We start from the raw sequence: 67,067 nt of genomic DNA, 5'->3' as shown, positions 1-67,067 counted from the left end.
ATCTTGAGGCTCATGAAGAAAGCAGAAAAGTTCACATGGAATGAAAGTTGCGAAGAAGCTTTTCAAACTGTAAAAAAGGCGTTGGCCGAACCGCCCATTCTGAGCAAACCCGTCCATGGGATCCCACTACTGGTCTACTTGGCCGTGTCGCCGGAAGCCGTAAGTGTCGCCGTGGTACAAGGCGAAACAGAGCAAAAACTAGTCTACTTCGTTGGCCGAGTACTACAGGACGCCGAAACCCGGTATCAAATGATCGAGAAGGTAGCTCTAGCCCTCGTCCATGCCTCCAGAAGGCTACGGCAATATTTCCAAAGTCACGAGGTTATAGTGCGAACCGACTTCCCCATCAATAAGATTTTGCAAAAACTCGAGTTGGCCGGAAGAATGATTGGCTGGTCAGTCGAGTTGTCCGAATTCAGCATTAAATACGAACCACAAGGACCTATCAAGTCTCAATGCTTGGCAGACTTCGCTTCAGAGTTGCAGCAATGCCAAGAACCTGAAACCATATGGGTCCTGCATGTCGATGGCTCCTCAAGTAAGAAAGGTGGGGGAGCCGGAATTGTTCTGGAAGGGCCAGAAAATATACAGATTGAGCAATCTTTACGTTTTGGGTTCCCTACATCGAACAATCAAGCAGAATATGAAGCGCTCATAGCCGGACTGTTGCTGGCAAAGGATGTGGGAGCTCAGAAGGTGGAATGTCATACGGACTCGCAACTCATGGTCGAACATGTCAATGGGAACTACCAAATCAAAGATCCTCTGCTCCTGAAATACTACCATAGAGTGGTTGACATCATCAGCCAGTTTCAGAATGTCAAGATAAGTCATGTGAAACAACAAGAAAACCTGAGGGCCGACACCCTGTCAAAACTAGCAACCGCTAAGACGAAAGGCCGACATGCCTCTGTCATTCAGCAGATCTTATCAGCCCCGTCAGTCCCCACCGGGGAATGCATGGTCACCGAGAAAGGAGAGGACGACTGGGTGGCCGATATGAAAAAAGCAGTCAAGGACCGTGAGGAAGGGAAAGACGGCCATTGACTTGCCCCTATCCAAGAAAGCGTCACGATTTGTTGTAATAGGGGAAGACTTATATAAACGAGGATTCTCAACCCCATTGCTTAAATGCGTGTCGAAGGAAGAAGCCGATTACATACTGCAAGAATTGCACCAAGGGGCATGTGGGTTACACTCCGGAGCCCGAACAATGGCAACCAGAGTCCTGAGGGTCGGATACTACTGGCCGACGCTAAGGACTGATTGCATCAACTTTGTGAAAATATGTGTAAGTTGTCAAGAGCATGGCCCGCTAATCCACCCTCATCCTCACAACCTCCAAAGCATCAATTCTCCCTGGCCTTTTGCCCTATGGGGAATGGACATAATAGGCCCTTTCCCCCAGGCAACCGGGCAGAGGAAGTTCCTGCTGGTCACGGTCGACTACTTTACAAAGTGGATTGAGGCGGAACCCCTTGCAAGCATCACAGCTAGGCAAGTCCAGAACTTTGTATGGAAAGACATCATTTGCAGATTCGGAATCCCGCACACCATCATCACGGACAACGGGAAACAATTCACTAATCGCAAGCTGGCCGAATTCTATAAAAGCCTGGGTGTCCGACACAAGACAAGTTCTGTGGAGCACCCACAAACCAACAGCCAAGCCGAATCTGCTAATAAAGTCATCCTGAACGAATTAAAGAAAAGACTTGGCAATGCCAAAGGTAAGTGGGTAGAGGAGCTCGTAGAAGTTCTCTGGGCATACCGGTGTACCCCCCACTCGGCAACTGGGGAAACCCCGTACAATCTCACCTACGGCACAGACGCCATGCTGCCAATTGAAGTTGGAGAGCCGACAATCCGAAGAGAACTCCACAGTTTGAAGATGAATGAAGAGTGTCTAAGAGCGGAGTTGGATTTGCTCCAGGAAGCACGCGACAAGGCCAAGATAAGGGAACAAGCTTGCAAGCAGATGGCTGCGAGAAGATACAATTCAAAGACTAAACCAAGAGCCTTCCAAGAAGGAGACCTGGTCTGGAGAATGAAAGGGGAAGCTCGCAGGATCCCAGCAGAATCAATGAAATCATGTTTATCAGTCAAAATTCTCTGGAAAATCATTAATACAAAGACACCTCTCGGCCAAGGAAGAATTCACCCAAGTGAATCCCTGCCGAGAGTGCAATAAAATACCTCTCGGCCAAGAGAGTTCAAAGGTTAACCTCTCGGTCAAGGAAGAATTCACCCAAGTGAATCCCTGCCGAGAGCACAATAAAAAACTTCTCGGCCAAGAGAGTTCAAGATAAACCTCTCGGCTAAGGAAGAATTCACCCAAGTGAATCCCTGCCGAGAGCCCAATAAAAAACTTCTCGGCCAAGAGAGTTCAAAATAAACCTCTCGGTCAAGGAAGAATTCATCCAAGTGAATCCCTGTCGAGAGCGCGATAAAAAACCTCTTGGCCAAGGAAGAATTCACCCAAGTGAATCCCTGCCGAGAGCACAATAAAAAACTTCTCGGCCAAGAGAGTTCAAGATAAACCTCTCGGCCAAGGAAGAATTCACCCAAGTGAATCCCTGCCGAGAGCACAATAAAAAACTTCTCGGCCAAGAGAGTTCAAGATAAACCTCTCGGCCAAGGAAGAATTCACCCAAGTGAATTGATGAGAATCAAATAAAGGAGGCTTTTATTAATGGAGGAAGAGGACATCCACCCTCACATTTGAAGTTCTTCCTTCTAGTCTTCTCAAAATTAAAAGAAGACATAAAATAAAGATGAGGCCCAAGCCCAAAGCCCAAGCCCAAGAAGGCCAAAGCCCAAAGAGCCCAAGTCCATCCCATGAGGGGCAATGCCAAGCTTTGAAATACTCTTGTATAGTTTTAGGAGGTGTGGTTATTAAATAAAGGAGTGTGAAAATGTAAAATAAAGTCACATTACCCATGTGACTTAGGAGAGTGGTGTAGGTGTAGTTTTTGGGAGGTGTCATAGTAGAAAAAGGTCACACCTCCCATGTGACTTGTTTTTGGTGGGAATTTCAAATGAGTTTATTTGAAATTTCCCACCTATTTTTCAGCACCTTAGGCTATAAATAGAGGTGCTTCCTTTGTAAAATTCAGATTGGAATTAATCTAAGAAAACTCTACTCAAATTTTGAGTGAACTTTGGAGAGCTTTTGGAGCCTTCTTCTCTAGTCTTATCTTGATGGATCAATGGAGTCCTCAAGTGGCGGCATCACTCTTATCTAGGAGCATTCCACACTTCTAGTGGTGAGATCATCCAACATCCTTCCATCTTCATGAGCACTCTCTTCTCCTTCCTTCCTTCTCTTTCAATTGTTCATGTTGTCTTGTGTTCTTGAGTTGTTTGGTTCGGTTTTTCTATTTTTTTTCCAGCACCTATGTTCTGTTCTTGCCTTTTAATTACACTTTTGTTCGGTTCAAATGTTTGCTTATTCAATTCTGTTCGGTTCCTTTAATTGTACCTCTCTTTGTTGATTCAATTTGACAATATGTGGAGCATCCAAATGAGTTTGGGATTTGGTACTAGTTTTTGGTGAGTTCTTGTCTTAGAACAATGATCCAACTCTAAGAAAAGTGCCTCTACAATGTCCAGCTCAAGGTGATTCCTAAGAATGTCAAGAATCATTCTCTATATGGCTAGGGGAATCACATCATGAATCCCTACCGAGAGCACAATAAAAAACCTCTCGGCCAAGAGAGTTCAAAATAAACCTCTCGGCCAAGGAAGAATTCACCCAAGTGAATCCCTGCCGAGAGTGCGACAAAAAACCTCTCGGCCAAGAGAGTTCAAGATAAACCTCTCGGCCAAGGAAAGATAAACCTCTCGGCCAAGAGAGTTCAAGATAAACCTCTCGGCCAAGGAAAGATAAACCTCTCGGCCAAGGAAGAATTCACCCAAGTGAATCCCTGCTGAGTGCAATAATAAACCTCTCGGCTAAGAGGGTCTCGAAGAAACAGTCAAGCATACAAGTAACAATAAACGCGTATACAAGAAGTGAACAAAAGACGACATTCAAATTAAAAATAACTTCTCATTCATTATATTCAAAAGAAACCGGCCACGCCGTATCGATTACACAAAAAGAAGGGGTCACGACTTTACAAAAAATAACAATTAAACGCGACCCATGCATGGAGAAGCAACCTAGCTATCGGACTCTAGGTGTTCGACCTCTGGAGCTGTCTGGGGAGCTAGAACTTGAGTTGAGCTTGGAATTTGATCTATCGGCATGAGTTGGCCTTTATAGAAATCCTTGTCAACATCAAATTTCCCTTCATCCAAGGGAACATTATAGAAGAAGGCCGCTTGCCGAAGGGCTTTCTTAAAGCCAAGTTCATGTTCCTCCATGACGCTATCTTCGGCCACCTCTAGTTCCTTCAGCAGCTTCTCTATCTTCTCTTCGGCTCGGTGGTTGGTAAGGGCCATGTCCGAGAGGCTTTCCTTTAAGCCCTTCACTTCGTTATCAGCCTTCTCGGCAACCTCTCTACCAGTCCTCTCGGCCAGTTCGGACTTCTCTTTCCACCTCGCCACCTCGGCCTCTAGGGCTTCCTTCTGAGCCACAAGTGTAGCATTCTCGGTCAGCTTTGTTTTCAAGCTGGCCGACGACTCGTTCAGCTTAGCCCGGAGTCCCTCCACCTCGGCTGCATTTTTGTCCCTCTTCATCAAATCGGATGCCATCCGTTTGCCGAGTACCAAGGTCCTAGAACACAACTCCATGAAGGCGTCATGAACTTGAGAAGGGCGTGCCGACAGATACGCATCTTGCTGGTAAGGATTCAGCATGATGCTCACCTTCTCGGCCACATTAAGATCGTGCCCGAGAAAGTCAGGCCCACTCGAACCCGGTCCCCCGGGCAATCGGCCCCTCTTAGGAGACCTTCCAGATGAAGAGCGCTCCCCATGGCGCCGAGAAGACTTGCCACGATCCTTGCCATGGTCTTCTTTCCGTTTCCTTGGGTTGGTTGGACGGTCGGCCTCGGCAGCCGGCACTATGGTAATGGGGATAGCAGCCTCGGCATCCGGTGTACCCGATCCTCCCGACGTATCCCCCCTCGCGGCCATTTGTGCTTGTCGCTTCAGGCGAAGTTCTCGGAAATAGTCTTTCTTTCCACCTAGCGGCACCAAACTTGCCATTATACCTGAAGGACGAAAGCAAAATTAGTCATAGTAAAGCGCACAATAAGACAAGTAAAAACACATACCGTCAACATCAACACATCTATCAGGGGACAAGTAGGCACGGACGAGGGACCGGGTTGGAATCTTGCGAGGAAGGTGGTCCAACACCGATAACACTTCCAAGTCGTCATCGGTCATCAGGGACCTCGGCCATAAATTGAAACGTGCCGGATCCTTCGTCCAATAAAAAGGAAACTTAGGTGTCTCACCATCAAAGAAAAACTGTCGTCCTCCCTCCTCAATGACAACCTTAAAGAAACCTGTCTTAAAGTTCTTATAGAATGTCGTATAAGGAGCGAAAAGGCTATTTTTTGTTTGGCCGACAAGGGATAACCAACATATTCGGTCACCCGGCCTAGTGCCAAAGAAATGCAGAAAAAGACCTAGCTGTCGGCCTAAGACTCAACACATCGCAAAGCAACCGAAAGGCCTGGATTGCTGCCTAGCTATTCGGATGCAGTTGCGTGGGGGCTACATTTAAAACACGCAGCACTTCCATGGTAAAACTATCAAGAGGAAAGCGGATATGCATATCCGAAAACAAACAAGAATAGAAATAGAAAAAGTCCTTTCGCCCTTCCCCCCTGCCCAAACAAACAGTCTCAAACTCTCGACACCTACGAAGAGCGAAAGCACCACTAGGCACACCATCTAACACAATATCTACGCTATCTACAAAATCCTGGAGCAACGAAACTTTGGTAAAAACAGAGAAGAACTCACGAACGCTACTATGTACCCATCTATACTCGGCCTCTCGGGTTTCCTCTCCTGCATACCCACTCAATGACAACGACTCTGCGGGTTGTTCACTTTCCCGACTCAAAGGACCGACAGCCCGAGAAGAGCCTTCGGCATCCTCGGCATCTATGATAGGGATATCATCAGCCAATGGCCTCTCCCTATCAGACCCCCTAGACACAGAAGGACATGAGGCAGCAGCCGAAAGAAAAGACATTGTTACCTCCAGGAAACTCTTCAACCAATACACAAGGAACGCAGGAATATCACTCGGCTGTCGGACTCTCGGAGCTAGTTCACGAATCACGTGAAGAAATCGGAGCCCACTGCCACTCCTATTTATAGGTGAAAGAAATGAGAAGGCAAAGCGTCAAAACGAATGCCCACCGTTGGATCCACATGCAATGAACGCGTGAGATCTTACCCAGCGGTCACATCCCACAATACCACGCACACGCGGCTCGAGTACAAGCCAACGTACTCAACCTCAACCAACTGAAGGCTCACGGCAATTCGACTCTACGTTACGTTTAAGCCAACTCACTTGAGCCTGGGGGGCATATGTACTACCAGATGGCCGAAAGGCCGACTAGACCGATTAGACGACAAAACCGACTAGACGACAACAGGCGAAGCTAAACGCGTAATTAGGTATAAACAACCCAACTTAAATGATAAGCACGGTTAAGACACAATTGGGCCTTCGTTTGGACCCTAAAGCAGGCACACAGCGGCCATAGCCCACTTAGAGCAGTATAAATAGCAGAAGAGGCACATCACCCAAGGTAACTATTCACTCCCCACTTTTTCTGGTACTTAGCTCTCGGTCTGACTTGATCGTCGGAGTGTCTTCGCAGGTACTCCCCCCATCGTGTCCAGGCCGAAGATCCAGCTGAAAGAAGACCAACCGAGAGACCGACAAGACGAGAAGTACAGCACAAGACATCATCAAAGGAAGTGTTCTGCAGGGTTCAGATCTTGTAGGAACAATGGTTATGTTAAAAAAAAAAAACTATTGCGTGTAAACTTATTTCAAAAATTGTGCATGAACTATGCCTATGGGAAATCTTGATGTTGACAACCTCATATCATATGTCTTCTATTTTGGTGTTAACTTCATTGTCTAGTCCTTTTTATTCTATCTCTCGCTTCTCTTGAAATACAAGTTCATTGTTATTAAATTCATAACTAAAACCAAAAATATAAGAACTTAACAAATTTTTGGTAATAAACTTTCTTTAAACTAGCGACAATTGAACAAACCAAATTTTAGTTATGAACTATAGATTGTGCACACTAAGTACTCCAACAAATAAGAACTTTCATCTCTCAAAATATTATTTTGACTTCAAAATCATTTTCCTTTCAACTCCACAGATGAAGGTTGTCGAAGCTATGGATGAAGACAAATCAAAAATGGCTAGAAGCAAAAAAATTCTTATCCGTTCTCAAAGAAATTGTAATATATCTACTAATATAGCTTGTATTTTTTTTTAGTTTTCACTAACTTAACAAAACTTATACACCAAATTCAAATCCCATTGAGAATGATAATTTTGGTAGAAAAGCAAATAAATAAAAGGTATATATTACAATATCATGAATCTTACATTATATATGTCATTAATATACTGCTTTATTTGTTTATTTAATACATATTATTTAATTCTTTCTTTACTCACACACAACTTCCAAATTATTCCCTCTTGAAAGCAGGGACTCTTCAATTGTCCCGACTATCTCTATTCCTCATTTCTCTCTGCATTTTTATTCTCTCTGTATAACTCAATTAAGGAAAAATGTTGAGCACACAAACAATGATCAAACACAAAAATAAAGGCTTCTTTGGGTGCATGAGTTTCCAACATCAGGTATCTTATTTTTCATTTTTTCATTCATTACCTACTTAACAAGTTTAGATAGTTTTCTACCTGTATATAATAATTTACAAAAAATACGACAATGTGAACCGTGTATTCACTGTCCAGTTTAGAGAAGAGCTTAATCACAAATGGCTCTTAGAAGAGCTTTAAGGGAATGTACATACCCATGGAAGGTCCGATTACAAAAATTTAGGGTTTCCATCATATTATTTTGCGATACATGGACAACTCTTATTTTAATATCATCCCGTTTAAAGGATAGTCTTGACTATCTACAATCGCAACATACATAGATTGTCTAATGAGGAATGCACATATTTTCGATGGTTCATACCATCATTTTGAAGTAACCTTAACTCCTTTCAATCGTCAATCAAGTCATTTGGTGATATTTCCTTTGTTATTTTTATTTTAAATTTCTTTTTTTAAAATTTATATGTGATCTAAATTACGTTAATATTACCTTACAAGATTTGCATTCTCTGTTTGCGACTTATATACGCAATTGGAATTTCAAATTTATTAATCTCATGGTCATCTCAATTTGAAAAGTGCAAAATAGTGAAATAAAATGAGACAAATAAGTCAACAAAAATTGGATCGAGATAGAACAAATTTTTGTACGTTAAACGACTTCAAAGAAGGTGACAAGATTGTCTTTAAAGCACAAGTCAACGAACCAAATAACGAAATCAGAGTTATTCTCCTTTTATGAGAATTGATTATTTTAGATAATTGTTTATTGTTACTCAATTTCCTTAATTTTTTGTCTCACTTTATTGAAACTTGAATAATGACTTTCTTAAATTTTTGTGTCACTTTATTGAGACTTGAGCAATTTATGTTTAAGCTTCATGTTTATGATTTGTTTACCTTATTTTTAGTATGTTTAGTTTATTTATTCATATATAATTGATGTTTATTCTTTTAAAATTCATATTGCTTTGAATTTATATATTTATATGCATTCTATTTTTACTCTTTTGTGATTCATACTATACATCCTAATTAGATTTAGAAACACATTCTCGTGTTCTACTTATTTGAAGTTCAAATAAACTAATTACACTACAAGAAAACCATGAAATAAAAACTAATTTTAGGACCAAAAATAATTAGTTGTTATAGTGACTAAATTAGATACCAAATTATAAATTAAAAAAACTTTTGGTTTCTAAATTAGTTTATATTATTGTTAAATGGTTTATAAATTGGTATCCAATTAGTTATCAAGGTTTTTACTACCAAATTTAAAATCTAAATAATTGGTAGTTAAAACTTTGGTAGCTAATTAGATACCAATTTAAAAATTATTTAACAATAATAGAAACTAATTTAGAAACCAAAACTTTTTTTAGTCTCTAAAATTGTCTCTAATTTAATCACTATAGAAACTAATTATTTTTTATCTCTAAAATTGATTTCTATTTTGATGATTTTCTTTTTATAGTGTTATCCTTATTTATATCATATAAGTTAATAAATATGGTAGTTTGTGTACAGACACAAAACATCAAAGATAGGACTATTTGCTCGTATGGCATTGAGGCACTTGAATGAAATTTAATATTATAACTGAAAGATAAGATGTCTTTTTTTTTAAAATTTTATCAATTTCATATTTATTAATTTCAATTTTCCTTCTTGCATTTTATTTTTATTTTTTCTAACTATTTTAAATTCTTAATAATTGCAGAATTTATATTGTGTTTTGTAATACCAGATTTAATATAATACCAAAAAGCTATAATTTTTTTTTTATAATATTGTAATTTAAAATTGAATTTTTTGTAAAAGTAGTACTAGTTAAATTAGACATAAAATTCCTTTAGAAATTGAGAGAATGAGAGTGACAGAAAAATAATATAATTGATTACAGGTTATTGTGTGGTGCGTCAGAACTTGGGTCATTAATTTCAGTACAGAAATGATTGAGTGGTCTGTTGAGCGTGCTGAGCTTGCGTTTGATATTAATAATTTTGTGGGGTTCTCAAGATGGTCAACACTTACCCTTTTGTTTTTATAGATGTACTGTTCAAGAGGAAGGATGTGAGTGGATATCTATGGTTTGGATCAAGAGATGTGCAGGGAAGTGAAGGAGAGGATATACCTGTGAACAGTAAATATCTTCTCCCCTCAAAATGAAAAGATGTAGAGGGAAAGTCATGTCAGCATCCCTTATTTCCAAATTTACCCTCATTTGAATGTATTACTATTTTAAAAAAATTATTGTACAATGTTTAAAATATATATATATATAATATTTAAAATGAAGAAACAAATCATAATAAATTTTAAGGAAGTTTTAAGTTTGTTTATTATTTTATAAAATATTATAAATCAGTGTAAAAAATAGTTAAATAAAATCTTCCATTTATATATTAATTATTAGAGTAGATAAGATGATACCTATTTTTCAAGTTCTAATTAGATATTTTATTAAATGTAGTTGGATTTAGTTTTTTTAAAAGAAAATAATATACTATATCTAATTAAAATTGAAAATATTACCTTCGGTTGTATCATGGTCATCACCAAAAGGTTATACTAAACATTTTTTATTTTATTTTATACTAAATATTTAATTTATTTAATACAAAAAATCCCTAAAAACAATCCATCACTTGAAATAATTTTATTCTAACTTAAATTATTCATTAGAAACTGAAAATATAATTAATATATTAAAATATGTATTTATGTATTATGTTATGTTTTATTTGGTTTAATGAACACAGTACTTTTTAAATGACTCATGCATGCAAAAGCATATTCTCTGAAAAGACATACCCATGGTGATAAAATATTAATTTTTATGTCTTTTCTTGACCTATTAGTAGTTATTAAATAAATTTAACTAACACAAATATTTAATAAAATAAAATAATAATAATTAATTATTAAACTATATCGGATTATACTACTAATACGTTTTTATCCTTATTTTTTATTATAATTTTTTATGGAATCCTTTTCTATGGTTAATTAAGTTATATTTTTGTTACTGTTGTATTTTTTAGATTGTTTTATTGTGAGGTTTTTTAATATTAAAAAATAGTAATTTTTTATTTATATAAGATGTGATTTATTTTTTAATTTTATAGTATATGTTTAATATTTAAAGAAATTATTTGAAATTCTGTTTTTATTTTTATTTTTGTTATGTTTATATTAAAATATTTCTATATATAGTTATTATGTTTATGAGTTATAATTTATTTTATTATAATTTTTTATGAAATTTTTTTCTATTATTAATTACGTTATATTTTTGTTGTTCTGGTATTTTTTATTTTTCATTTCTAGAGAGTTTTTAATATTAAAAAATAATATTTTTTTATTTATATAATGTTTGATTTATTTTTCAATTTTATTACTTGAAGTTCTGTTTTTATTTAACTTGTTGAATACATATTTTTTTTTCTAATTATAGTTTTTATATTATACATATTTACATTTAACATATATTTTTTTAATTATAATTTTTAAATCTACGAAATGTGTGAAAGTTTTTTATTTTTAAACAAAAACAACTCATTTTATTATTAATTTTTTTTAATAGGCAAGGGTTAATCTGTAAAGTAACATTTTACATCTTTAAAAAAAATTAAAATTCCTTCATAACCATCACATCACTCACAAACTCCCATAAACTTTCCTCACACATCCACCCTAACATACCCCAATCCAAACACCCTCACTTCCTTCACACTTTCCTCACACTATCTCACACATTCACTCCCTCAAATCCTCACACATCCCCTCCCTAATCCAAACAGAGCCTTAGTGCTAAATTGCCACGGAGATTATATATTTTCACATTTAAAATACTTTTTTTTTCAAAATTAGATAGATTTTAAAATTATGAATAAGTTGTATTTTAAAACATTATTTTTAATAAAAAAATTATATTTTAAGACGTATAATTTCTAAGAAAAGCCACTATCAGCACCAACACTCAATTAATTTGTGGTAGAAAAATATTGGTTGAACCATTGGAACTGGAAGTTTCCAATTTTTTCCATATTTTAAATGTTGAACTATTACAACTAAAACCTTTTTGTCTTTGCATTTTTAATTTTATTATCTCCTGTTAGTTCCGAAGATGGGGAAATGATGATAATAATCCAATTTGCATATAATATGTCCAGGTACAGAGAAAGATGTATAATCACCACAAAATTTAGAATTCATTAAAAAAATATTTAATATTAACTTTTAGGTTTAATTAAGTTTTAACTTGTAAATTTATATATTTTTAATTAAATTTTTATTAAATTATTAAGTATTAAGCATTTAAAAAAATAAATTTTTTAATTAAATTATTATTATTTATTTATTTTCATAAATTAAATAACTTGTAAGGTTTAATAGTTAGCATAAAACGAGTATAATGGTATTTATATTAACTCTAATATCGTTTTCTGTTAATTACAAATCGTCACCTGTCTTGATACATAGAACTAAGTAAGATGAAGATACAAGTAAGATGAAGATGCAAGATAACACTTAAGCCATCTAATTAACTGATAAATACTCAATTATAAATTATAAATTTTTTGAATATTTAATAATAAATTAATTAATAAAAAATCAATTAAAAATTCTAAAATTTATGAAAAAACATCAAACTTAATTCAATCTAAATTTAATATATAATATTTATAAATATATTTTTTAAAATGATAAAGAATATGATACAATATAACTAAATAAATAAATAAATATCAATTTTTAAAACTAAAATATATGTCAATTCATAAAAAAATAAATATCAATTTTTAAAACTAAAATATATGTCAATTCTCATTCTTTAGTTACTTCTTTGATGAAGGATGTTATCAAACCTGTTTTTAATTTGTCTTTTCCTTTGGACAATAATTTTCTAAAAGAGTGCAACATTGTTTCTAAATACTAGTAATAATAAAAACGATGTTGTTTAAACTAATAGGAACTTTGTACATCCTAAAAAAAAGGTATGAAAAATTTGGTAGGTCAAGTTAAGAAGAAATTCGGTTGTCCTAGTTTTGTGATAGTCTTTTATGAGACATCTTCATGTGTTAGATGTTTCCATCTAGTTCTAGGTTAATTCAATTCTCATTCAACTCAAAAGTGACTTACAAGGGGTAGGTCTTTTATTTATAGATGTATAGGTCTTTCCCTTCAATCTCCAAAGCAACGTGGAACAAAATTCACAAAGTTTGCAGCTACACCTTATTTTCACGTTGGTTTTGACTCCATGTTTCACGAGCCTTAAAATAGTCATGAGCCTCAATTTGAGTCGTCTTTGTCCATTTATTTTGTATACAGTAAAATTCTAAGTCCTATACATTTCTTTGAATATATTTTTCACATATTTACAAGGCTAAGAAGAAGGAAAAAATGACTCTTCAAAATATAGATTCTCTTTTTTAGACTTCATTCTTTTCGTTCTCTTAGCCCAAAATCTGGTGACTTGGATGGTTTTACATCCGCTAGTCTTATTCTTTTTTAAAGTCTTAAAATGAGAGTATTCTTCTTCTAGTTCTCATACCAAGAAACCTTCTTTACGGGATTACCTCTCAAGTTTCTCTTCGGATTTTTTCAAAATATATTTTAACCTCCTAGTCTAAATTTGATGTTCTCCTGAGTTTTAGTTTAGTACTCGACATTTACTTGTACTATTTTTTCTTTAGCTAGATGAGATGTTAGATTTCATAATAGTGATGATGACTAACATCAGTTTTATAAAAAAAAAATAGCCACATTTAAATTCACAAAATTATATTTTAAATATGTTTTGCCCAAAATAGGTAGATTTTAAAGTTATGAATATTAAATTGTTTTAAAACATTAAAAGAATTATATTTTAAGATATATAATTTCTAATAAAAGTCACTATCAAAGTAATTCAAGCTCGAGCACTCCCCTAATTAATGTTTGTAACTTATTCATGAAAGACCTTTGTGTGGTAGAAAAGCATTTGTTGAATCATTGGAAGTTTGAACTATTACAACTAGAACCTTCTTGTCATGTTACTATCTTGACTCTACCTAATTCGGATTTGCGTTTAATATGTTCACGTAGAGAAAGAGGGGTAAGCACCACAAAATTTAGAGTTTATTTAAAAACATTTCATATTAAATTTTAGGTCCCTCATAAATTTTAATTAAATTTTTATATTGAACATTTAGTATTCTATACTAAATTTTATATATTATTTATAAATATATGTTTTTAAATAATAAAAGAACATAATAAAAATATAACTAAATAAAAAAAAGAAATATCAATTTTTAAAACTGAAATTTACGTATGTGAAACGTCGATTTTATAGTTTTAATTTTATTAAATAGTCATATTTAAAAATTAATATTAATTATAAAAATACATTTACAAATATTATCTTATTTGAAGCTCGTCATTTTATAGTTTTAATTTTATTAAATAGTCATATTTAAAAATTAATATTAATTATAAAAATACAATTACAAATATTACCTTATTTGAAGCTGGTCCCCCACTATCTCATTTGCAATATATTAAAATTAATGCTTAAATTTGTGAATAAAAAAATAGAAAAAAAAATCGGAATTATATAATTTCATTTACTTAACTCTTTTATCATCTCACGTTATTATTTGTTTAAACAAGTAGAGAAGGAAATGTTTTTCAAAGTAAATAAAAGTAAAATATTAAAAAATTATTAATTTGGAATTTAGTGTATTTTAGTCCCTCGCTATCAATTAGATTTTTATATATAGTTTAATTAAACAATATACTTATTATTTAAAATAAATAAAATAATATGTCTAATTTATTCTAAAATTTTAATATTATGAATAATAAAATGATAAAGCCCAAAAAAACAACTCTGATCCGAAAGACAACAACCACAATTCCACCTCTGTGACGACTCGTCAACATGTTGGCCACAAACCAAAATAGACCATCCAACTTTATTCAAAGGAAATTTATTGTAGATGATGATATTTCAGTCCAAGGGATAGTGGTGCTCGAAAATGAAAAGGCAAATTCTCCCTTTGCCTCTATACACTCCTCTTACTTCTTCTTATTAATTATGGAAAGTTAATTTTATTTTATTTTAAATAACTTTAAAAGAAACATAATTTTATTTTTTTAAATAATTTCAATTACACTCCATCACATATCTCTCTTCCCATAGTTTGAAAGTTTGTAAGAAGATTGACAAGAAGATTCTTGTATTCAACATTCTGTAATATGATGATAATTTTTTTTAGTTTTATACTTCATCTTTGTATCTCTATAGTTTTTTATTCTATTTAAAGACTTCCAAAAAAATGAAAAAAAATAAATAAAAGAAGAAAAACACAATCAATCTCATTAAAAATATCACAAAATTTATCTTTATCACTGACATTAACCATTAGTCACCTCAAACAATCACCATTACTTGAAAATGAAAAATAAGATATCCCACTATTCAGCATATTTAAAATGATATTGTTAAAATTAATAAAAGGAATGAAGGTGCAAGGGAAAGATATAGAAGTGCAGGAAAAATATTCCAAATAAAAACCAAAAACAATATTTTTACTTCAGAAAGATAAAACAAACTCAACAAAGTTCAAAAGCCCAAACAGATTTGTCAAGAAACAAAGTGGGTGTATCTACAACAGAGGCCCACTAACATGAAAACTAGCCCAAGGGGATGAAGAAGAAGCCCACCCCAACGCTAACAACACCCAAAGCCACACCAACCGAACTCCTAAACCTCGTAGAGCTCGAATGTTTGGGCAGAGACGGCACCAAAGAAGTTGGGCCTGATGGGCTAACATCCGAGCTAGGAGATGGCCCATTTTCTGAGGGTATTTCGGCTTCCGCCGGAGACGGTGTTGCTGACGGAGAAAGTGAGTGAGTGTGTTTGTTTTGTCTGACGGCCAAAACGACGACGGTTAGCTTTTGACCACGTTGACAGTTTTGAGCGTTGCCACTGATGAAGAAAAAAGGACCTGATTTCACAAAAGTAAACTTCGAATCACCACCGTCCATCTCTTGGATGGCGTTGTTGGTGTTGCATGAATCGTAATCCTCCTTCTTTACCACCAGAACTGAATCAGACCCACTCCTATACTTAAAAACTGCATGTCACCGCCAAAAAGACATAATTAAGGTAAAAAAAGCAAACAATAAATTTATTAAAATTAAGATCAATTTACTAAATTAAATTTAAAATTTATTTCTAAAACTTTTAAATTCATTTTTTAAGAAGTTATCAAATCTATCTTAACAATTGTTAGACCTATTTTTTGTGTAGTGTTTTAGGGTTGAAAAGAGAAGTAAGTTTGACTTACAAAGAGTGTCGTTGACTTGAAACCTGTTTCTCTGGGCCCAGTGAGTGTAATCTTGTGAAGGGTTGAGGACCCAACCATCTTTGCCACCAACTTGAAATAATGTGCATGCCATTGCTGGAGATGGTGAAGAAAAGAAAATGGACATAGATAGGAGCAAGAGAAATCCGTTCTTAGAGTACCCCATTGCCATGAGATAGAAAAATTAATCTTGGGATTGAAGAGAGTGAGAAAGAGAAAGAGAAAGATGAAAGGTTAGGGGTGATCGTTATGAATAATATATGGATATCTGGTTTCAAAGTTGCGTATTCCATGCAAAAGACGTTATATCACTTCTTTTCTGTTTTACCACTCTCACATGTTTTTCAAATTCTCTTCATATGTTAAAAAATATTATATTATTATTTTAAGAAATAACTATTTACACTCGTTAAAATTTTAAAGACATTTTGTTATTATAATATTTAATTAGGACTTTATTGCTTCTTCCTTTTTTGGAGTGTTTAATATAGTAATATAGAAGGTCGTAGTTTTGAGAACACTATTTCTTCAACCCCTCCAAAGAAGAAAAAAAAAACAAGTGAAAGTAATGGAAGAAAAATGAATTTTTTTTTCATAACATTAACATGTGATATCCTTAGTATTTTAATGTTTTATTTCCAGGATAATTTACACTTTGACAGAAAAAACTTTTGTTAACATTTTTTCACTTTTATCAAATCAATATTTCTATAAACTTTCAACTCCTTTATATCCTTTAATTGTTAATAATTTTCTTTCTTTCTTTTTTTTTTTTTATTCCTTATTATTAATATTTTATTCTCTCATCCAAATAAACTCTAAATAATATGAATATGTTTTACGATATTTAGTTAAGATAATCAATATATTTTTAGGAGGGTAATAAGATTTAACAACATTTAATTAAATTTGTAGAACTTCTAAGTTTAAAAAGGATAAAATATCTGTTGTATTCTTTTTTTAATAGATTTTGTGATATTTTAGTAATTGTATGAATATGAAGCATCACATGCTTCATTAATTCTCTCATGATTGAAGATGATAAATATAAATCAATTGACAGTTTTTCTTTGCAAAATAAATGTTATTTTAATGATTTTTCAATTGAGTAATATATAAATCTTCATTTTCAAATTCACGTGTTACAACGAGCTTAATTAAACAGTTATAATTCAAATTCTGATATTTAGTTTGTTTTATCATTATTTGCGTCTTTAATCTCCTCATATCTTTGAGTATAACGGGTATAGTTTTGTTTTTTACTCAATATTTTTTTAGGGTTAGCATTTGAATAATTTTTTTTAAACTTCAAATCAGCGGTGAAAATTTGAAGAAAAAAAAGATAAAATAAATATAGAGATGATAATAAATATAATGTTTAAATATATGTTATATATCATTATTCAAAATGTTAAGTATTTATTTAGGATGGGCTACGATAGATTTACAAGTAAAAATATTATAAGTTATATAAATAAGATTAATTTTTTTCAATATTTAATGTGTATCGCGATAAATACCCAATAATAGTAGTAATAATAGTTTGTGATGGTTTAAGTGACCAGGTTTAATTTTCTTTTAAGTATCTTATAAGAATTGAGTATTTAAAATGTTTTTTTTTCTTTATGGATTTTGCCATTTATATTTTTCATTAACAAAATAACATGACCGTTATTTTGTTTTTTTTATCTTCAACTCATTAACAAAAACATACTTTCTTTCTATAATCTACTCAACTTCACTACCAGAAAATCATTAAACAGAAATCAATATCAATTTTAGAGACTAAACATAATTAGTTGTTATATTGACTAAATTAGATACTATTTTAGAGACTAAAAAAATTTTGATTTCTAAATTAGTTTCTATTATTAATAAATAATTTCTAAATTATTATCAAATTAGTTATAAGATTTTAACTATGAATTATTTATATTCTAAAATTGTCACTCTTAAAAAAGGAAATAAATAATAAAATTATGAAAAAAAGAAGTGAGATGACAAAAATTATAATAAAATTGATAATATTAACAATAATTACAATAAAAAAATGAAGACAACAACTATAATAATAATAATAATAATAATAATCTATATGCCTATATAAAGATGATTCTTCTTTATAACCGTTTTTTGGTGTACACAGATTTTTTTCTAATTCTACCCTTATTTAATATATCTCATTTTATTAGTATTTGTCATTTCATATGAATTACATAAAAAATAAAATTATTTTTAAATTTTTTTAAATTAATATTAATGGACAGTTTTTATATGCAAAGTATTTTTCCCACTCTTTCCTTAATTCTTTATTTTAAAATAACAACAGAAAGACAAAAAGAAAAGAAAAGAATTAGAAAAGAAAAGAAAGAAAGAAAGAAAGAAAGAAAGAGAAAGATACACTCACTGTGTTCAGGTGACGTACTTTCCATCTTCTCTCTCTTCCCTTTTCACCTACTTAATTCTCACATTCTTCTTTTTATCCTACTTCCCACTTTCTTTTCTTTTCTCTCTCCACTTTGTAGCAGTTTTTAAATTAAAATTGATTTAAGAAACAATTTTTATGATTTTTCCCTACACAAAAACCACTTATCCTACTTCTCACTCTCTCTCTTACCTTTTCACGTGCCTAATTCCCACATCCTTTATTTACCCTACTTCCTACTTTTTTTTTCTTTTTCCTTTCCTTTTCCATGTAAAATCATAATTTCATTCTCACTTCTTTTTCTTTTTCTATGTTTGGATTAATCTTTGTGAAACCCTAATTTGACCTTTGTCTTATGAAATTGTAATTGAAGTTAAGTTTGTGACTTGAGGGAGGGGAAAGACTCGACAAAAGGAGTTGCATGCACCATCACAACAACCGATGATTATCTTTATGTGCATTTCAATTTGTGAAACACTAATTTGACATTGACATTTGTCTTCTGAGATTGTGATTGAAACATGTGACTAGAGAGATAAGAAGGAATCAACAAGAGGAGACTGAGGGTACATGATAAAAGTCCTCATAAGATGCTTTTCGATAACAATTTTATGGATTTAAAAAAAAATCATACATAGCATTAACTAAACTATATTCTCATTTCCTCATATTTTATAGAAAAGTTACTTCCAATTTGAGTTTCTAGTTTTCTGTCATAACCATTTCTCTATCTTTGTTCTTCCTCTATATTTTCTTCTTTTAAGTTTTGATTTTCGATATTACAATCATCTTAACTTTTCATAAATTTATGATTCTAAGACCACCTTCAAATTAGGTTTGCTTACCAGAGAACATTATATAGAGAAGGTATATCATCGTGTTTTTCTCCCTTTTTTTTTCTTTTTTTCTTAGTTTATTATTACTTATTCATAATTTTAAAATAGGGATAAGCTTAAGTTAGAAAAGAGTAAAAAGAGGAAGACACTAAACTCTAAGGCATTGTTTAGCTGTCACGCTCACTCCCCTAATCGCAAGGTTCTAACGCGAAGGAACATTGTTAAGAGCGGTAACCTATTTGATGTGAAATATAGGAACAAACAATTTAAATGGGTCTCTATACGGGTCCAAGGCGAATAAAATAGAAGCATATTTCATTGCATTTATTTTCTTTTGTATATAATATTTTTCATGATTAAAGTTGATTGAACAATTGAGGATGAATTTTTAGTTTATTGGTTAATGGTGTCACATGTGTTCTCATGATTGTCATGTATTATTGGTTGTGCATAGACCTAATGGAAAAATGTTGGTTTAATTCCGATAATTGATAAAATATTAAAAACTATTAAAAAAAATATGAAACTCAAATTCTATTTAATTTTCTCGGTTGAGTTTGTAGTTTTAAATAAATTTTAACTATTACCAAATATATATATTTTTACCCATAATTGATAAAATATTAAAAATTATAAAAAAAAACATGAAACTCAAATTCTATTTAATTATTTTTTATCTTGAATTTGTAGTTTTAAATAAATTTAAACCATTAAAAAAAGTGTTTTTAGAAGAGTGTTATCGGCATTTTTCAAATTCCATTTTTATTTAAAATTTAATCACAATTGTTTTATTATAAGTAACAATGAAACATACAAAAAATTGTGAGTTTATCTTGATGTATTGTTTTGATGATAATTAACTAATGTAAAATTTTGTAGCAAGATCTTGATTTTGTGGAAAACTGATATATTACAAAAAAAAAAATATAATAAAATTTATAAGAAAAAAGAGAGAAAACAATTGGAGAGAGGAATAAAGATTAGGAATAAATTGATAGTATGTTTTTATGTTTTATTAATAGTTATAAATTTTTAATTTTATTGTGTTGTAATATGTGGGTTTTTTTTATCGGCAAAAACAATATTATGAAATCAGTTAAAGAAAATCTTTTATAATGTTATCATTTGCATTTAAAATTTATCAATTTCATATTTAGGGTGTTTTCTCTTTTTTTTTCTTAAATTTTATGATAAAGAAATATTACATAAGTTCCTTAGCAGATAAAATTAATATTGTCAACAAATATGAAATTTACTTGAAATTAATATATCAACACCCTTCTATGTTTATCTTATTATTTACTAACTTAACTTTCTTTACTGTAGTTTTACAAAAAAAATAGTATTAAAAAATTATATACTCTTATGTAAAAAAATTATTTAGAATTTTAAAATTATCTAATTAAAAGTAAATATAAATATTTAATTTTTATAATTTTTTAAATATTTTTTTGATGTTTAATATTTTTCCATATTTTAATAGATTACATAACGAATTGGAAAATATAAGTGATAAAATATCAACACTAGAACAACAAACACAAATTTGAAGACTAAATGTTGAAAATAGAAAGGAAAAATGAATTCACGAAGAAGAATTATAGAGAAAAGAGAAGCAACACTATTTATATGAGAAATATTGTTTCATAAATGAGATTGACATCTATTTGACATTTGACTCAATCAATAAAAAAAATGCAGTTAACAAAAATGTTATTAGTGCTCCATGCTATATTTTTATTTTTATTGGTGGCAATCTGTATTGTAAAAATTATTTAATTTGATTAAAATTTATATTTAATCAAAATAAAATTGAATTGAATAATCGGTAAATTTACCATTTATATTACTATTATGTTAGCTATGTTTTGATAAAATTTATGTGTCTTCCTACATGTATTCGTATTTATTAAAATAAACTATAAATTTATACCGATAATATAAGTGTGTATCCTTTATTTAATTTTAATATTAAATATAATTATATATAAATAATAAAAATAAAAAATACAGATACTGATACACATTTACGTCAGTGTCTGTGTTCCCACTTGTAATAATAATGACAATGATGATAGTGAAAATAAAAATTAAAAAAATGATAATAATAAATATACCGACAATAATAATAATAATAATAAAATATAAAAAGAAATACATTATTATCTTAAGTATATATCATATCCATATAAGAAAACAAATAATTAACCTATATTATTTTGTCATAAATATTTGTTTTCCTTTCTATAAATATGTTACATTTTGTTTCTTAAAAACTACTTTGTTATTATAAACATATTATATTTTACTGTTTAATCTGAATATATTTTGTTTTGTTTATAGTTTTGTCAAGTATACAACTTTTATTTTTAATCCTGATGAAATCATTTTAACTACTTTAATATTTTTTCTATGTGACACTTGATAACATCGTGATTTGGTTACATGACATCCTCACATTTATATTTATTTGAGTTTTATCCATTGATCCCGTTATTGCTCTATTTTTTTAAGCCAATGATTGGAAGATTCGAATTCATCTATGTATCGTCACTCTATTCACGGATCCAAATAAAATAAAATAAAAAAATCTTGCACGCCTACGTTTCTTTTCCAATACCTTCATAATTTTTAAAATTCCCAAACTAGTTTTGGTCTTTTATTTGAAAAGGACATAGTTTAGAGTTACTTTTTCATCGTTTTTTTTATTTTTATTTTTTGATTGGTCCAGTTGGTGAAGATTCATTTTAACTACACGGAGTAAGGTGTAAGAGTGAGTAGCGAAGTATTAGTTAGCTTTTAGAGGCAAGAACTGAGTTTTTTCAAGAGGTTGGATAATTATGGTATTTTTAGGTTCTTGGAAATTAGGATCCAGGATTATGTTACAAAATGCATTTCAATCCGGAGAACTTTCGAACACACTCATTCAGGAAAATTTTGGATCACTCAATCCGGGACTATGTTGTGGAATTATGATTATGGAAAACAAAAACAATAGGGATGAGATGAAGAGACACCACTGAACCACCACCAAGTGAAACGTGCCTCATGGTTCACTCTGTGATGAGATGAAGTCGTCATAGAGAAAGACAAATGTGGTGTGCGTAAGAAAAAAGAAGAAGAAAGAGTGTGGATAGTGTGTTTTAGGGTTTTTAGAAAATAATAAGGATAATTTTGTCTTTGCATAATATTGTGAGGGTGCAGGAAGAAAAAACGTAGAGGTGCAAGAAAAAACTCCCTACAAAAAATCCATAATTTTTTTGGGCTTTCATGGTATTGTTGAATTTGGAAGATATTTCTCGAAAATACCTTATGCATTCTACAATTTGAAATATATTTTTTATTTAAAAAAATTAATTTCAAATTACAAAATTCGAAAGGTATTTTTAAATCCGAATCGTAGAATTCGTAATACTCCTTACTAATATATATATGATTGTAAAATCCAAAAGTTATTTCTGGATAAAAAAATACCTTTCAGATTATACAATCCAAAATGTAATTTTAAAATGTATTATGAATTACACAATTCATAATATATTTATGGATTCAAAATTACCTTCAGAATTGTACTATCCAAAATTAGATATTATAGTAAGGTGTAACCAATTTTACAACTAACAGAAAACTCTAATATATATTCCGAAGTGTAAAGTTGGAATTAAAAAAATATGGACTTAGAAAGAGAAGGTATGGAGGAGATGTAGAACGAATTTGCCTTATATTTTCTTTTTATAATGTAAAATTGAAAAACAGTTTACTAAAAAAGATAGAGAAATCATTCACACTAACAAATGAAAGAAAGGTTTAGTTCTAAGCATTTCCAGATCAAAACAGAAAATATATAAAATTATAGTTTCATCCTCTCATAATTAATGCCATCAGACAACGACATACAAACAATCAAATTACCTGCCATATTGTTTGTTTCATTTGGAACGATGAATATTAATGACAACACTTAAATGTCAAGCTTTGAAGTGAAGAATATCCCAACCTAGCTAGGTTAGTTAGAGACTCTTAGACAAATAATAATTTTATACTTTTTGCAATGTTTTCCCTTAACATAATACTCAACAAGAAACATTCATGTTCTACCTCAATCTATAATAGCATATATATATATAACCTTTTGATTAATTATGTAATCAATTTATGTTGAAAATTTTGAATGTCATGTAAAAAAAATAACAATAATACAAAAAGGATGTGTATTATTCTGTAAATCATGGATTGCCAGATACATGCAAAGGTGTCACAACATTTTTCTTTGGACTGGTTTTTCAAATAAATGATTCCATAATTCAAACAATGATTGATTATGAACGGATTATGATCTATGACTTAACCTACCTTTACATGTGATGCCAAATTATTATATAAATATTTTATATAACGATATTATTCTATTTCGAGATTGTTACTGAGAAGTAAGAAAATATTCTAAACAAACAATTTCGAGTAAAAACCTGAATATTAAATTAAATTAAATACATAAAAAATATTATTATCATTATTATATAGAACACTGGTACATATAATTTTGTCACAAAATTCTGATTCGAGATTAATGGCATATTAAAGAAAGACTAATTTAATGGTACCTATTACATTGAGATGGGAGAAATACACCATTAATATATTTATTTATTTTTAACACAGAGTTGTTCTTTAAAAATACTGAGAGAGTTGAAAAATACAATATAAATATTATTTTCAGTACAGAGTGATACTGAGAGAGTTGAAAAAAAAATTTCAAAAATAAATAATTAAGTAATACTATTTAGCGCGTTGAATGATACCTTAATAGAGAGCGTGAGCAATGCGTTGCTTATGTCCGAGCGGAGACCGTGAGTTTTTTTTACTAGAAAGACCAAAACCCAGAAAACTAGTTCACAACCAACTCTGGGACAATCTCTCAGAAGCAAAAGTTTGCTCCAACCAAAATCCGAAACCATAATTTTTTAATTGTTATTACTAGTGATCGTTGATTAGTACAACTTAAGTTAAATTTGGTGCAAAGCTAAGGTGGTGAAGGCATCTTTTTTGCTTCAAAAATTGCATTTGGTGATCAATTAAGTCGTTGGTCTTTCGCTTTCTCTATCTGATCAAGCTCCACCTGACCCTTTTGACTTCTTTTGAAGCAACCCTTTTATCGTTGGCTCCTTTTTAAGCTATTTGCTATGGTGGGTCTTGGGTTTTTCCCCTGGGTTCCCTCTGTTCAGCTTCGACTGAGAAGTGGGTCCTTGAATTGGAGCTGAATCTTGGGGATTTGATATGGTTGCCACTCAAAGACTGCAGTTTTCTTTGTGGAAGAGGAGGAGGGGGCTTGGATTTTTGTTTCAGATTGCAGTTGGGTGGTGGGTGGTTCTACTGTTAGTTAATCCTGTGGCGGGTCTCAGACCCTTGAGGGAGAGAACTAGGTCCTGGGATGACGAGGTTTGTTTAGGAGCTTGTCTTTAATTTCAGTTTTATTTAATGAGTATGTTAATTGAATAATTAGGATGCACGTGCATTTGATTTTTTTTTTCTTGAAGTTGTAATGTTGAAGATGTGTGCCTGCGTTTTTAATTGTTATCAGTCAGGGATTGCATTAGCTGCTGTTGCTTTATGCAGTTGTGATTTGTGAAAGTAGACTAGACACTGGGAACAGGAAATTTGAAGTTTAGTTCTGTTAAAACTGATGTTAATTGAGCGTGTTTAGAATGTTTCAACCTAGGGAGAAGAGTGATTGGTGTTCATTTAGTTTGTTCAGAATGTTTATACATGCTATTGGGAGAGAATGAGTGAGGAAAAGAATAAGGAAAGTGCTGCGTTGACAAGGTACTTAAATTTTTATTTATAGAATTGTATGCCAGTGTGCTTTAGGTATGTTTTTTGGGGGTTTACATGGTACTTTTTGCATAAAATAGTCATACATTTGAGTTTACCTTTCACATGTAACTCATAAGGTGTCCAGAGATGAAATTTCATCTCAAATTCATTAACCCCAAGACCATTCATTATTATATCAATATATATGCTATTGTAGATTTGTATATTGGGAGCAATCATAATTGGTATTGGGCATTTGTAAAATTTCTTTTTCCTGTCCGAATAGTACCTTTCTGCCCAGTTTTGTAGTTAAACAATGTTTTTAGAAGATGTATAAAAGGTAGCTAAAGAACATTGAATCTTCAAATGAAAAATAAATAATACATTTGCAATCTGGTTTATGGTAAAGGATGGAGGATATTGTTGTCTTTTCACTTTTACTGATTTATCATTACATCCAAGGATTTTCACTCAATTGTTCTTTAGTTTTACTGATATTAATTTTCCCAAACACTGACTTATGATTAGAAATTATTTGAATTGACAAATTGGGATTGTTATGATTGAGTCAAAATCTGACTGAAGGTGAACTCACTTCATTTGTATGTTGTTGATGTATTACTTTTCTCAGCAGCTGTTTACCAGAAAGGACGAGAGCAATTTAGGCCCATTTTCACAGTGGAACATAACAGGAACTTACAAAGGTTTGTAATCATTACTAACCTTAGTGTATGTGTGATTTTCTGTTATATTTGAGTTGTAGCTTTGGTTGGTTCTTTTTAGTGTAAGTACCTTGCTGAACAAATACTTCACTGATGTCTGTTCAGAGGATTTATGATTTATGATTGAATGATAACCAACTAACTCAGAGCTATCAAGAAGTTATTGGTTTATAATATTATTGACCTTTAAAAAACCTTTTCTGTGTCTGCTTGCTTTTTGGAATTAGTTAATACTTTAATTCTCTTTTTTTCTGGGATCAAATATGTTGCTAAATGCTATGGTTACCTTTTTGCCTATGTTTTACATTTCTTAAGCTGCTATCATTGGACAGAGCATAATAAAGGCTGAGGGAGCAGTATCCAGGCTTAAACTAGGCTGCATGTTGCCTCAAATTAACTAAACGAATTAAGACATTTGGAAAAATCATGTAATTTTGAAAGTAATTCTGTGAAATTTACTGAAATATGCTTCATTTCTAAATGGTGTCATATTTGAATAAACACTTTGTCCATTATCTTTATGTGGAATAAATTTATAAGTTGATTGAAGTCTGAGGATGTTTGTATGTTTACCACTTGAAATGCAGGGAATTGGAAATTTTTGGATACCACAAATGGCTCTTCCAGATTTCCAAACATCAGAAAAACAAATGGCAATTCTGTAATTGAGTTAGTCACTACTCCTACAAAGATAAGTGGAGTACATTATGTTCAGGTGAGATGTTGAACTGTATTGCTAATTTCACAGGAATTCAGCTTTTATATGTTGTATATTTTCTTATTTGTTCTACTTAAATCTTTATTCGTTTATTATGCATTTATTTAAAATATTAATGGCTTTTGCAGTTGCTTGAAGATATTAAAGTTCCTATGAATCTTGTCATTTTGTTAGTCTGAAGAACTAAAATCACTCTTATATTATTTCATTTACTAAACTGTAGTTTCTGCCCTTGTGAGGTCAGCTTGTGTGTTTTTTATTAGGTTGGCCTTTTATGGATGCTTAAGTGTTTTTACTAAATGGAGAGGGAGTATTATAAATTTATAACGCATGATAGATACACTTTCTTAATAAGTCAAACTTGAAACAGGCTGACCTTGATTAGAGAAACTATCTATCTGTTTTCTTAATGCCGGAGTTCTGATGATTATGAACTTTGTACACTAGTTTGTTTGAAAATGTAAGTATGTGACATGTGATTATTAGTAAAGTTACATCTCTAATTTTGGCTAACCCTTTTTTAGGTTTTCATCTCTTGCTTTCTCTATCTCTAATTTCATCTTTTCATTTAACATTACATCTCTAATTTCTCCATTTTTTGAAAACGAACAGTTAAAACTTTTATGGCCCTTCTCCATTGAATGAAAATGCCGTTTTTTAGTTTTGTCATTGTAGTGCGTTTTACACTTATTTGGACAAGTATCTGCATTCATATTTAATGGTTAGAGAGGTTAAAAATCTGTAGGGGTCTTGGGTATCATTTTGTTTCCTGCGTCTGTCTCAGTTGCTGAGCCAAGTTTATTTTTTCATACTTCTAATATATTCACATACACATGCACAATAATCTAGCCTGAACTCTATATTGTGTATATCCTAAAGCAAACAATTGACTTCATCTCACTATAGAATAGTAGTATTATACTTGTGAAGAATGATTGACTTTCAATCATGTCCTTGTTATTTTTACTGTCTCGGTAAAATTGTCCTTATTCTTCTATAACAGTTTATTGTTTTCTTTCGTTTGTTTTGCATTAGGGGGTGGTTATATTCCATGATGTGTTTGACAATGAATACGATGTCAGTGGTGCCCAAATCAGAATAGAAGGTGTATACATATGGCCTTTTAGACAGCTTCGAATGGTCGCCAACAGGTAAATGTCATGGATATCATCAATGTGATGTGCAGACCAAATTTATATCGAGCTCAAATTGGTTTATAACTTTATATTGTCTCAATTGTTTAAAATTTAAAACTTATATTTGTCCAAATTTGACATTTCATCTTGAATCAGTTTTGTGCTTTGTTGCACTTGTTTAATTTTTTTGTTTATTTGATAGACAAATTCTGTTTGCAATGAACTTAATAGGCCAAGTTCTGTTTGAACCTGCTGAGGGAGATGGCCTGAGGCCATTGAAGGTTTTGTTAGAAAAAAATGTAGGCTGAGCAATTCTGTATTTAGCAGTTAAATTTTATGGTGTGACACTTATCATGTTATATATATGTGATATGACAGGCCTGCAGGAGATAGTCTATTGACGTGTCAGTTTGTTATTTGTGGTGTTTTAGGAGGAAATTCCTCATTAGGAGGAAACCCTTTGTAGTTGATGTACTGTTCTTAAAATCTGATCTATAAACCATTTTATGGCAGCATAATAACTTGAAAAGGATTAATATGAGTGAAAGAAGATTTTTATTTAATTGATTGATTTGAAACAGTACATCAACCTCTATATGTAAAGAACTCTAACCCTAAAGTAATGATTACAAAATCTTTAGAATCTTCTATGAACTTCTAACAGCTTCTAGTAGTACACTTAATATCCTAGTAACAAAACACTTCACAAAAAAGAATCATAGACTCTTCACATGCCACTTTAAGATCATTTAGAATAATTCTCAACCATGACAATTCACACACCCCATGTGCCATAGCTCGGAATTCAGCCTTTGTACTAAACCTTGCAACAACATTTTGTTTCTTACTTCTCCAAGTCACCCACTTTCCACCCAAGAACATGCATTATCCTGAGGTAGATTTCCTCTCTGTGAAAGACCCTGCATAATTTGCATCAATATACACTTCCATTTTTTTTATTTTTCATACCTCTTGAATAGTAATCCACTTCCTGGACTTCTGTTCAAATATTGAAGGATTTTGTTCATAGCTTGTAAATGTCTCTCCCTTGGATCTTGCATGAGCTGACTAACTACACTCACATCATATGTTATGTCAGGTCTGGTGTGAGCTAAGTAAATGAGCTTCCCTACAAGTCTTTGATAATGGTCTTTATTTACATTAGAACCTCCTTCATCACTCCCAATTCTATGGTTTTGTTCTATAGGAACTCTAGTAGTCTTGCAATCAATCTTGTTTCTTTGAGAAGACCAAGGACATACAACAAAGCTCTGCCACTGCCGGTGACAAATGGCGGCGGAAGAGCAGTGCTAGAACCACAAGTTGGGTGCACTTCTGGTAACCAACTTCAGTAATCAAAGGAAATTGGTGCACTTCAAGAAACCCTAAAAAGGGACCGTAGCTAAGACGGTAAAGAAGAAATGCAGAAGCAGGGGCCCCAAGATCCTGGGAGCTCTGATACCAACTTGTAAAGGATTAATCTGAATGGAAGAAGATCTTGTATTCAATTGATTGATTTGAAATAGACATCAGCCTCTACATATAGAGAACTCTAACCCTAATATAATGATTACAAAAGAGATCTCTAAAATCTTCTAATAGGTTCTAGTAGTACACTTAATATCCTGCAAACCACAGAATATAACTGTTTCGGTGTGTTCAATCCTTGAGTCCAACTGAAATGCCTATATTTCCATAGAGTAAAGCTTACAATATCTGAATGTGCTGAAGAGTTTCTCTTGTTTCCTCATGTTGCAGTGGAAAAGAAGGGGAGTTGAATCAGAATGAAGATTATATTTTATCTAATCCATATCATCTGGTAACAATGTTTCTTCTTGCATCCTTGATCTTTGAAAGTTTATAATCTGATTACATTTCATGGCTTACAATAATCTTAATAGCACTTCGATTTTGGTGATCAATATCTTCCTGTTTTTAGACATTTTTTACTCTTTTTCATTGATATTTCCTAGTCCTAGATTTCAAGGAGAATGAATAGGTTCTATCCAAAAAATTTAATCATTTTCACGGGCTTGATTTTTTTAGAGTCATAAGCTTGCCAGTTAATGCTGATCCTTGCTTTGTTGGATTACTCATATTTTCTGTCAAACATTTGGAGCTGGAAATCAAAATATCTATGTTTTAATATATCCATCTAAATACCCTAATAAGATTCTCATCATACGAAGTGCAATCTTGCAGTTTAAAGTTTCCAGTAGCAACATTATTTAAAATTTCCAAATGTTAGAATCCTTTATCATCTTAAAAACTTGCTTAAGAGTTAGGACCATATTTGGGTTCTTTAAACTGGACACGAATGTAAATATTTTAAGTTGTACATCTTTCTTCATTTAAACAAATCCATTTGAAGAGAGTAGCAAATCCTTAATATTTTTATGTGAATTTAAACAAAAATGATCTTTCATAGTGGGGCTTTCTTAACAATATGCAAACAGATTGACCAGCTTTGCTCCATTGATGTTGTCCTTTTCACCATTACGTTGTGTTTCCTTTTTTTGTATGGAGGATTCCCTTATCCTTCAAATTACTTGTATTTCTCCCTCTTTGACTAAACAATTGTCTCTTATTATAAAAAAAAGTTAGCATTCAGAAATACTTATTTGCTTCGAATATGGCTTTTGTACACACAGCTTGGAGTTTTCTCATCTCAGGTACTACAAGATTCTTCGCGAGATAAAATGTGGAGAAGGAAACATTGTAATATTTCTAAATACCAGTATACTTTTGAAGGCCACCCACCCCACTCCTTTTTTAGTTATAGCTGTAGTTACACCATTGACTTGGTGTTTTCCCATATTGGTTACTGCAGCTCTGATTCATGATGCGGAGAAACATTGTAATATTGAAATTGCTGCTCAGATTTCACGCTTGCCATCATCAAATAACGGTACTTGTGTTCTCCCTGCAAATGAATACTTTCTTCTAAAGTAAGGAGTACGTCATATACATGGATTGGGGATCTCTTTTACACTTATAATTTTCTCTTTTTTTGTATTATTTATCTTGTTTAGAAGGATTTCTTATAATCTTCGATTATACTCTTTTCCATTTCTAATAAAATAACTTCTTTTATAACCATTTTTTGTTGTCCACAGTATATGAATCCAATGCTATTATGAAACATTTCATCAGATTTAGTATTACCAATTGCTACGTATATGAATGTAAAATTATATGTGCATCGCTTAGTTTTAACCATTTTTTATCCATTGAGTGCATTCTTCATGTGGATTAATTACTTTTTATATTGTTGTTCTTTTGATTACTAAATTGTTACTTTATTTCTTACAGAGGGTGAACATGATCATTTTCATCTAGAAGGGTTAATGGAGAGCCCCTCTGCGGATGATGATGGGGACTGCTTCTCACCATTACTGTTAAATGCAACGTCTGTCAAAATTGAGGTCTACTATAACAAAGCAGTGAACTATACCTTGGTGGTTACTTTTGTATCCTTCAATCATGAATATTCTTACAGCTTTATGTCTCTGTCACAATCTGTTATGGCATGAGCTCCTTAATGTACATATGTCAGGTTTCTTTCTTGCAAGTCCTTCTATTAATTCGTCAAATGGAGCATAGCAGCACTCAATCTGTAAGAATTTGCTTTGGATTTTTTTTCTGAAATTTCACCTGCCGTAGGTTTAGTATTTAATGGAATCAATATAAAAAATTTCAATTGTTGGTATGAATGTACCAAAAACTATTTGAAAGTTCACATGCCATAGATTTCATAAATTTTTAAAAATGTACATGTGATTGTAGAAGATGAATATGATTTAGATATACCTTTACAGGGTGCTGCTAAAGTTTCAATACTAATGATTGGCCAGCAAGCAATAATGGATGCCTATCTTTGCCTTTTGCATCTCACTGCAGGAATACTAGTTGGTAAGTTATGAATTTCACAACTTGAGGTTGCTCTACTGACTATTCTCTCTCTCCCCTCCCAAACATAAATCCATTATGTTATTGGACTCTACCAGTTTTGGGGTGAAAAATATATTGAAGCTCCTTTCTAAATGGAAAAGGGCTCTCTAGTATTATTTTTCTGTGCCCTTAATTTTGTTGACTTAACCAGAAGGCTTTAGAAGTAATTTACCTTGTGACATTAGTGTAAGCATCCCAAACATTCATACCTAAAAACTAGTCCATTCCCTATAGAAAGAAGATTCCAGTTTGAACAATCCAATGCCTCCACTATTTATTACCTTATTTGCACCTTCTAACTATTAGAATAAAGAGAAACTGTATTGTGTTATTGAAAAACTGAAAGCCAAAATACAATAGAGTGAAGTCAGTTATATATAGGTGATATAGAGAGACTAACAACCTGTAACTAACAAGGAGTTAGTTACCGATAAATGCTGTCTGTCAATAGTCTTTCAGAAAAAATAAAAGTTCTAGTTACAAACAACAGTAGTAAAACTATACTCCAATACTAACCAGATATATTACCCGTTCTTCAGTCCCTGATACGACTCTTAGTTGTAGTGTACATATTACAGTATACAGCATCTAAAATAATTATTGTATGCAGGGTTTTTAAATATGTTTCCTTTTAAAAGTTCAACATTTTTAGGGGGTGCTGGGATGGGGTTGTTCATGGTATGGGAAGAGGATTATTGATACATATTGAATATGTTGTGCTGTGTTTCGTTGATTGTTGTAATGCGTAATGTAACAGAACAATTAATTGTCATTTTTTCTTTAGTGATTGATTATTCTTCTTTTGTAGTAGTAAGATTGTTTGCTGAATGGTTGTTGCTGCTTCCTGCGCTGCAGAATCATTGTTTAATGCTTTTGCAACTGCTGCATTTTTCAAGTTTGTGGTCTTCTCAATATTTGAGATGAGATATCTCCTTGCAATCTGGAAGGCAAGTAGGCCTTTGAGTAATGGTGAAGGTTGGGAAACAATGAGGCGAGAACTTTCAGTTTTATACAGTCGTTTCTGTAAGTACTCATCTAGAATTAAATTTTCTGTCCTGCTAAATGCTTGTCTGATCTCTTCAACATGAGTTTTCCTTTGTGTCATTGGCTCTCTAGGATGCATGATCAAGTTTTTTTATTTCCTGAGTTAAACTACTTTTATTGCTGTGTTACTGATCAAGATTCAATTACAGCTTTAGTTTATTTTTATACCAGAATAGAAAAACTATGATGCTTGCTTAAAATTTTAATAACTTCATGTTTTTTGTCATTTGAATTGCTCTTTAAAATGCCATTAAACAAGCAATAAATTTAATGTATTTTTTTGCTATTTATTTGGGCCAACGTAAACCTATGAACTTACACCATGCATTAACAGAGGGTCACCAAGCACTATTATAAATGAGCTAAGGAATGGTAAATAAATCTCGTAGTGCTGCATATATATGTTTTCATTCAAATTAATCCTTTTTATAGCTTAGATTCTTGGTGTTTTCATTCCAAATATTCTCCAACATATTTTCTATCAATACCTCTGAACTTTTGGTTTTTAACCGAGGAAAATGATGTCATGTAATCTATGTAACTGACCTCACCTACTTTGTTCTTGTTGTATATTCCACTGTAGAAGAATGCCTAAGAACTCTAGCTATTTGTTTCTTGTTGTTTCAACTAATGGAAATAATTCTTTCTTCTGAAAAAGAGGGGCTCAAATTTAACAGCTTAATTTCTTATGCAGATGGGATCTTGTTGGGAGGCATTCTACTCATGTATGAGTTCCATAATTATTTGAGACCTCTTCTTCTTCTTATGTACTCTTTTTGGATACCTCAGATAATCACCAATGTTATTCGCGATTCGCGCAAACCATTGCATCCTCATTATATCTTAGGGATAACCGTCACTAGGCTAGCAATCCCATTATATATTTTTGGTTGCCCTAACAACTTCATGCGCATAGAGCCAGACAAGACCTGGTGTGTTTGTTTGGCTGTATTTATTGGACTTCAAGCTGCAATTCTCCTACTTCAGCACTATCTTGGGTCACGTTGGTTCATTCCTCGTCAGGTTGGTCCCAACTACCTCTTCTCAATACTTTTATAACCAAATAACCATTAACACATTCACAATTCTTAAATATAGTTGCCTCTTCTAAAAGGTTGAGCTCAAACCGAGCATCGCATCATTTGCTTCATGTACCAAACCCCATTTAATGGGAAAATACTTGTTATTCTATATTTTAGTTGTAACCAGGTTCCGTTAATAATTTGAAGCATTTCATAGACATCCTTGACCCTAACCTAAGCATGATTATGTTGCAAAGAGTAATAACATTACATTATCCTCATTGTTTTGGAAACTGGTTCTAGGCTTTCCTAAGTGAATTTAAATAATCATCCAGCATTTTTGTTTTCTTTTCTCATTCTGAATTTGCATGAATGTTTCATCTTCATGGCTTGCAGATTCTCCCTGAGAAATACAGCTATTATAGGAGGTTTGATCAGGAAACAAGACATGCTACAGACTGTGTGATTTGCATGACAGCCATTGATATTTCCCAGCGATCTAATGATTGCATGGTAAGTGATTATGAATATGAAGAATAAATTACTCAACTTGCTCTCATTTCTTAATATTTCATACCATATAGCCTTATCTTTTTAACCCTTATAGTAACCCTTTTAATGGTTTGAAATAATTTACATGACACTTGGAGTTATCCAAAAAAAAACACATTATATCCTGTAGTACCAAGAAAAGACTACTAGTGTGCCATCTCAAGAAATATGAGGAGTGTATAACCATCATTTTTTCAATTCAAATTACAGTTTTACAACATGAACCTGTTCTAATTCAGAGTGTTACACAGGTGACACCTTGTGATCATTTCTTCCACTTTGGCTGTTTGCAAAGATGGATGGATATAAAGATGGAGTGTCCAACTTGCCGGCGGCCATTACCCCCTGCCTAGACACCTTTCTTCACTCTCTATGTCAATAGGATCAACTGACCCTGCTCAACGTCATAGTCTAGCATATGTTTAAGTGACCAAGTTTTACATTTAATATGAAATCACACTGCCTTTGGTGCTCAACCTTTTCTTCTCATGTTCAGGACTGAATGTTTCTTCTGCTCATACAAATTTTGTAATTTCATTCTGCCACCTTATCGCAGATGCCTAGTGTATGTAAATAATTTGGAAGGGCCATGAACATTAATTGTATTTTATTCTCAATACAAAATTTATTTTTATTCTTCCTTTGTTACTGTCCAACATGAAGTTATGGTCATTTTTTAGTCGTTTGTCATATCTTTTGAGTCCAATGGCAATCCTAAAAGTGTTTCTACTTGACTGCATCATTGCATCATAAATAAATACATGCTTAGTTTGCATTGGACAGAATTCAGTGTAATGGCACCAAGTGACTCAAACAACAAACTGTGTTAAGAGCATTTTCAATGGATTTTTTTTATCAATAAAAATAGTATACTAATGTAGATCCAATAAACAAATTCTTTAAAATAAATAAAGTTTCTTATATAAATAATTTTTTTCATTTTAAGGAAATCGTATTTCATGAGATCCAGATTAAAATAATATTCTTATTGGTAAAAAAATTTATAAGAAACTTTTATTGAATATGCTCTCACATTGGTTTGAAGTTTCATATTTCAGCATTTTTTTAATGCTTATCCATGATCTATATTTATAAATTTGTCGTAAGAAAATGTATGTAACTAGCTATTGCTGATGAAAAATAGAAAAAAAAACGTAACTAGCTAACAGTTGACAATCTATTTAATTTCATCCTTAGTTACTTGTCATATATCTTTTTTTTTTGTCTTTTGTATTGACACTTTTGTAATGATATTTACTAGACAAGTCTTTATCATAATGTTGTTTCTTGTAGTTTACATCTATATTAACTTTTACCCTTAAACACTTTACTCAACTTCCTTTTTGGTGATAAGTTTCTATTAGTGAAAACTCTGAATTGATAGACATTCAAACATTGGGGAATCCACCATCAAAAGCTAATCTTTTAAGGGTGGGTTACACAAGTGCTTCTATGCTTATCAATTAATATCAAAATTGGTTGTTGATATCTTGGAAAAAATTACCTTGAGAATAATCATTAGAGGATGGTTTTGAGCAATGAGTGTTGAGTGAAGTGTCTCCAAGTGGCATAAAATGAAAATTTGTTTAAGACTTTGACTCACGGGGAATAATGCTAAAATTGAGGCTTAGATATCGTAAGTTATCTTAATTCTATATTGAATATAATGTAATACATTTTGATGGATTATACAAGTGTTAGTTTTGTAGAATAAACTCTTCTAATGAATGAAAACTTATCAATTGGTTTTGTAGATAATATTAAAAAATGATAGTTTAAATTATACTTCATTTTGTAGCTTAACTTACATTAAAATTATAGTTTTAATTCCTTGTATGACTTCATTATTAATGTTCTCTTATTTATGAAAAATAAATAAGAATTAATGGAAGCTAAAAATATAATTGAAAATATAATCAACATTTTTGAAGTTTTTAAAAAGATAGATACATAGGATTAAAATTATCTTTTAAAATTAAACAAATTAAAGAATAGGAATAATACAAAAGGAAGAAATGGCACAAGATTTTCCCACGGAATTCAATCAAAAGCTTCTCAATACTCAAATTTCTCAACAACGGTTCACTGACTTTAATATTTTCCAATTTTGGCAGAAGAAGCTCACATTCCAAACGAGAAAATACTGCAGGATTATGCATGGGACCAACAAATTTTGTAAAATTTGTAGAACCAAAACCACTATTAAGATAAAAACGCAAATAAATTTAAACGTGCCAAAGACACGCAACTTTCATAAGGCTCTTAACACCTTCCACACAAACATGAACAATAAAACAGTAGACTTCAACTACATCAACCAACAGGTCTAAAAAAATTACACGAATTATAAGCTTAACACATGTAATATCCAACTAAAATTCAAGTTTGCAGGACTAATATAAAGCCCCAACATTCGGGGAAAATTCAAAACCATTTCTCATCGAAGTTATTCAAATGCAGAGGGGAAACAACATCACTGCCCCAGATCGTTATTGTCGTCATTATCTGTGTCTTAACCTCCACCACCAGAACCATATTTCTTTCCCAACACGATGAGCTGTAGCTTATCATATCCAGCAAGCACTCCAGCACCTGCAACAGCACGTAATATGTTTGCACCGGCACCTTTGAAGAGTGACTTTGTACCCTCTTTTGCGATAATTATCTTGAATGCTTCCAAAGAACTCTTGTATTTTACAGCTTCTCCAGATGTCATCATCATCCTTCTACGCACGGTATCAATGGGGTACGAGGCCAAGCCAGCACCTATTGTGATTCCCCATCCCAGAAGAAAACTTGCAAAGAAACTATCCTGTTAACAAGAAGGATAACAAAGGTAAGTAAACATAAAAACATATAGAATAGCATCATTAGGAAAATGTTTAAACCAAATATGGTTAGGCACATCTAAAAAACACAAATCCAAAAGAAACTGAAATGAAGATGAGTAGTTAATACCCAGGTAGTAAAACAGACGAGATTTCAAATTCAAATTTTATATTTACCTGCAATCCACCAACCAAGACAACTGGTTTCAAAGAATCATACATTCCAAAGTAAAGACCACGGTACACTATGATTCCAACACACGAGATGTTGAAACCACGATACAGGCCAGCAATACCATCAGACTTGATGGTTTTCCTGTAAACATCAACCAAGCCATTGAACTGCCTCTCACCACCCTTCTTTGCAGCCTTGGCATCATTTGCAAGACGAGTTCGAGCATAATCCAATGAATAGACAAACAAGAGGGAGGAAGCACCAGCAGCTCCACCAGACGCCAGATTCCCAGCAAACCACTTCCAGTAGCCATCTTTATCTTTTTTGAAGTTGAAAAGCCTCTTGAAATAATCCTTAAAAGCAAAGTTCAGAGCCTGAAAAGAAACAAAAGAAACCATTAACGATACAGAAATAAGAAATAGAGACACTGCAGGCCAAACAGCGAAATGCCAAATATAAATTTGCATCCCTCACGTCAAAATCAAATAAATGTAACAGTAGGGATGCAAATTAAAGAGAGCTATGACTATATATTTTTTAAAATCCTTACACACAAAGCATAAGCAATTCAGAAAATAGAACAACACTGCAGAAAGACAATGTGAAGAAAAAATATGCAGAGCGACTGGATTTAATGAGGTGTAGTGCAAATAAAATATTTATCCTACCTAGATCCAGGAAAAATATAATGGCACATAAATAGGTATGAGTTTTGTAAATGTGAAATAAAGGAAAATAGAGACACTACAGAAGTACAACATCATACACAGTGTGAACAATATATCAGATGTCCCATGTTTAAAATAAAATTAAAAAAATCAAATTTTACCTACATTCCAAATTCACAGGAAAGAAAAATCACCTGAGTAGGGAAGTATCTGATAACGTTAGCCGTGTTTCCTCTCCAAAGAGCAATCACCCCTTCATCCTTCATGGTTCGAGAGAAACAATCGCCAATTCCCTTGTATGGTTCAGACAATCGACCACTCTTGAGCATTTCATCCTGGTTTTGGATGAGTAACTTGACTCGCTCGATTGGAGCAGCAGCCGTCTTGGACACGGCAGCTGACACTCCTCCCATGAGGAAATCCACCAAAAATCCAGTCACCCCTTTCTCAGCTGGCGCATGTGCTGTGACTGGAGCATAACCCAAAGACTGCAAGCCTCCATTGAAGTAACTACCACTGGTAGAATAGTTTCTGGAGTGATTAGGAGCAAGCCTGGACACAAAGTAAGACTGTCCCGACAACTTCTGAACTACTGATGGATGCCGTGAATGCAATCCATCCGCCATCGCTGCACTTCAAACGGTTACCTATCCGCATTTAAACAAAAATCACATCAGCAGTCACAGAAAAAAAGAAAGAAAAACAAAAACAAAACTCAGGTGTGGTTGATTCCCTTCTCACTTCTTAGATTTAAAAAGTGTTCAACACAATTTCATGCTACTCGGCAAATCCCATCCAAAATCTAACAAGATCTAAAATTTGTTTCAAAAAATATTTCTTTTGAAAGAAAATAGAAATCAAACAGACTATTGTCCTTTCTAATAGCTGCTATGATTCATTCCCTTAACCTGCGAATCCAAGATCTACAGATACAGACGGATAAATTCTACATCTACAAAGAATATCATAAGCAAATGAAACAAAATTCGGAACAATTTTAAGTTCAGTGTGAGACACTGATACTTCAAATCGAAATGAATGGTGATAGCTTACTAACTAAGCGAACATAACGAACTGACGAAAATTATAAGAACATAAACAAAAAAAGAGGGAATTATTAAGGTTAGTAATAAAACATGCGATAGATCGAAAATAAGAGAATGCAGATCTTAAAGAGGAAGAGGAAAGTGAAGTAGCTTAGTATGTGAAAATGGAAAGAGGAATACCCAAGAAGGGTTTGGAAAGAGGCGTCGTGTCTTCCTCTGATCGTCAGCGAATGCAAGAAGACCACACTCACCGAATAAATGGGAGCAATATTAGGGTTTTATTTAATGACTATTTTACCCTTCCCACCCTTCCCACCCTTCGGTACAAAGATAGTATTTTTTTTTTAGTTTTTAGATTAATTTTTATGTGTAATAAATATAAAATTTCCGAAATTCTTAGCAACACGAAGAAATACGTGAAAAATGAGTAAAAAAATTATTTAGTTTTAAATAAGTATGTATGAAAAAAATAAAAAATTGAGAATTTTCAAATATATAAATTTATTTTAGATTTTTTTTAGTATTTTCAAGTCTCTTGTTAAACATGTTTATACTCACTACTCAAATTTATATTTAAAAGTTGAGTCTATGTATATTAATTTATTCATGATGCGATTATTATTTTATCTCATCATCTTGCTTACTTGTCTCTACACTAAAAATGTTAGATTTTGTGGTTAAAATAAAATGATATTGTTATTAATGTAAAACGACAAGTGACTCTTGTTGTTTTCACTTAAAATGTGGTGGATAATGATGTTGACATGCTTTTTAATGACTTGAACCAAATTTACCTACCGCGACTAAGGGATCATCATCATCACCACCACCACCATCAATGTAGGTGAGAGTTCCTTGGTCGTTGTAGGTGATGACAACAATACCTTGATTGTCGTAGGTGATGGCAACAACACATTGGTTATTGTAGGTGATGACATGGAAATCATCAGAGATGTATGACAACCTTTTTTTACATTAAAAATAGTAAAAATCATTTAACATTTTACCTATTGGTAGCAATATCATTTTATATTAACCACAAAATTTCTCATTTCTTAACTTAGCATGTGGAGATAAATAAGACAAAACAATATAACACTAATGTCACCCTAGTTAATGAAAAAATTAAACAACAAGAATTATATTTAAAAAATATAAAATTTGGTACAATATCGTCTGGGTCATATCTATTATATGCTTATATGATCTTGATCGAGCATAAAATCGATGTGATATAGTCGAGTAAGTAGTTAATATGACTAGGCTTGATATATTTGTCTGACAAAGAAATGAGTTTCTCGTCTCTTGTTTATCTCCTAAAATTTGGTCCAGATATCAGGGATTTTTTGTCTTTCAGTTACATGGAGATAGGGAAAAACTAATGAAATATTAATTGATAAAACCTTGTATTCAAATGTGATGATTTTTATTCCTTATATGATAATTGATGCAGGAAGATAAAAGATGTGCTTCTTATTATTTAAATATGTTATGATCTTATTATGATGATAAAAGATAAGTGGAAAATATAAACCAAAAAACTCTATAAATAGAGGATGGTCCCAAAAAAGCAAGATAAGTATTATTCAAAGCAATGCATACTATATTGATAAATTGTATGCTCTCACTGACTTGATCGTCGGAGTATTATCTATAGGTAGAGCCTACCTCATTCCTTTGTTAATTCCAAACATCAAGAAGTTGTAGTCACATAGAGATCATCTCAGAGACCACCTTTGATCATCATATCTCAACTCGGCAATAACATTTGGCGCCCACTATGAGACCGGTAAAACTAATCTTACTTCCACAAACTTGTGATTAACTATATGGTAATTTAAGACTTTTTAAAGATAAAATGAATAGAGGTGTGAAGCAAATATTTTTCCTCTCTAATTATGATTATTAATTATTAATATTTTTAGAAGTTACACGGTGTTTCAATGATCTTTATTTGTGTTTATTTTATTTATTTATTTATTTTGTACAATATCATTGTTCCTTGTATATGTTTACTTTATGTTGAATCATAATTTTGAAATGCATATCATTTACAAAATGAAATATAACAAAAGAAAAAATGTGTGACTCGGTTGTTGAAAATAATCACTTGTATTTTTTTATTAACATGTGATTTTGAATAGACCAATTTTTTTTTTCAAATCTTTTGCACTAAATTAAATTTTATTTTCTATGATTGTTATCCATCAATGATTATCTAGCCTTTTTATATATGTATTTACAAGTTCTTGAAAAATTACATTAAAATTTTCTTTGAAAAATATTTAATTAACTGTAGAGAAAATTATATTTGGAGCCCCTCCGACCTTGATTTACTCCAGAATAATTATATTTTGAGTCCCTCCGACTAAGTCCAAGAGATTGATAAGTGTCTAATTTCAGTAATATTTCATATTAAAATATAGCCACTTATGAGGATTTATTGCTAATTTACATATAAAATAATCCCTAATTTATATTTTTTACATTTTTTAGGATCTTTATTTGAATAAAAGTATTTTATTCCTAAATTTGGTGTTAATTGCAGATTTATAAGGAAGATTGGAGATTTGGATTAAAGATAAATTATTTGAGAATAAAAAGATAAAGATAGAAGGTCCCAGAATGGAAAAAGATGCAAAGAAAGATTGAGCCTTTTTTATGTTTTATAATTTAGCCCATTAGCGCGCGACACAATAAACAACCTAACCTTAGAAAACTAGGATAAATAGAGGGCTAGAGGCTCAACCTTAGGTGCCGAGAGGTATTTTTAGGGTTCGGACCTAAACAACAATACTTAACATATTTGAGTGCTAGGAATAGACTTGAAATGTTAATTGCTATTAAAAGTCTGAGCTTCATTCTAAGTTGTTCTTATAATTATGCGCGAGGGATCGATAGTTAGGGAATATACCGGCATCAATTTTAATCAAAGAACTTAATATTGACATGCTAATCAAAATACATGAGAGTGAGAAAGATGAAACCTAATCCCTATTTTTCCAATTGAAACAACTAATTCTTTGTCTGTTTTCTTATTGATCATTGCCAACACAACCACTTTCAATACATTGTGGGATCGATGTCCTTAGGGACAATTATTACTTCTGACAAACGCGGTGCACTTGCCGTAATAAGTCATCAAGTTTTTGGCGCAGTTGCCGGGGAAAAGATTTGATTCGTTGAGTATAATTTCCTAAATATTGTAAATATTTTATTTTTTTTATTTTTTTTGATTTTGTTTATTTTATTAAAATTAGATTTGATTTGATTTTAGTATAGATTTGCTGTTTTAAAAAAAAAAGTTGTTGATTTTATATTATTTTCTTTTCTTCTCTTTACGTTATTTAATTTAATTTATTTTTATTTTACTTTTTGATTTTGATTTTGTTTTATTATATTTTATTTTAGTTTTTTTTAGGATTAGTTTACTTAGTTTTATTTAGATTTACGTAACTGTTATTTATTTGTTTTAATTATATTTTATTACTAGTCTTAATTTTTATTTCTACGTAAGTAAGTTAGTTAGAATATTAGTTAGTTAGTTTACAATTATAGTTTTCAGTTTTTTTTTTTAGCTTTATTTTATTTTATTTTTATTTTATTTCTAGTATTTATTTTTTATTTTTAAGTATGTTGTTTCTTTGTTTTTTATTGTTTTCTTTTATTTTGTTTTTAGTTTTTATTTTATCTATATTCTTTTTTCTTTTTTTTGAATATTTTTGTTATTTTTCTCTTAATGTCATTGTAGTGTTTTTTTTGTTTTATTTATTTATTTTATTTTACATATTTTGTTTTTATTTTTATCTTCAAATTTATTTTATTTTATTTTATTCTTTTTAAAGAAAAAAAAAGTTCTCTGTTTTTTCTCTCTATATTAGGTATAACAGTAATAACTGTTTATAACAGTCCTAACTGTTCACTTGTATTCCATACTGCACTGGGTACTATTAATACCCAGGCTGCTCTACATGTAAATCAGAATCTCAAATACTAAAGTTCTCTCAATCTCTCTCTCTCTTCTTCCTAATCCTTTCTCTCACCCTCTTTACTCTTTTATGGTATCCAGAGCAAAAAATGGCCTCATCATCTACCACCGAACCAAATTTTGAAACTTTTTCTGCCAAGCCCGAAGCCCTTCCCCCTCATATCTTTCATACGCCAATTCCTCTAAAATTGGACTCAGAAAACTTCCTTGTCTGGCGGCAGCAAGTTAATGCCACTCTTCGCAGTTTAGATCTTCTTTATTTTCTGGATGGGTCTTGCATTCCTCCACGTCTCATTTCTATCGAAGAAGACGCTTCTCCAATTGTGAATTCCAAATACATCCAGTATGATCGTCAAGATCAAGCAATCTTGGCCTGGTTACTGGCATCAATGACCGCAGGTGTCCTCACCCAGATGGTTGGCATGGACACGTCAGCCCAAGTCTGGGAAAAGCTCCAAACCCATTATGCGTCCCAAACCCGTGCTCAAATCAAGAAGCACAAGCAGCAACTGCGTACACCCAAGAAGGACCGCTCCATCTCTACCTACCTTCTTGATATCAAGAAAACTGTAGATCAATTGGCTGTTGTGGGTTGTCCCATCTCTACCGAAGATCACATTGAAGCTGTTCTTGATGGGCTGTCTGAAGAATACGACTCCTTTATAACCTCTATCACATCCCGTCTTGACCCTTACACGGTTGCAGACAATGAAGCACTGCTTCTTGCTCAAGAAAATCGTATTGAACGAAACAAACAATATGTTGATCACATTCTGCAGGCAAATGTTGCTTCTGTCCCATCCTCCTTCTCTCCCTACAACTCCAGTTCTACACATTCTTCCTCCTTTTTCCGCCCCTCTGGTCACGCCAAACAACGGTTCTACTCTAAACCCCGCTTTCAATCATCCAAGAATTTCCCCAAGATATCTTCTACTGCTTCCTCTTCTCGGGTTCAATGTCAAATCTGTGGAAAATATGGGCATACTGCCCTTCACTGTTGGCATAGGTTTGATTCTTCCACTCCATCTCAAGTTACTGCTAATACTGCTCATTTTCCTTCATTTTTTTGTGATGATGAACCTTCGATCCTCGGGACTCCCAAAAATCTCCATGATCCCCTTTGGTACCCTGATAGCGGTGCTTCTCATCATCTCACTGCTCATGGCACCAATCTTTCCACAACAACTCCCTACACAGGTTCAGAAAAGGTGGCTATAGGTAATGGTTTCCAGCTTCCTATTACTTCTATTGGTTCTGCAACTTTTACAGATATTAATACTCATCATACCTTCTCTTTACACCACCTTCTGCATGTTCCTACTATTTCTAAAAATCTATTAAGTGTTTCCAGGTTCGCCCGTGATAATAATGTTTTCTTTGAGTTTCATGCTGATGTTTGCCTTGTTAAACGTCAGGGAACCAACAAAATCCTAATCCAAGGCAAGTTTAAAGATGGTCTTTATGTGTTTCCCAATCTAGTTCAAACTGCATCATACTCTGCTTACAATACTGCACTCTCTGCTGGCTCTTCTACTTATCATTTGTGGCACTCCCGGTTTGGTCATGCCCAACCAAGAGTGATTCATCAAATAATGAAGATGTGTAATATACCCTTTACTGCTAAACATGAATTTTGTGAATCCTGTGTTGTTGGCAAGTCCCATCAGCTTCCTTTTAAAGCCTCTCAAACTATATACTCTAAACCTTTACAACTTGTTTTCATTGACATTTGGGGCCATCGGCTACCCCTGCCACTAATGGTGCTCCTTATTATATCTCTTTTGTGGATGCTTACACTAGATATGTTTGGTTCTATTTAATTCATGCTAAATCACAAGCTCTCACTGATTTTAAATCTTTCAAAATATATGTTGAAAAACAGATTGGTTTGCCTTTGTTAAGCATTCAGACTGATAATGCAAAATAATTTCTCTGTTTTAAATCCTTTTTGCTATCCAATGGCATATCTCACCGTCTAACTTGCCCTCACACTCATGAACAGAATGGTTCTGTGGAACGCAAGCATAGACATATTGTTGATATTGGTTTGACTTTACTTGCTTGCTCTAAATTACCCATGCATTTCTGGGGCTACGCTTTCACTGATGCTGTATCCATTATCAATGTTTTACCCACACCTGTTTTAAATAATCAAAGCCCATACTATTTGTTGTTTAACACACACCCTGATTATATTTTTTATAAAACTTTTGGATGTGCTTGTTATCCTTTGCTTCGCCCATATAATAAACATAAAATGAGTTTTCGTTCTTCTTTGTGTGTGTTTCTTGGCTATGCATCCAATCACAAAGGCTACATGTGTCTCTCTCCCTCTGGGCGTATGTATATTACTCGCCATGTTACCTTTAATGAATCTGTTTTTCCCTATGTTGATTCTTCTAACCCTTTTTCTTCTGTCTCTCCACCCACAAATAGCCCCTTCGATGCTTCACCTAGTTTAACTGTTTTTCAGCAACCAACTTTCTCTGTGTCACAACTAGCTCTTCCTGCCTCACAACCCATCGCCCCTGCCTCTTCACATGACCAACCTGCTTCCTCTGCATCCACATCTTCTCACTCTGATTTGTCTTCCACGGTTTCACCCCCACAACATTCTGCTCCTCACAACACTCACCCTATGCTTACACGTGCGAAGGCTGCCTTACTTGGTCCAAGTGCTTTCATTGCTGTCCCTGTGTTGCCTCTCCCAAAATCCACCAAAGAGGCCTTACAGCTTCCCCAATGGCTTGCTGCCATGCAAGAAGAACTTGTTGCTCTAAACACAAACAACACTTGGATTCTCACTACCCTTCCTCCTGGAGTTCAAACCATTGGCTGCAAATGGATTTTCAAAATAAAATACAATGCTGATGGCTCATTTTAGCACAATAAAGCTCGCCGCGTCGCCAAAGGTTTTCATCAGCAATATGGTTTTGACTATTTTGAAACATTCAGTCCTGTGATAAAGTCTGTCACCATCCGTATTATACTTACTCTAGCCCTTCAACTAAACTGGTCTGTCAATCAAATTGATATTAATAACGCCTTTTTGTATGGTGACCTTGAGGAATCTGTCTACATGAGTCAACCTCCTGGTTTTGAAACTGGTGACTCCAACACTGTCTGCAAACTTACCAAAGCTCTTTATGGGTTGAAGCAAGCACCTAGATCCTGGTTTCACAAGCTAAGTACCACTTTGCTTTCTCTTGGTTTTCATCCTACTAAAAGTGACACCTCTCTTTTCCTTCACTTCCACAACAATATTACTCTCTTTGTCCTAATCTATGTTGATGACATACTAATCACAGGGAACCCTAACAGTGCCATTCAGCGTCTTATTCACTCACTCAGTCAGCACTTTGCCCTAAAGGACCTTGGGACTCTTCATTACTTTCTCGGGATTGAAGCCACTTGGACGTTGGATGGCGGCTTACATCTATCTCAAACTAAATACATTCAGGATCTCCTTCGTAAAACCAACATGCTCTCTTCCAAGCCTCAACCAACACCTATGCTCTCCACTACTCGTCTAACAATAGACTCTACCACTGTTGTTGATGATCCTTCATTCTATCGCTCAGTGGTAGGCTCTCTTCAATATATCCTCATCACTCGTTGATAATTGTCGTTTTGCTGTCAAATTAATATGATTCTAACGTAGACTTGTCTAACACTATAGAGATGATAGTATAATTGTGGACAAATGTCCCCAAGTCGTCTCCCAACGAATCCAATAGTAAAATCAGTTGATCAGGGTTTAAAATCTATCTGCAGACAATAAAAGTTAGCAATAACAATAAAGATAAAAAGGGGGTTTGAGATAGTTGTGCAAAAAATATAAAAGAGATTAAAATAGCAAATAAAAAGCGGTTGATCCCTAGTTCTTCCACCATTGAATTCTTCACAGGTTCTCTAAAGATTAATCTTTTCTCAATCCTCCAACAGAGCTAAACCAGATTGAACATGCGCCGATCTGATTCAACTGAAACTCACCAGTAAAGCATGCGTCCACTGGTTTAATCAATACCCACTTTGTTCCATGCGTATACTCCATGGGAATGCTTACCTCCTCTCCCTTGAATCATGCGCCCAAGAAATTAATTAGAACAATGCAAACTAACTAAGAAACCAAAGTTTAAGATAAGGAAGACTCTCAATCATGCGTTCAAGTACAACCTCTCACAAAAACCAGTTTTCCAGGAGATTAGACAATAAAAACAACTGCTATAGAGAATTAAAAATCGAAGCTTTTATCGAACAAAACCTCAGAACTCAATGGGGAATTACAAAAGAATCAACCAAAAAGGTTTAGCCTTCCATGCGGAGGCAAAACAAAAGAATTACTAAGAAGAAAATAAACTAAGAAAACCCTATGAAGCTCTCTCTTTTCTCCTTGATGCTTGTGTCCTTTTATAGGCTTTTCTGCTCCAAAGATCTTGGGAAAATATTGCAGTTTAGATTTTGTAAACAGTTTTACTTTCCATAATTCTTTTTATTTTGCAGAAGATTTGCTTCCAATTCTGTTTCTGGAATCTTGTAGATTTTATTTTCTCTTTCTTCTCCTCAGAATATTTTTTCTGTTTTGGTTCAAGAAGCAACTTGGACTTTTGCATATTTGGCCCATTCACAAAGGTAGATGCTTCCTCTGGATAATTTACTCTAAAAAGACAAAATTAACAATAATAATAGTTAAGGCCCAAATAAACCCAATTATAAGAATATTAATTAAAACAATGGATTTATTTATTATTATAGTCCAATAATCTATGATTAAGGCTATTGTGTGTGAATAAATATATGCTCATCACTCGTCCTGAACTCGCCTATAGCGTCAACAAAGCATGTCAGTTCATGAACAACCCTCAACATCACCACTGGAATGCTGTTAAACGTATTCTTCGTTACCTAGCTGGCACTACCACTCATGGTCTTCATCTTCGGCGCCCTTCTCAACTCACTCTCAATGCCTTTGCTGATGCTGATTGGGGTTCTGATCCTGATGACAGGAAATCCACCTCCGACCTTGTTGTCTTTCTCGGCTCGAATCCTATTGCTTGGCTTTCAAAGAAACAAAAGGTTGTTTCTCGCAGCTCCACTGAAGCAGAATATCGCAGCATTGCTGCTACGCTTGCTGAACTCAAATGGATCCAGAATCTGCTCACTGAACTTCGTCTTCCTCCTACGCTACCCACCATTCGCTCGGATAACCTTGGCGTTGTTCTTCTTGCATCCAATCCTATTATGCACTCCAAGACCAAGCATTTTGAGCTTGACCTCCATTTTGTTCGTGATGCTATTCAACAAAAGCAACTGCACCTTCTACATGTCCCTGCCACTTTACAGATCGCGGATGTTTTCACGAAACCTTTAAGTGTTGGCCCTTTTTCAGCCTTCTCACATAAATTAATGGTGTATCCTAAACCATCAATTTAAGGGGGGGATATTAGGTATAACAATAATAACTATTTATAACAGTCCTAACTGTTCACTTGTATTCCATACTGCACTGGGTACTATTAATACCCAGGCTGCTCTACATGTAAATCAGAATCTCAAATACTAAAGTTCTCTCAATCTCTCTCTCTTCTTGCTAATCCTTTCTCTCACCCTCTTTACTCTTTTACTCTACTAATATGTTTTAGGAAGAAAACAACATGATAGAACAACAAGCACCACCTACTAAGAAGACACTTGGAGATTATGTCATGTACCAAGGACCAAGACATTTTTCTAGTATTGCAATACCTACTACTACCAAGGCCTTGGAAATAAATCCCGATTTTCTCACTCTCATCAGTGCCTATCAATTTACAGCAATAGAACATGAGGATCCATATTCACATTTGGATACATTTTATGAATTGGTAGGAACAATGGGTTTTCAATCAGGTGATCTTGAAAATGTTTATATGCGCTTGTTTTCTTTTTCATTGGCAGGAAAGGCTAAGGAATGACTCAAATCACTTCCAAATCAAAGCCTCACTAGCTGGAAGGATGTAGAGGAAAATTTTTTGCAAAGATTTTTTCCAATTTCTCGCTACATCAAAGCAAAGTCTGAAATCTCTATGTTCAGACAAGGAGCAAATGAAGTCTTTTGTGATACATGGGAAAGATTTAAGATGATATTGAGAAAATGCCCAAATCATGGGTTTGAAGATATTGTTCAACTGAGCATATTCCTGAATGGTCTCAGATCTGACATAAAGATGCTCCTAGATGCTACAACTGGTGGCACAATGATGGCCCTTGATGTAGAACAAGCGACAATAATTATTGATGCATTGGCATCAACTGATTATAAAGCCCAACATGATGGACAAGATCTTCAGAATAAAGGGTTGTTAGAATATGCACTCTTGGCTAAAAATAAGATTCTGACACAGCAGATTGAGCAACTAACTGCACAAATGGCTAAATTGCCCCAACAATTATATGTTGTTCATTCATCTCAAAACCAAAGTCAATCAATCAGGTGTGATTTTTGTGGAGGTGTTCATCCTAATGGTCACTGTTTTTATCAGAACAATTCACCTGAAGTTGAGGATCCATCCATGCTTGAAAGAATGAATAAAGTTGAAGACGCTCTGACAAAGATTGTGAGCGCGCAGGACAATATTGTGAGAGCGCAGGACAATAGCATGGCCATGATTAGGAGTATAGAGATCCAGATGGGACAGGTGACCAAACAAATTGCACAAATTGCGGAGGAACAAAGTGGCCAGTTTTCAGTCAATAGGCAAACCAATTCAAAAGAGCATTGCGATAATGTAGTGGCTGAAAAAGAAGAAAAAGATGAGACAGAGGGGAAGAGAGATGAGAAAGAGAGAAGTGAGGAGGAAAAAATAAAGAAGAAAAGTGAAAATAAGGAGAGAGGAGTTTTTGAAAAAGATTTATCATATCCTTATTCTCCTTCAAAAAGTGAGAAGGAAAGAAAATTCTTTGATAAATTGCTCCCTAAAAATTATTTTGCAGGAAATTTGAAGCAAGATTCAACATTTGAAAGATTTCGAAAGAATAGGAGCTATATTGAAGAAAACAATATAGAGCTGGAGGATAGATACAATGTCATTATTCAAAAAGGCTTGCCTAAAAAATTCAAGGACCTAGGGAGTTTTAACCTTCCCGTGTTTATAGGTGATGCTTCATTGGATTTGGGAGCAAGCGTAAATATAATTCCTTTGGCAATGCTGAAGAAAATAGGTGATTTGGAGATTAAACCCACCAAGATGACTTTAAAGTTAGCTGATCAAGTAACCAAGTATCCATATGGTGTAGTTGAAGATGTTCTCGTCAATGTGGATAAATTCACATTCCCTGTGGATTTTGTTGTGATGGACATGAAAGAAGATGAGGAGTTTCCCTTGATACTTGGAAGACCCTTTATGAAGACTACTAGAATCATAGTTGATGTCGACAAAGGAGAACTTCAAGTTAGAACTCAAGATGAGGAGGTAACTGGCGTCAAGCTAGATGACGTTAAACGAGCGCTTACTGGGAGGCAACCCAGTCCACATTTTAGTTTTTTAGTTTTATGTTGTTACCTTTGTTTATTTTATTTTCAAAAAAAAAAAAAAAATCTTGTATGCCTCCTAATCATTTTGCAGGTTATGTATTTTGACCTGAGGACAGGTTCTATTAGTCAAGGGGGCAGATCCAGCAAATGAAGCAAAACTATAGATACAGATTTTAACAAAAAGCTGGATGACTTCTTAAGAAGAGAGGATTGAGTAAAAATATGGTTTTATCTCTCTAATTCTCTTTTCTTTTCAATTATTTAAATTTTATTTTCTGTTTAGTTTTTATTTATTTTATTTTATTTTTCGGTTATTTTGTTTTTTGTTTATTTGCTTATTTTTTTAGTTTGTTTTAATTGATTATTTTGTATTTTGAATAAATTTGTTGTTTTTGTTGGTTTGTTAGTTTTAGGTTTTGAATTATCTTTCTTGAATAAATTTCCAGTTTTAATTTGTTTGCTTTCTAGTTTATTTTTCTCAAATAAAAAGAACTAAAATATTAATTTTGAATTGTGGAAAAAAGAATTTGTGTTTAGATATTAAACAGTGAGATGAATTAGACACAGGTTAGAAAAGAAAATATGATTGAATCCCTATTCAAATATAGTTAAAATTATGATACATGAAAATTTAACAGGATGATTGATTAAGACGGATAATGACAAGACAAAAAGGAATGTGACTATTTAAACCAAGTGAGTGTGTGAACCTTAAACAGTTTTGAGGGTTTTACTGATGAATTGACAGTTGTGGTTGCTTAATTTTTATTTTTGTTGCATCATAAAAGATCATGAAGATGATTGAGGCATTTGTTTGTGTTAATTAGGAGCTAGGGCCAAAAAGCCAACCTTTATATTAGAATTCCATTTTTTTATATCCCCTTTGGGCCAAGAAATTTTTTGTTAATATTGCACCTTAACCTTTATTGATATAATTTTCTACCCTTTAGCATGTCTAAGGAAGGAGAACATAGATGCAATACATATAGAAAAGGGAATGGTTGGTTTCTGATTTTGAAAGTTCAAAAAGTTGAAAATAGGAAGAATCTTTTCCTATTATTGAAAACAAAACAAAAAAGAAAGAGAAACAGAAGAAGAAAAAGAAATTAAAAAAAGAAAGATAGAAAAAAATTTCATGAAAATCATGAAAAGAAAGAAAATGAGGAAAAAGGTGACATCGAAAGAAAGTGGTAATTAGATAACATATATGTTCTCTATAATTGAATTGTAGGTATGTTCTTCTTTAAAATGTGCATTTTGTTATCTAAGAAAAACCAATATTTTTTGGAAGCTCAACCTCATTACAACCCTGTAAAAGACCTCAAGATTCATGTTTCTAATATGTTTGTGATTTGAAGATGAAATGAAAAGCAACTGGGATTTGTTATGATTCAGTGAAAATAGAGAGAAACACTTACCCTTGAGCATATGAGAAGATATTCCTTGATGAATTGTCATTTATTTGTTTTGATTTGATCCTGGAAATTGATTGTGTCTATAATTTTCTATATTTGAATTTGGATGCATCATAAGTTTCTAATTTGATATGTTGTTTAGTGAATTAAGTTGTTTGATATTTAAATTCAAATATATTCATTTACTTTGCTTGAGGACAAGCAAGATTCTAAGTTGGGGAGAGTGATAAGTGTCTAATTTCAGTAATATTTCATATTAAAATATAGGCACTTATGAGGATTTATTGCTAATTTACATATAAAATAATCCCTAATTTATGAATTTATACATTTTTACATTTTTTATTATCTTTATTTGAATAAGAGTATTTTATTCCCAAATAACATGTGATTTTGAATAGACCAATTTTTTTTTTCAAATCTTTTGCACTAAATTAAATTAAACTTTATTTTCTATGATTGTTATCCATCAATGATTATCTAGCCTTTTTATATATGTATTTACAAGTTCTTGAAAAATTACATTAAAATTTTCTTTGGAAAATATTTAATCTAACTGTAGAGAAAATTATATTTGGAGCCCCTCCGACCTTGATTTACTCCAGAATAATTATATTTTGAGTCCCTCCGACCAAGTCCAAGAGATGACGATCAATTCATATTTGCTTGTTCGATCAACTCAAATTCAGGTTTATTTCTCCAATTAACCTATTTATTTAAAATCATCTCCCTCATTATGATTTGTACACTAGACGACGATAGACACAAATATAAGTTTCTATCCAAAATCAGATCTACTTTTTCAAGCATAAACATGAATCTACTTTTCCGTCCAAAATCGAATCTACTATTTTTATCTCAGATTTACTTTTTTGAGCATAAACATGGATCTACTTTTTCGTCCAAAATCAGATCTACTTTTCTGAGCATAAACACGAATCTATTTTTTCGTCCAAAACCGAATTTACTTTTTCAAGCATAAATATGGGTCTACTTTTCCATCCAAAATTCGATCTACTTTTTCGTCCAAAATTGGATATATTTTCCAATCTCGGGTCTATTCTTCTGAGCCTAAACATGGATCTACTTTTCCGTCCAAAATCGAATCTACTTTTCCAATCTCAAATCTACTTTTCTTTCCAAAATTGGATTTAGTTTTTCGAACATAAACACGAATCTACTTTTTCGTTCAAAATAAAATCTACTTTTCTGAACATAAACACGAATCTATTTTTCTGTCCAAAATTCAATATACTTTTTCTATCTTAGATATACTTTTTCAAACATGAACATGGATTTACTTTTCCATTGAAGACCATAAATCTACTTAAATAAGGTTAGTATTTGATTTACTAGTTTTTGTTTATAATACTTTTGTTTGGCTTTAGTAAACTTTTGTTACTAGTAAAGTTTCGCTTGTGTATTTTTTTATTTAATGAAAAATCGTTAGGTTAAGTTTTTTTTTCTATGGGGGTTAGATTTTTGGATAATAACATAAATGGTTTTCGAGATTGAAAAACCTATTAAAATAAAATAATAATAAAAAATTGTGTTTACTTAACATAATTAAAACAAAGGTGTTTAAACTTAGATAAATGTCTAGCAATAAGAAATGTTCTGATTATCTACAGTTAAAATCTCCACCTCGGGAGTACGCTTGTTTGAGTTTGAATGAGCCGAAGGAATAGGGTGTTTTGATCTCCTCCTTGTGAAAAGCAAACCTGAAGCAATCTGCTCGTCGTGATCCGAGTGAATGTGAACAACGCTAAGACCAACTTCCCTTACCACCAAGTTTGTCTTTGAAGCTCGCATCTCCTTGAGGCGGCGAGCCAATTTAGTTTTGCTAAAAGAAGTCATCAATTTCTCTACAAATAAAATGGAGAATACAATTTAATATAGCGGAAACAAATGTGCATTTTTAACTTGTACAAGAGATAACTCAAAGAGGTGTTATACCGAGATATGCCTTTAAGGCTATTGGTCGGTATTCGCGCTTCAATATGGGGGAAGTGTCAAATACGACATCGAGTTTTTCAAAAAACTCATACATTCCCCGCTCCCTAGGGTCTAGGTCTTTAAGTTGACGAACACTTAAAAAGCATGAATTGTGGGTTCAGTATAGGGGAAATGGCTCTAAAATTCTCAGGTCCCCAACTGAGGGTCGGATTTTCACGAAGCGGCCTTTAAAAATTTTATATGATGATTGGAAGAGGGTGAGCAAACCCCTTTCACTACTACTACTAAGGGAGCCCATAATTGCCTAATAGAACTTTTAAATTCAAAGAAATAGAAAAAAATACATTTAAAGAAGGAACAATTCCTAATTGTGCACAAAGAAAGTTGAATGCTCGGATAAAGGCCCATCTACTTAGATGAAGTTGGGTCGGGGCAACATTTAATTCGGTTAATTACTCTTTTTCAAACAAGTTTAAAGGTAGATATTGTTGAAGCTGGAGGAAGCTTCTTCCCTACCAAGGCTTGATGTGTGTTTGATGAAGAAAATGGCTTGAGTGCTTTGAAGATTGTAATAGGTTTTTAGATATGTGTGTAATTAGGCTTGTAATTGTGTAAGGTTGCTTTTTGCTGTATAACCCATCCTAGATGCCTAACCAAGCCTAGATCAAGCACATGATGTGGTTAAATGGTTTTTGAAAAGCTTTTGAAAGTATTCTGCCTCAAACCGACCGGCGATCATGCACCGCCTTTTCAAGTAGCTATGCTGACCACCGACCAGCGATCATGCACCGCTTTTTCAAGTAGCTATGCTGACCACCGACCAGCGATCATGCACCGTCTTTTCAAGTAGCTATGCTGACCACCGACCGGCGATCATGTGGAGCATTGCCATCTACGATCGCCGTCTGCTCAGAGAAGCTTTTGAAAGTGCTCTTAAAAGTTTTAAAACAGTACAAAAATAAATCTGTTTTATGGAGAAAGAATCTGTTTATTTCTTCTCTGTTAAAAGGCTTTTCCAAAATTCTGTTAGGGCACCACAGGTAAAGCTCAGTTAGTTATTTCAGTTAAAGTTGAGCTGGCCTGTTTGCTATACTTTAATCTGTTTTACTGTGAAAGAACAGGTTTATTCTTTGGTCTGCTGAAAGGTTTTTCACAAGTTAGTTAGGGCACCAAAGGTACAACTCAGACAGTTATTTCAGTTAGCTGAGTTGGCGGTTTTTACAAAATAAACCTGTTAAGTTCAAAAATGAATCTGTTGTTTTCATAACTGCTTTTCAACTGTTTTTTGAAAAGAAGTTAGAAACTGTTTTCTATATAAAGAAAAGTCTCTCTCACATGAAAAAAAAAGCTGAGCAATTACGTTTTTGACAGAGATCAAACAATTTCCATGTGAGAAGAAGGATTGAAAGATTTTTGAAAGGTTTTCCAAAGAGATTTTTCAAGTGTGCTTGTTCTAGGAAACCTTGGATCTTGGTGAAGGTGCTGGTGCAGTTCTGCTGCAAATTGAACTACTGGTTTTGAGTTCTTGCATCTTCTTTTCAGGTGTAATCTTTCCTTTATTCTTGTTTGTAAAGGTGTATATGTTAGTCACTCCTTGATAGGGTTTCTTGGAGTGCAAGGTGTGCTGAAATAGGGTTTTTCAGCATTGTTGGTGCTGTTCTTGTAGTGTTCAAGAACTGCTGAGTTTGTAAGTAATTGGTACTGTTTTTAGTGGATTCCACCTTGGGGTAAGGTGAGACTGGATGTAGCTTTGTATGAGTGAACCAGTATAAAAACTTGTGTGCCTTTTCTTCTCATCCCTGCACTCATTTCTGGTTTTGTTTAATTCTATCAAGAACTAAATCTGTTCTTTTGAAATTGAATCTGTTAATTTTGGGTTTAAATAAGAACTGTTCTTCCTGATTTGTTAAAGCTTTCTAATCTCAAACAAGGTTGTTGTATATGATGGTTTAAGTGATTTGTGAACAAACTGTCCATTCATTAAAATCTGAGAAAGAATCATTCTTCTTAAAACCTTGTGTTGAGTAATTTTGTTTGATTTCTAAGCATAGTTGTATCCTTCATCCTCACAATATTAAGCTGATCTTATTCTGTTATAATTCTTTGTTGATCACAGTTTTACATTGAACAAATTCAAATTGTGCCAAGACTGCTCTGAAGAATCAATCTGTTTCATGTAAAAACAATCTGTTCCTTTTGCCTCTGGAATACTGAAAATTGTGTGTTCTTGCGAAAATTTTATAAGCTCAATTCACCCCTCCCCTCTTGAACTTAGACACTAATAGACCCAACAGATATAACCCTAACTTAAGAAACACAGTATCATAAAAAAAGCAGAATGGACCAACGAGGTCAGTAGACTCATCCCTGCAAACTGATTCCTCTTGGTCATGTTAGAATGGATGGCTTTAAACTAGAGGGGGGTGAATTGTTTAAAGAGGGTTTTCACAAACTTTTAAGGCAAGAATGAAATTACTTCAAGAAACAAATGATAAGAAATTCAGTTTGCCAAAACACAAAGCAAAAACAACAGCACCAGAAAAACAATCGGTTCTTTCTCAAAAACAATCGGTTGTTTATACCAGTTTGCAAATATTAAAACTGAATTTAAAGAGATTAAGGATAGAGAGAATGCACACAGACGTTTATACTGATTCACTCTAATCCCAGAGCTACATCCAGTCTTCTCAGAAACCACTGAGGAATTTCCACTAAGCAATCAAACCTAGATCACTTACAACACAACCAAGAAAGTGACCTTGATCCCCTAAAGACACACACTTCTCTTGGTCAACACACCAACACTAAGAATGCTGATCTTGATCCCCTCAAGAACACACAACACTTCTAAGCAAACACACAAAGGTTTCTTTTCAAAAGATACAAGGATTACACTTGTTACATAAACAAATCTGAAATCAATACAAGAGAAAATCCTATCTCACACTCTTTGATCAAACTCAATCTCTAAGCAATTTCAACTCTTTCAAAATCAGTAAGTTGTGAAAAACCCAAATCTGTTTTTCTATTTGTAAAACAAAGTTGTTTGTTATCAAATCATAACAAACTATTCATTGCATTTAAAGATTGATCAAAGCATTAAAAACTTGAGCGTAAACAGTTAGAAAATCATTTAATGCTTAGTCAAAGCACAAAATAGTTTTTCTGTTATGGTACCAAAACAAACAATCGGTTGTTTTGGTTTTGACAGCTCAACCATTTGAAAAACAGTTTTCAACCTTTTCTAAAAACACATAAGTATAAAACAATCGGTTATTTCGACAAAACAATCGGTTGTTTTTCACTTAGATTGAAAAACATTTTTCTTTTAAAAAGATTGAGAATACCTATACTTTAGTGGATTACAAAACATAATCTACCCCAAATCCTATCTAAGACAACTCAGCAACAGCAAGCACAGCCTTCAACATCCTTCAAAGGGTTTTGGATTCTTCAAAACTTGAACACCACTTGGTTCAATAGGTCACACATGTCTACTTTGCCACATGAATATTGACACATCATTGAAAGCGTTCACACTAAAGAGCAAAAATAAATGCATGCCCATCCAATGAGATTAAGTGGTTAAAACAACATCACACACAAAATGTGAGGCCCCAACAAAAACAAGTACCATGTTTTAATGCTCTTCTGTTCTCAATTCAATCGATAAAGTCGACAAATTTTTCATTGAACGAGAGGGAGATGATACATTTATGTGTGTCTGTATCTAATATAAAATAATAATAAAAATAAAAAATATAATTTTTGAGGTAATATAAATAAAAAATATTATTTAAATGTTATAAATATATATCATCAACTTATGTGTATTTATTATCTAATATATAATGATAAAATTAAAATACACGGATATATATACGCTAATATTTAATAAAACTGTTAACTTTTAAAATACTGTCCTTAAATCATATACATTTATTTCTAAATAATTTATATCGAATTAAAAATTGTGTATTAATTAGTTAAACTTAAAGGTTTTTAAATAAAGTATTTCATTTTTATATGGTATGAGTATATACCTCCACTAAAACAAGAAAATATATGTTGCGTGCACCGCTACTGCACTTTCCTTCCGACACGTTCATCACAACTCAACTCTTCTGTCAAATTCCGCAACCCAACAGATATTGTTTATTAAATTATTTTGTTTTATTATCGGTAGGTAGTTTCTTACCACACATATTCAATCATAATGCTTATTTTTTATTAAAAAAATATAAATAAAAATTATATACACACTCCATTCTTTTTCGGCCAGCAACTTGCCTCCTTTTTTTCATACATACACCTCCAACTCTGTTTTTTCATAAAAAAGGATCTGAGCCTATTCATTTGGCCCAGCTTTTCTACTAATCGTCACGTATTTTTCATATAGACACCCCATCAGATTTTAAAACCTAGGTCTACTGGTTCGGCCTAGCACTTTTATCATTTGCATCCCACTTTTTATATAGATGATGTTTCTTAAAAGTTTGGGTCCATTCGCTGCTCCAAATTTTTTGCTATTGGTCACTCCTTTTCTATTTATACATTTACCATTTTTTATTTGCTTTAAGAAGTTTGGGCTAGTTTTTTCGGCCCAAAGTTCTACTATTTGCCACTTTTTTTACATATAAGATCACTGGCGGTTAAAGAAATAAAATAAACACGAATCTTTGAAAAATATTTGTTTGAGTATTTGTATAATCATATGCGTCATCTTTTACTTATTATAATTTTTTGAAAAATTTAAAGATATGTTTATTCTTTGTTAAGATTCTTTCTAGATTGGTTTTTATCCTATCCGTATAAGCTTTTAACTAATCGAACTTGACCTATGTCACCGCAGAGTCCCCTAGCCTTTGGTCTTGAGCTTTAAGGACTTATAATTGGTTCCGACCTTTGACACCATGCTTCTTTATATACAATTTTTTTATGTAAGAATATATCATATTCATTCACTAAAGGCTTAAAAGATATTTTACTTTCATTTCACAATGTGTTGTTCAAGGCTAGAAAAATGGAGTCTCTACGCTAAATCATTCAATCTCCTTTTTTACTTGAAATGATTTTTATTGGACTGAGTATTGAATTTTATATCATTTCAAGTGTTTTACTTGAAATAGTTTTGTTTGGATAGGGTATTATGTTCAACACCATTCCAATTGTTTTACTTGAAATGATTTTTATTTGATTGGACTCGATACCATTTCAAGTGCTTTACTTGAAATTATTTTTATTTGATTGGACCAAACATTGAGTTCGTCACCATTCCCAAGTGTTTTACTTGAAATATTTTTTATTTCATTGGATCAAGCCTTGGGCTCGAAACCATTATAAGTGTTTTACTTGAAATAGTTTTTATTGTATTGAGTATTGAGTTCGACACCATTCCAAATGTTTTATTTGAAATTGTTTTTATTTGATTGGACTGAGCATTGAGTTCGACATCATTCCAAGTACTTTACTTAAAATAATTTTTATTTGATTGGACCGAGCATTAGCCTCGACACCTTTTCAAGTGCTTTATTTTAAATGATTTTTATTTGATTGGATTGAGCATTGGGTTTTACACCTTTTCAAGTGTTTTACTTGAAATGATTTTTATTTGATTGGATTGAGCATTGACCTCGACATCATTCCAAGTGGGCAAATTCTCCCCGTACCTCCATACCTCCTTTCCTTGCACCTTCATGCTTTTTTTAATTCCAATACCACCCTTGTGAGTATGGCGGAGAATATAGTGTCTTCTTCTTTATTTTTAAGTGGTGGTGGTTACTTGTGGTGATTGATCTGATAGTACTTGGTGGTGAACATTGATGATTCATGTATGTTTTGTGATACTTTTATTGGTGATGACTGTGTTTTCGTTCACTTTTTTTTTCATTTGTTTGAAAGCCACAAAATATAGAAAAAAATAGCAAGGTGCAAAAATGGAGTATAAAACTAAAAAAAATATTTTTGCACTGGGGAACGTCGAATACAACAAATCTTTTCGCCAACTCTCTCACACATGCTCAAATGATGGAACTACTCTCTCAGACATTGCGTCTGGAGAAGTGTTGCGACTGAAAAGAAGGTATGCAGTTAGAAGGGAGGTATGGAGGTGTGGGGTGCAGTTGAGATTATTTAAAAATGTGAGATTATGTTTCATTTAGGGTTATTTAAATTTTTTTAAAAGATTAAAATAGATTTTTTACAACTAATATGGAGGTGCAATATTTTTATTTTATTAAATCATTGAGCTGGATACCATTCCAAATATTTTACTTGAAATAATTTTTATTTGATTTGAGAATATTGAACTTCACACCATTCTAAATGTTTTACTTAGAATATTTTTTATTTAACTAACCGAACATTGAAATCAACATCATTTTAATTATTTTATTGAAAATATTTTTATTGAACCGAATATTGACTTCATTAGTTTTTATTCTCTTCACTAAAAAAATATAAAAAAAAAACTTTTAATATTTCCATGGGATACATACCGCTTTCCTACACCTTTACATGACAATGAAATAAAACAAGGAAATACACCTTTCTTGGAAATAAAAGACGTCTGAGAATTACTTTCCTGAAAATATATATCTCACCAACATACTCATAAAAATTAGAAAATGACGTAATTTGAAAAAAATATATATAGAAAAGTGAAGTAAATGTAATGTAAACATACATATTAAATATATATATATATATATATATTATTTTTTTTGTATTTACTTTATATGATTTTAAGAAAGTATCAAGTTGGAGTAAAAAAAATAAAGTAATAAGATAAAATAGAAAAAGAAGATTAATTACATTCTTTGTTCTCGGTATAAGGTCACCGTCCAATGATTTTAAACGATGTGTTTTTCTTCTAATTACTTCATGAAGACGATATGATCTCACTGAAAATATCAACCGAACATATAATAATTGTTCTTATTAAAAACTTTATAGGAAAAATCAACAATATAAAGACTCATAAGTAAAAATAGTACATAATCAAGCTAAAATAGAAACAAAGATTAGTCACATTTTATGTTCTTGGTATAAGGTCACCATCCAATGATTTCAAACTATATGTTCCCCTTTTGATTACTTCACAAAGGTGATATGGTTTCACTGAAAATATCAACCGAACATATGATAAACACATGACAATTATCTTCATTATGCCTCATTAAAGACCTTCCATGAAAAATCAAAATGTAAAAAACCTAAAAGGAAAAGAGTACATAACTTAAACACTGAGGTTCAAGATATTTAATGTCCAATATTTGATATATCGTCTCTCCTTCCTCTTGTGTTAGCATCCTTCTTATCTCTTGCATTTCTAAAAATGGTACGTGATTGATTTACCTGTCCTACGCTAAATGCCAAAATGTTATAGTCAAGAAGGATGAATCTCAACTATAACATTCAATTTAAGTTAGAAACACGTGGATTTCTAGCTAAGTTTATGTTTTGTTTTTTCCTAATCTTACACATCCCTTTTATGCTCTACATGTTTCTCCCTTCTTTTGTATTCGATCATGTTTTTAATCTGGATTTCTAGCTAAGTTTATGTTTTGTTTTTTCCTAATCTTACACATCCCTTTTATGCTCTACATGTTTCTCCCTTCTTTTGTATTCGATCATGTTTTTAATCTTTCTTGAATGTTAAAGGTTGATTACACATTAAAGAAAAATACTCGATATTTAAGTTATTTCTGGGATTGTTGTATTTAATGCTTATTTTTTTGTTAATATTATTTCTAGGTTGGTTTTTATCATAATACCCGTATAAGATTTTAACTAATCAAACCTAAATCCCATACCCAGTTGTATCCGACTTTCCAAACTAGATTTTTCCTATTTTCATTTAGATTTAACTGCTTGAACAAAGAAAAGATTATGATAGCAATACACCAAATCATCATGCTCTTATTTTTCCACTTTTCTCAAATTTCACTAAAATAATTTCACTTCACAGTTAAGAGAATAATATGCAATTTTGCAGCCACTTATTATACTACTGCTCACACTGTTAGAAAATAATTAAATAAAAATCAGTTTTAGACAAAAAAAAATAAAATTAATTAATATATTAAATAAATTACATATTATCTATAGTTAAAATCTTGATAATTAATTAGATTTCAGTTTATAAATTTTTATTAATAATACAAAATATTTTATATATCAATAATTTTTAATCAATAAAATACTATTTAATTTAATATATATATATATATATATATATATATATTTATTGATTGAGTTGGAACCTGTGTTTCATTCTTAATTTAATTGGTTTATTATTACTGATAAAAAAATACAATTGTGTTAATTTGTGCTAATTATTTACGAGATTTTGGAAAGAGTGAAATAACATCACATAAATAGTAATAACATCACTAGTAATAAATGTGTAGTAAAACTCTTCCATTGTATTTTGAATGAATTGTCATTTTTTTATAACCTTAACGAATAAAGACATTAAGACATGAATATCACAACTTCCTTACTATATAGACCAAAACTACCAATGTATGATGGTTGATTATCCTTTCCATTATCAAATGAAATTTATAAGCTTTAAAAAACACATATCACACAATAAAATACATATGTGCTGAGTAGTCTTTTACTTGTTGTATCATCACTAGTGTAGGCTAATCCTTGGACTAAAAATAGTATTATATTGAGTCAAATGAATAAAAAAAATGAATGTGCTTCTCAAAAACACAATAAAATTGTGTGCTCCATTAAAAACATAATTAAATTTTGTTGTGTCACTCATTTGATCTACCCAAAAATGTTAAATAAACCACTATTCTCCATGCCATAAAAGCTTATTAACATGATCTAATTCAGTAACTAAAAATAATATTTTACAAAACAAAAAAGGTAAAAAATATATTTTTTTATTTAAAAACTCAAAAGAAATAATATCTTCCATTTTAAGAAGACAAAAAAAGCATACTATATGCATGCTTTTTGTCTTCATAAAATGATTGACTTTTGATTTACTATGATTTTTTTCTCTCAAAAATAAAAATCACTAAACTTTATATTATACTAACTAACTATTAACTATTTATGTAATAATTAAATATTAAATAATCAATTTAGGATGTCAATACAACTCATGAAGGTTGGCTCACCACAAGTTGAGTTACAAATGAGTCAACTCAATCTGACTCGCTTTTTAGTGAATTAGAAATTTTGTAATATGCTTTGACCCATCACAAGTTAGTGAATTGATTCACTTAAGTATATTTGTTCTCCTAACTTATTTTATATATTGATTTCATTAAATTAAAGTGGATTGACTCAACTCCCTATTTAGTAGTACAATTAAAGTTTCACTTATTTCACCAAGCATTATATATAATTGGGTAAATAAATAAATTAAGCATTTAAACCGTTAAAACATTATTGAACAACATTCTAATCATTAAAAAGATTGAATTGTCAACCTACATCATTATAAGGAATGAACTATTATAATAAAAAAAATGATAAATGGCTGTTGTTGATGGGTTATGGATCAATCCACCTCCAACACGACTCAAATCCTTTTTAATTCATTAGTTAAGTAAGGCGAGTTCAATTTGACCAATTGAAAAAACTATATATTTTTAAATAAAATCCGGCTCGAATCCATGATGAATAGGATTGACTCACAAATTTGAACTCATTTTGAGATATCCCTAAATCAATTCAGGTAAGAAATACTATACCTAAAAAAAACTTTTAAGATTTAAAAAATAAATGTTAACCATCTATCTTAAAAATAATATTATTAATAGCTAAAAAAAATGATAGAGAATTGGAAGGAAAGTAATAAAAAACATTATAGAAATTAAAACCAAAATTCATATTTTTTTATAAGGATTAAAATTAGTGATTTCAAATTTTATAAAAATAAAAAACAAAGATTTTTTTTTATAGAATTCAAAATCAAAATTCATCATTACATAGATTAAAAAACATTGTAACTTTATTTACTCTTAAATTTTCTAAATGGGAGTTTAATAATGGCATAATTTTATAATTATTTTAGAAATAAAGTATTTTTTTTGTTTATTTTAAAGAAAAAAAATTCTTCTTCTAATTTATTGTTTTCAATTATATCATTAGTTTTAGATGATTTTAAATATTTTATGCACTTCATATAAACAAGAGAAAAATACTAGTAAAAATTACAATAAAATTTAAAAATAATTTTAATATATATATATATATATATTTGGATTTAATCTTTATAAATAAACAAAAAAAAGTAAAGAGAATTTCTCCTACAATTAAGGGTTTCGAAGGAGATAACCATAATCGTGCAAGTATATACTTTATATATGTTGAGAAGAATTTTATGTTAGTTCATAAATATTTTATAGAGTTAAAATTTTATTTTGATCATATTAATAATATTTAATATATAAATATGTTTTAATAGTTTGTAGTCTTTCGTGAAGTATTATTTAGAGTATATTTAGGCAAAAATTTTCATAAGTAGAAAAAAATAAGAAAAAGAATGAAGTAATTAACTTAACACAAAAAAAAAAATCAATAAATAACAACTAAATTTAAATCAATAAACAACAACTAAATTTAAAAATAAAAAATAATTAGTCACTATATTAAATTAAAGTGATTTTCATTATTAATAAAAATTTAAAAATAATTTTTAAATTAATATCTAATATTTAACTACCGATACCTTTTAGAAACTAATTTAAAAATTATTTTATAAATTTTTATTAATAATATAAATTAATTTAGATATCAATAATTTTTTAATTTATAAAATAATTTATAATTTATTCAAATAATAACTACTTATTTTGGTTTTTAAAATTAGTTTTAATTTAATAATTTTTTTAGTGTAACTAATTCAAATTTTTATTAGATTTTTTCTTAAATTTCTATTTTTAAATTATATATAAACTAATTTTAATTTATAAAAATATTTTGTTTTCGTAGAAGTTTCGTGGAGAATTTGTTTATGCCAAAGAGAATTTTACCTCTAGCATTGTCTGGAATTTAATAGTCTGTGACTTTTGTACTTTGTCTTTCTTTTTTTAATTTTATCGTGAAAATATGGGCATATATATGCATGTAACAGACACCATTGTAATGCATGCATCTATATTATATTTCCTTTTCACCCTTAAGTATTCATTGAACTTATATATATATATATATATATATATATATATGCAAATATAGGCATTTTTTTACCCCTTTTTAAATACTTTTTACATTACACTATTTTAATTCTTATAATATTGCTTTACTTGTTTTTTTTTTCTTGTAGAGATATACATAAAAATATTGATAACGAATTCTTTACAATTTAACCAGTCATTTTTTAGTTTGAATCCAAATATATAATTACACTAAATAATGGAAAATAGAGTTTTATCATTTATTATGGTCTTAACCCAGCAACTTACTTTCTTACAAGATACTTGAGGACTTAAAAAAGAAACAATACTAATATATAACGGTATCATTCCAAGCAATAAGGCATAAGAAATGGAAAATATCATTGTAGAATATGAGATGCAAACTAAAAAAAAAAATCATATGAGATGAAAACTAAAAAAAAATAGTATTATTTACTGATTTTTATTAGAATTTTTTATTTAAATTAGTTTATAGGAAATTTTTTAGTTTTTAAAAAATATTTTATATAAAAATAAAAATATATTTAATTATTATTTAAATTTAGGAAGTTAAGATTGAAAAGTTATTAATATTTGATATTTTGTTACATTTTTACTCTATATATATAGAGTACATGTGAATAAACTAAATTACAAGTTTTTTTATATAATATATTTTATGTATTTTCAAAATCCAAAATCACAACAATGATATCTAGAGTCATACAAGACCTGTAAAATGATTGGAGAAGAAAATTTCTCATAAGTCGTTATTTCACTATTTGATGGTGTGAAATATGGGTTGTAAGAATGCAAACTTATTTAGAAGAGTTAAATTTATGAAAAAACATTATTACATACTTGATTTGCATCTTGGAAATTTCACCATGACTCAAATCAAAATGTAAAAGGAAAAAGAGACACAAAAGTCAAAGGTAAACCATGTTTGTTTATCGGTCATAAATGATTCTCAAGATAGTTATGACTCAAAAGTTATCCAAAGAAATTTGGGATTATTTAAAAGGAGAATACGGAAGAAACGAGAAAATTTGAGGCATAAAAATGCTAAATTTAATGAGAGAGTTTGAGTTACAAAGGATGAAAGAGTCTACGCATTTAAGGAATACTCAAATAAATTATTTGGTATTACTAACAAGATAAAATTATTGGGTAGAGTTTATTGATTCTATGACTAGTTGATAAAACTTTGGTAACGCTGTTGGAGAGATACAAAACATTTATTACTTCGTTGAAAAATACAAAAAATTTATTTGATACATGTCTTGAGCACAAACGCACCGAAAATTAAAGAGAAAATGTGATATATTATTGAAGGTACTTTATTTCATATTACCAAAGGTGTTTTTTAAGTCAATAACTACAAAAGAAGAAAATACAATCAAAACAACAACACACGTTTTCTGTCTTGTCCCTATGGTAAGAAAAATAATCACTAACACAACAAATGTTGGTGGAGGCCATAAATGTCACAAATGTGGTCAAAGGACACCTAAAAGGATATACAAATCCTAACATCTCAAGAAACTCTCAAGATTGTAAAGAATGAATCAGAAGGTGAACTACTTCTTGCAACATCATGTTTTATCACTAAAAAATCTACAAAAGGTAACTTGTAGCGATTGTACAGATCACATTACTCATGATCGTGAACTTTTCAAAGAGCTCAACAAATTATATATTTCTAAAGTGAGAATTGGGAATATAGAATAACTTGGTGTTAAATATATAAGAACAAATGCAATTAAAATAATTCAAATGTCAAATTAATTTTTGATGAATTATATCTTTACGAGATTAATCAAGATTTGTTAATTGTTGCTAAAATGTTAGAGAAATGTTACAAGATGCCTTTAGAAAACAAATTTTGTATGATTAAAGATGCAAACAATCTACAAGTATTCAAAATTTATACGAAAAAAAATGTTTCAATA

General features: G+C 31.7%; 3 protein-coding genes and 1 pseudogene across 4 annotated transcripts; 1 reads left to right on the top strand and 3 right to left on the bottom strand.

Moving 5' to 3' along the window:
• Positions 1-15,482: 15,482 nt before the first annotated feature.
• On the bottom strand, positions 15,483-16,322 carry LOC137834324 (early nodulin-like protein 3). The gene is made up of 2 exons (XM_068642383.1): positions 16,139-16,322; positions 15,483-15,925 (listed from the first exon to the last, which is right to left on the bottom strand). The coding sequence occupies exons 1-2, from the start codon at positions 16,320-16,322 to the stop codon at positions 15,483-15,485; spliced, it is 627 nt and encodes a 208-aa protein (XP_068498484.1).
• A 7,900-nt stretch (positions 16,323-24,222) lies between these two features.
• Positions 24,223-35,019, top strand: LOC137835452 (transmembrane E3 ubiquitin-protein ligase FLY2-like). Of its 2 annotated transcripts, none has more exons than XM_068643973.1 (14): positions 24,223-24,856; positions 25,863-25,935; positions 26,541-26,668; positions 27,707-27,822; positions 29,566-29,626; positions 30,459-30,525; positions 30,638-30,715; positions 31,120-31,277; positions 31,364-31,423; positions 31,626-31,719; positions 32,614-32,781; positions 33,497-33,825; positions 34,221-34,337; positions 34,628-35,019. In XM_068643973.1, exons 1-14 carry the CDS (start codon positions 24,695-24,697, stop codon positions 34,727-34,729), a joined length of 1,713 nt encoding a protein of 570 aa, XP_068500074.1. In that variant the 5' UTR covers positions 24,223-24,694; the 3' UTR covers positions 34,730-35,019. The 2 variants fall into 2 exon arrangements, with proteins under 2 accessions (XP_068500074.1, XP_068500075.1); XM_068643974.1 differs by having other exon boundaries at positions 24,227-24,856; positions 25,866-25,935.
• Positions 35,020-36,596: 1,577 nt separating this feature from the next.
• LOC137835451 (ADP,ATP carrier protein 3, mitochondrial-like) lies at positions 36,597-39,417 on the bottom strand. The gene is made up of 4 exons (XM_068643972.1): positions 39,274-39,417; positions 38,242-38,694; positions 37,382-37,753; positions 36,597-37,188 (listed from the first exon to the last, which is right to left on the bottom strand). The coding sequence occupies exons 2-4, from the start codon at positions 38,671-38,673 to the stop codon at positions 36,889-36,891; spliced, it is 1,104 nt and encodes a 367-aa protein (XP_068500073.1). The 5' UTR covers positions 38,674-38,694; positions 39,274-39,417; the 3' UTR covers positions 36,597-36,888.
• A 9,709-nt stretch (positions 39,418-49,126) lies between these two features.
• On the bottom strand, positions 49,127-49,232 carry LOC137836274 (small nucleolar RNA R71; annotated as a pseudogene).
• Between the last annotated feature and the right edge of the window lie 17,835 nt (positions 49,233-67,067).

This window comes from Phaseolus vulgaris, chromosome 5 (assembly GCF_000499845.2).
Source record: "Phaseolus vulgaris cultivar G19833 chromosome 5, P. vulgaris v2.0, whole genome shotgun sequence".
Classification (NCBI taxonomy): domain Eukaryota; kingdom Viridiplantae; phylum Streptophyta; class Magnoliopsida; order Fabales; family Fabaceae; genus Phaseolus; species Phaseolus vulgaris.
The sequence above is the reverse complement of the archived record's forward strand: the minus strand, read 5'-3'. Positions and strand labels throughout refer to the sequence as shown.

Bases quoted from the DNA above. Each gene is read 5' to 3' on its own strand.
- LOC137834324 (XM_068642383.1), bottom strand. From the start codon at position 16,322: ATGGGGTACTCTAAGAACGGATTTCTCTTGCTCCTATCTATGTCCATT. The intron at 15,926-16,138 runs GTAAGTCAAACT...GGTGACATGCAG, and splicing joins TCAAGTCAACGACACTCTTT to TTTTTAAGTATAGGAGTGGG.
- LOC137835451 (XM_068643972.1), bottom strand. From the start codon at position 38,673: ATGGCGGATGGATTGCATTCACGGCATCCATCAGTAGTTCAGAAGTTG. The intron at 37,754-38,241 runs GTGATTTTTCTT...GTTTCTTTTCAG, and splicing joins TCAGATACTTCCCTACTCAG to GCTCTGAACTTTGCTTTTAA. The intron at 37,189-37,381 runs GTAAATATAAAA...TCTTGTTAACAG, and splicing joins TCTTGGTTGGTGGATTGCAG to GATAGTTTCTTTGCAAGTTT.
- LOC137835452 (XM_068643973.1), top strand. From the start codon at position 24,695: ATGGTTGCCACTCAAAGACTGCAGTTTTCTTTGTGGAAGAGGAGGAGG. The intron at 25,936-26,540 runs GTTTGTAATCAT...CTTGAAATGCAG, and splicing joins CATAACAGGAACTTACAAAG to GGAATTGGAAATTTTTGGAT. The intron at 27,823-29,565 runs GTAAATGTCATG...CTCATGTTGCAG, and splicing joins CTTCGAATGGTCGCCAACAG to TGGAAAAGAAGGGGAGTTGA.